The sequence below is a fragment of the Microtus oregoni genome, unplaced genomic scaffold, assembly GCF_018167655.1.
Source record: "Microtus oregoni isolate MIOR12 unplaced genomic scaffold, Mior012 000020F_ref0000438, whole genome shotgun sequence".
Classification (NCBI taxonomy): Eukaryota; Metazoa; Chordata; class Mammalia; order Rodentia; family Cricetidae; genus Microtus; species Microtus oregoni.
The window spans coordinates 38,121,743-38,182,499 of NW_024543079.1; the positions used below are offsets into that span (position 1 = coordinate 38,121,743).

At 45.5% G+C, this 60,757-nt stretch overlaps 2 protein-coding genes and 1 non-coding gene across 3 annotated transcripts; 1 reads left to right on the forward strand and 2 right to left on the reverse strand.

The window, feature by feature from the left end:
* Nucleotides 1-23,848: 23,848 nt before the first annotated feature.
* Chchd5 (coiled-coil-helix-coiled-coil-helix domain containing 5) lies at nt 23,849-27,669 on the reverse strand. The gene is made up of 4 exons (XM_041670533.1): nt 27,405-27,669; nt 26,763-26,903; nt 26,520-26,685; nt 23,849-24,021 (listed from the first exon to the last, which is right to left on the reverse strand). Coding segments are annotated over exons 1-4 (333 nt in total). The 5' UTR covers nt 27,407-27,669; the 3' UTR covers nt 23,849-23,997.
* A 2,910-nt stretch (nt 27,670-30,579) lies between these two features.
* Nucleotides 30,580-56,005, reverse strand: Polr1b (RNA polymerase I subunit B). The gene is made up of 15 exons (XM_041670705.1): nt 55,754-56,005; nt 54,129-54,296; nt 53,369-53,515; nt 51,860-51,992; nt 48,438-48,574; nt 47,221-47,444; nt 46,445-46,616; nt 43,920-44,091; nt 42,994-43,275; nt 40,245-40,378; nt 37,946-38,116; nt 36,628-36,784; nt 35,118-35,314; nt 34,502-34,755; nt 30,580-33,114 (listed from the first exon to the last, which is right to left on the reverse strand). The coding sequence occupies exons 1-15, from the start codon at nt 55,928-55,930 to the stop codon at nt 32,232-32,234; spliced, it is 3,408 nt and encodes a 1,135-aa protein (XP_041526639.1). The 5' UTR covers nt 55,931-56,005; the 3' UTR covers nt 30,580-32,231.
* On the forward strand, nt 42,433-42,535 carry LOC121460578. The gene has a single exon (XR_005976070.1). It is a non-coding gene; the product is annotated as a U6 spliceosomal RNA (small nuclear RNA).
* Nucleotides 56,006-60,757: the final 4,752 nt, after the last annotated feature.

Consider the following 60,757-nt stretch of genomic DNA (forward strand, 5'->3'; position numbering starts at 1 on the left):
AAAGTAAAGAAAGGCAGAACGACATTCAGACAAACTACAGAGAAGAGTTATGGCCGTGATCGCATCAGGAAAGAAAGAATTGAAGGCAAAAGTGTTGTTAAAGATGGAGAAACAGACATTACGATAAAAGGTTGAATACACCAGAGACATAAAACACGGTTGGAGAGTATGGCTTGTTTGCATAGCATATATGAAGTCTTTTTTAAAGGGTTTTTCATTTGTCAGTCTGTGTATGTGCATATACATAAGATGCCCATAGAGGGAAGAAGAGGGCATCAGATTTCCTGGAGCTGGAGTTAACAGGTGGTAATGAGCTGCCCAGTATGGGAAATGAACTCTGGTCCTCTGGAAGGTCTGTGTTGTGAGAGTTTATTCTGGATGTATGTGTATGGTGGAGGGGCTAGGCAGCATCTACCTCCCCTCCTCTTAAGGTCCCAGTGGAAAATCAAGGTATAATTCCACCAAAATTCACTTTGGGGAACCAATGAGTTTATCAGTGGGCCAGAGGACACAGGCAAGAGTATAGGAGACTTTTAAACAGGCACACAGGAAGGTCTGCACCCAGCATAGGTGGCAGCTCCCTCGTGACTGGATAAATGGAGTCCCCTCCTTAGTCCTTCACAGTCGATACACATCTAGCCCCTCCCTGAGGACATGGGCAATTGTTCGGGAGAAGTGGCAGGCTGAGGTTCCATGTCCTTCACCAAGTCCCTCCGGCTTGTGTAAGGGAACTTCGTAGTCAACAGCCCTGCTGTAAAGATCTTTTGCAAGCTCAGTTGAACTCATGAGGATGTTGGTGATTTGGTCCAGAGGACGGCCCTGTACAAGCAGTAAGTGTACTTAACCATGGGCCGTTTCTCCAGCCTCTATATGTGAAGTCTTAGGTTCAGTCTTTAACAAAATACGTGGGTTGGGGAGGGGGAAGAGAGGAGAGAGAGCAAAAACCAAACAAAAATATGTGAGCCTAACCTGGAGATTTCTGAAGTTCCCGAAAAAGAGTTGCCACGGAAGAAGCAAGTTTGGCACCCGCCACCTTTCTCTCTCTCCTCTCAGTGCTTGTTCCTTCATACTCTCCACTGTCCACCATTCCTTATGGGATCATCACTAGAAATGACCCTATGAAAGCCTGGAACCTCCAAGAGGTAAGCTGAATAAACTTCCTTGTCATTTTTGTTTGCTTTTTGTTTGTTTTTTGAGAAGGGCTTTTCTGTGTAACTCTGGATGCCCTGGATTGCTATGTAACCAGGCTTGCCTCAAGCCCAGAGATCCGCCTGCCTTTACCTCCCCAGTGCTGGGATCAAAGGTGTGAGCTTCCATGCCCGGCTCCTCCTTGCCTTTCTTTCTATTTTTTTAAGATTTATTTATTTATTGTGAATTATTTATTTATTATGCATTATTATAATACAGCATTCTGCCTGCATGTATGCCTGCACACCAGAAGAGGGCACCAGATTTCATCATAGAGCCAGCATGTGGTTGCTGGGAATTGAACTCAGATCCTCTGGAAGAGCAACCAGTGCTCTTAACCTCTGAGCCATCTCTCCAGCCCCCTCCTTGCCTTTCTAAGTAGTCTTCATTACGGCAATGAGAAGCTAAGGTAGCTCCATCACGCCTCTTCTTCCATACGAGGTGAACGGTCAAATACCCTGCTGTATTGGCTTTCTCACCTCTGAACAAACATCTGATGAGATGAGGCTGGTGGGAGGAAGTACCTATTTTGGCTCATAGTTCTATAGAGAACAAGATGTGGAGGGTGGGGCTATGTCCAGGGTGGCTTTTTTGGCAACCTCTACTTCTTGGAAGGACCAGAAAGCAGAGATCTCAGCCCAGAGTCAAGGTTAGCTGTAACCCCTACCGCTGAATGTCTTCCAATTAGACCCCACATCTAAAAGGTTCCCCAACCTCCAGACACAGAGCCAAGTGTTGAAACAGATGAACCGCTGGGTGCCGTTTCACACTCGAACCACAATACCTAGTCACAGATCTGGTCGCTGGCAAACTTCCCCCACGCTACTGTTTGGGAGCCTACCCTGATGTGACTGTGGCTCCTTCTAGATCACCCCAAAGCACAAGCTTTTCCCCCCATCAGTTCATCACACAAACACGCTCAAGGCTGTGGCATGGTCTGAGAAACCCATGCAGCCGAGGAGGAAGACAGTGGGATACGGGCCATGTGTACACTTAATTGTCTTGTGTTCTTTGGACCTACTCCCAGGGACCACTTCCATTATACTTGAAAGGCAGCCCCAGCTTCTGAGTCATTTGAGCCTCATGGTCAATCCCACAATGCCCTCTAAATGACTATTTTTTAAATGAATAGGTAAGAGTCACTTGTTAGAAAAAGAATAGCCTTGTACTGGGTTTCCATGGCTCTGTCCTGCAAGTCTAATAACAAACCTTCCAGAGACTCTGCATGGCATCTTTGTTTACCATGAATAACCTTACTGCACACAGGGCATTTTGACCCACAGCACTGATCTGCTACAAAGTCTCTCCTTGATCTAGGTATTATTTGAACTACAAAATAGACAAATCAATGCTGTGTTGTCAATCAGATAGAGGATACCCCCAAATCCCAAGAACTCTGATAACGCTGTGCATTTTTCTCAGCAAGAAGAGATAGTTGGGGTACAGCACCCCATCTCAGACCAGTGGATCCCCACAGGTTTTTTTGTTTGTTTGTTTGTTTGTTTGTTTTTACCAATCTGACAGAGTTCTAAATTTTATGAAAAGGGAGCTTTTTCTCTCATCTACTTTCCTGGCTCTATTTTGTTCAACTGAATTAGCATCACGCTCTGTGGGAAGTCAGGATGATCCAGGACCCTGGGTCTTTTTTTTTTTTTTTAAATATTTATTTTATTTATTATGTATACAATATTCTGTCTGTATGCCTGCAGGCCAGAAGAGGGCACCAGACCTCTTTTACAGATGGTTGTGAGCCACCATGTGGTTGCCGGGAATTAAACTCAGGACCTTTGGAAGAGCAAGCAATGCTCTTAACCACTGAGCCATCTCTCCAGCCCCCTGGGTCTTTTTGTTACGGGAGAATTAGAACTACCTGGGGCAAGGCAAGAACTCTGTTTCCCATTCATGAACAAAGTAACTTTGAATTTCCTTACTGGTGAAGGATTTAATTTGTAGGGAGTGGGGGGTAGGGAGTAGGGGGACTGGGAGGTGGGCTTAACACAAGGTCTCTCTGTACAACCTTGACTGGCCTGTAACTCCCTAAGTAGACTAGGCTGACCTAGAATGCATAGAGATCCACTGGCCTCTGCCTCTGAGTACTAGGATTAAAGGTGTGAGCCACCTGAGCCAGGTAGTGGTGGTGATGGCAGCAGGGGACGCCTTTAATCCCAGGCAGCATTGGCAGCAGTGCACGCCTTTAATCCCAGCACTCAGGAGTGAGAGGCAGGTGGATCGCTGTGAGTCTGAGGTCAGCCTGGTCTACAGGACAAGTTCCATGACAGCTAGGACTGTTAAACAGAGACACCCTGTCTCGAAACACCACTTGGAAAAAGAAAAAAGGTGTGTGCATACCTAGCCCTTGCCCTGATGAGGATTTACAAGACTGTAGCTCAGTTGCTGTGCACCGAGTGTCAACAGCTGTATTGGCCCAGATGCGTTTGGAGCTGTGGCTTGGCTAGACTAACAGGAAGTCACTGTCATCCAATCTGCAGTTCCTGCTACCAATGAACCCAGCGGGCCTGTGACAGGAATGGTCACTGCTGTGCCTTTAGTCCTTGGTGGAGGGGCTGATCTCTGCAATTCTTCACCCAGTGTGGTTTTGCTTTTCATGTATTGTCTTAATTCGATACTAGAACTAGAGCCTGCCTAACGGAATTGGTGGGTATCCAGCATGCCCTTCTGCTAGCTGTAAAATACATTTATCCCAATGAGGAAAACCCAGAGATAACTGCATTAGACCCATGGGAAAAGAAATGGGAGACGACAGGACACTTACCTCGTCTTTATTGGCCTCGTCTGGGCAGGGAGCCATGACAGGTTTCGAGTCCTCTGACACCGGTTTTAAGTCAGATGTCAGGAATATCGATGGCCTTTGACAGATCTAGATAATCCTTTCTCTGTGGTGAACACTTACTCCAGAACATAGCCATGGATCCCTAAAGGAAGATCCAGAGGGCACGCACACGCACATACACATGCACGCACGCACATGCACGAGCACGCACTGCCTGCCTCTCCATAGAATCTGAGTCTGAGGACTGAGACAGACGTAGAAGGTCCACGAGGACTCCTGGTTCTCACTGTGGTGGATGCCATCTGGCTTTGCTCCTCATTGCCTGGCTATGCAATGCAATCAAATGCTACTTGGTCAGCTTCCTTCTTTTCTCTCCCCACAAAGAATGCTATGAATCATTAGCCATCACAACAGACGCCTCCGTGTCAGGGCACCAAGACTTCCGCTCCAGGAAGTGTGACCGCCCTAGCTCTGAGGAAGTGCTTCCACCTGCCTCTCTGACCCGGAATCTTCATTCCCGTTTACACCAGAAAGTCCTGTTCAATGGCAGCAAATCTCACTGCCACCCTTGGGCCATGTGAACCTTCACCTCTCGGTTTCTCATCGACATCAGACTCCCTCACTAATGTACTCTGATTGCATCCAAAATAAAGGACCATGACCGTTTCTGCTTAGTCTCAGATCGTTCAGGTAAGACCGATGCCGAGAACAGAGAGAGACAAAAAGTGTCAGGAATACGAAACTCTGAAGCAGGTGTCTTTATCTGCTGAGCTATCTGGATAGCCTTAAAATACTTTATTGTCTAATAATATTTTCTGCTGAGTCATTTTACGTGGAAAGATGTTAAGAACCGTATTGTTTTTATTATTATTATTTATATTATTATTTGCATGTGTGCGTCTGTGCGCATTTGCTGCGTGTTTGCAGAGGCCGGAAGAAGGGCTTCAGGTTGCCTGGGGCTGGAGTGGTTGAGACCTGCCTAAAGGGGGTGCTGGGAACACTCTCCTTGGGGCTCTGAGGAGGCATGTCCTCTTCCAGGCGTGACGTCACAGTTTCACCCTCAGAAAACATGGGAGCCGCACCACTGTATTTCCTGTCTCTTTAACATCAAACTTGAATTTATTAATTCTTTCTTTTCTGTGGCTGTTTTTGTCTTCAGTTCTTGGAGATAGGATCTCCATATCTAGCCCAGAATGGCCTGAAACTCGAGATCCTCCTGCCTCAGCCGCCTGAAAGCTGTGTTCACGGGTGGGCACCACCACACCTGTGATCTAATTCTCTCCTGCTGCTCATTGTAGTGACGGGCTCAGACTTGGGCCAGCTAGAGGAAATTTTCTGCAATACATTTTGATTGTTATTTGTGACCCACCCTTATTTTATTTAAACACACACACACACACACAGAGAGAGAGAGAGAGAGAGAGAGAGAGAGAGAGAGAGAGAGAGAGAGAGAGAGAAGCCTCAGTAAAACACTTGTGAGGTTACGGCCCAGTGTTTGGACCAGAACCACAAAGATGTCCGTACCTTTAAAACTGAGGAACACCGACTTATCTGTTCCTCATGCTAAGCAGTTACACTGCTTTTCTCAGTGTAGCAGCTTTGACTCAGATACATAAAGAAGCAAACATACTTAGCCTTGGCTGCTTTTGTGTCTGGTAACAGCACCCAATTTGTTCCATTGCAAAGGATCCTTGAAATTTCAAGTGTCCTTTCTTGTTCGGGGAGAGCCCTCATTTAGCCTCAGCTCAGCTCCACAGAGTTGGGGTACAATTTGTTTACTTCATAAATATCATATAAAAATAAAGTTGCTGCCCTGCTGTTTAGGGAATAATGACGAGAAAAAAATATCTGCACGTGTCCAGTAAATATTCTGAGTTTTTCCTAAATAATTTTGCTTTGTGGCTAACTGAATCCATGGGTGTGGGAGCCCATAGCATGTGGGACCAACTGTAATGTCCTGGTAATTATCTTCTCACTGTCATGACTGCACTGTGTTCTACCGAGATGCACCCAAGTCTGCAGGGCAGGCTAGAAATAATGCCACCATGTCCTTTCTCTGCAATGGACGGACCAGAGTGTGCCAAAGCCTTTGCAGCCACAACTCTGCTGACTTAAAAAAAAAAACAAAAAAAACTGTTTCCTGAGCAAGATGTGGTGGTGCACGCCTGCAATCAAGAAGTAAGAGGACCAGGTGAGCCTGGGCCTGTCAAGATAGGGCCAAGAGGAAGGGAAGGAGGAGAAGCAGGAGGGGAGGGAGGAGAGGAAAGGGGGAAAAAAGAAGGAAGGAAATGTATTTACTGATTGTGGTTTTCTAGACTGAACCGCTGGGCTAAGATGCTAATATTCTCCTGGTCTTTTAAGACTTACTGTTTCATTCCCCAGAAGTGCTTTCCTGATTTACCTTAGTAGCCATTGTCTAAGCACAATTCCCAACACCTGCACCAACACTGAAACAGAATAAAATTCAATACTACAGGATTGTGTTCAAAATACAAGCTCATTTCTACTGATCCTCATTGGAAAATAAAGGACAAGAAATTTATATTCTCTGAGCTTCAGTAAAAATAAGCGCAGTCTACTTCCAAGAAATATTATGAATAATTAAATGATGTAGAACACTTGAAAGTATTTTAGGAAAATCAAGAGCAGCACAGAATGCAAGTTCCTAAAATATTGATGAAGGGATGGCAAATCGCTAAGGTTTGTGATCTCTTTCCAAAAGAAAATAGACGGTATCGATGGTTGCTAGGCTGTGGACCAGGCAGTGTGTGAAATACTTGATGTAGGCTTTAAATAGCCCCAGGGTGGTCAGATGAGCCTTCAGCTTCACTTGACAGGGGAACCGCAAAGCTTCATAATATCAAAGGACCCTCCCTCTCTTCAAAGGAAAAAAAAAAGCACTTGGAAAAAAGTAATAACAGCAATCAGGGTTCATCTTCTTAATTATTGTATTACTGTTCTTTTCTTTTTTAAAGAGCTGGAGAGATGGCTCAGCAGTTAAAAGCATCTGCTGCTCTTTCAAAGGACCTGAGCTATTGAACTCATGAGAGGAGTCACTCATTGCCCACTGTCCGAGTGAGGGTCTCTGTTGCTGTGATAAAAAAACAAAACACCGTGAGCAGAACACAAACTGGGGAGGAAAGGGTTAATCAGTTCACACATCCACAGTACTGTTCATCACCAAAGGAAGTCAGGGCAGGAACTCAAACAGGGCAGGAACCTGGATGCAGGAGTCGATGCAGAGACCATGGAGGAGTGCTGCTTCCATGGCTTTGCTCAAGCTGCTTCAGAACCAGTACCACGAGCCCAGGGATGGTACCACCCACCATAGGCTGGACCCTCCCCCATCAATCACTGATTGAGAAAATGCCTTATAGCCGGATCTTTTGAAGGCATTTTCTCAATCGCGGTTCCCTCCTTCCAAATAGTTCTGGAAGTTTGTATGTCCAGTTGACTGACCTACGACCAGCCAGCATTCTCACACCAAGAGGCTCGGAGCTGCCTGTAACTCTAGCTGAAAGGGATCTGCTGCCCTCTTCTGGCATTCCTAGGTATGTGCACTTACATGCACATACCAATACAGGGATGGATACAAGTACACCTAACTAAAAAAGTAAATTTTAAAAACTTTTATAGCATTCATTTATGTGTATATGTGTTAGCATGCATTCATGGAGGACACCTTTCAAGAGTCAGTTCTGTCCTTCCACCATCTGGGTCTCAGGGATTGAGCTCAAGTTGTCGGGCTTGGCAGCAGGGACTCCAGCTGAGCCATCTCACCAGCCCAGGGTGGCTTTGCCAAAGCCTGTGCTCATGGTTAGTAGCTACATTGTGGATTCTGAATTTTAAGAATGCTTGGTGGAGAGCAGAAGTGCTTCCATGGTCCACTGGAAAAAGATGAGCTGTAGAGTCAATAGACAGAGTTTTGACCGGAGGCCCTCTCACAGGGGTCAACTGGGACCCCAGTCCAAATCTGTGATCACATTGCAGCCACATCGTGAGACTGCAAATACACTAGAGTATCGCATGACTGGAAGACTCCTCCCACATCTTCTCTGTCCCAGAATAAGAGCTGTTATGATGTGACAGGCCACATCATTCTTCCCGACTGCTACCTCTTCCACTGAGGTGCCAATACACAGTTATTCCCTGTCCCCGGGGAAGTCCCTGTCCCTTTGGTGCTAGCATAGAGGATTGTAAAGATCCAGAGGTAATGATTCCAGTCATACCACCATTTAACTCTCAGGTATGAACAAAATAATAGGAGCCATTTTCACAAATGCAGTCAGAGGGTGGTGGCAGTGGTCAGTTGGGCCCATGGACTACCTGGTGGATAGAACCTATGCGGAAAGGCGGCATGAGAGATGTCCTGGCCATAGGGGAAGCAACGGAGTCTGTGTAGGATGGCCTGACTCTCACCAAGGCTGCCATGGGCATGGTCCTGATGAATGCCCTACCTACTGTCAACAGAGGCCTCTGATCAGCAATAGAATTCTTGGGAGTGCAATTCAGTCTGGCCAAGTTGTGACATAACAAAGCATCAGGCCTAGTGACCAAATTAATTTACTAAGACAAATGGCCCAGGAGGAGCTGAGAGCGGATACTTTAAAAGCTCTGAGATGTGTGTGCGCGCGTGTGTGTGTGCACGCGTGTGTTTGTGTGGGTGTGGGGGGGGGGAGAGAAGACCTAGAGCTATGTAGACCACTCTGGCCTCAACTTGCAGTGTTCCTCCTGCCTCTGCCTCTGAGTGCTTTTACAGATTTGTTGAATATCTCAACTCCCAGTATATTAGGTGGGCAGTGTTTGAGTTTTATTACAAAAGATACACCACTGTGAAACCAGTGATGGTTCAGAAAGCAAATGTGATAGTTTGGTTTCAAGGGCCACAGTTGTATACCCAGAGTGGGTTGATAAGAAAAAAAACAATACTAGAAAATGAAGAGAGGATGGCAAAGGTAAGACCCATTGATGCCAACACAGGCTGGCTACTGTGCTAAGTATGCCTGGGACTGGTGGAGCCGGTGCCCCAGTAATGAGGCTCCGTTCCCTGCATGACACACAAGAACTAACTCTTGGCAGAAGCCACAAGCCTGGCTCAGCAGAGTCTTCTGCAACAGGGTCATACATTTCGTGCCCAGCGTGTGATGGAAGAGGCAGTATCCTGCTCAGTGGGGTGCCAGGCAGCACAGCCGGCTCAGTCCTCACTCTCTCTTCCAACCCAGAACCTCCACTAGGGCAGGGATTTCGCCTGTTTACCTTATTCCCAAACTTAAATGGAAAAATATGATTTTGTTCATTTTCCTTTTTAACTAATACATAAAACCATAAACTTTGTACAGACTAAGAGAGCACTCTGTGAAGTTGTTATACAAGTGTATATTGCAGAGTATTTAAATAAGGTAAAACACATCTAGCTCCTCAATGATTTTTTTCTTTCTTTTTTTTTTAATTATTTATTTATTATGTATACAATATTCTGCCTACACGTATGCCTGCAGGCCAGAAGAGGGTACCAGACCTCATTACAGATGGTTGTGAGCCACCATGTGGTTGCTGGGTATTGAACTCAGGACCTTTGGAAGAACAGGCAATGCTCTTAACCGCTGAGCCATCTCTCCAGCCCTCAATGATTTTTTTTTCATTGTTCTGTGACAAAAACTCCTAAAAATCCTTCTGTGTAGCCTTTTGAAATATTGTACATGTATTACCATGCGCTAGCACACCTGTCTAACTGTAGCTTAATATACCCATTAATCAGCCATTCCTCATCCATGTTTAAATTTCTGAAGAACCACCAGCTCGGACTCCTAAAGCAGCAGCACCATCCCCCAGTCCCAACAGACAGATATGTCACCACAAAGGCTGTGAGTGCTTTACTATTTCCCAATCCCAACACCACCAAATCCCCACTTTCTCGTTTCTTCACAAATTACATGAAGGTCTTGATTTTTCTAAAATGTTAAGTGGTCTTGTTGAAATGAAGGCAAAAAAAAAAAAATCCCTTAATGAAATAAATATTAATTGTGAGTTTTATTGTGTCTATTTTATTTCTCATTCAACCATCGCAAACATTAGGCATGAACATTTTAATAAGTTGCCAATTCTCATCATGTAAAAGCCAAAGCTTTATACATTTTTCAGTTTCGTTCATGTGAAATTATATTTACCGCAGCAGGAGGCTAATACACATTTCTCTTGGCAACTTGTTACTGTATTACTTTTAAATATTGGATATGTTGGTTTGAGGCCTCTGTTTGCATTGAGGGCTTAGATACAAATGATGGGGCCCAGCTGGGAGCTGCTGTCTCTGCTTTGGGATCTAGGCAGTTAATTTCATATTTTTTCCTTGTCAAACATGATAGATATTGAAAAGGAAGAGCATATGATAGAAAGATAAGGAACTAAAGTTAATTTGGGCAAGGAGAGAGCAACTCTCCCAAAGGAAGCTAGGGGGCCAAGTCAGTATTTGATTGGCATGGACCCTTGTTCTCTCTCCAGGGCTCTTTGATAGTACCAGGACAATGACTTTAATATGTTTTAAAGCAGTAAGCAGGGTCCGGGGCTGAAGTTCAGTAGAGTGCTTGCCTAGATGTACAAAGTCTGTTTGTTCCCTAGCACTGCAAGAAACCAGGTGCTAACAAAAGCCTGCATTCCCAGCCACTGGGAGGGGAAGTTCAGGGTCATCCTAAGAATCAGATTCTGTTGGAGGTCAGTCTAGGATTCAGGAGACCCTGTCTCAAAACAAAAACAAAAGGCAGACTTACTCTTGCCGGGATCCACCATGTTGTAGAAATAGCACAAACCTTGTTCGGAGGTGATTTCATTTGGTATCATTTAATACTTCCTTGAGCAAACATTAAAAGAAAGTGTCCCCTCTATGAACCAAGGGTCTCTCAAGAATCCTGGTCATAAGATGTGTACAAGGAAAAAGGGTCAGGGTGAAGGGTTGGGACCACGTGAGAGAGGAACAGCAAGCAGTTTGGAACTCATGGAATGTGACCTTTATAAACAGGCTGGGTGAGCCTTGGTGAGGCAGAACCGCCCCCCTCACCCCCCATGACCTCCTTTTCCGAGGACCTCATGCTGTTATTGAGCACAGCTCTGTTTACGTCCCTCCTAATCTACAGGTTGTATGAAAACTCTCGGGTTTCCAGTCCCTCACTGGGCAGTGTTACTGGCACTTAAAATAATAGGGATAGACTTTTTCCAAGCATTGCTGCTGGAGCAGATTAATGTCTCAAAACTACCACCCTTAGAAAGAATTTAGATGCATAGATTGTTAGTAAGTTTAGGTAGGTTAAGGTGTTTTTGTTAGCGGCTTTCATGTTGAAAATCTTGCGGGACAATTTAAAGTTTAGAGAGGCACACATTTAATAGTTGAGCAAGGGACTTGTTGAGGTCAGGGAACAAAGCAAAGGTGGCCTGGTTATTACTAGCTGACAGGCCTTTCTTGCTGGGATAGGTTGGTGATCAAAGGTGATGATTAATTCCTTGTGCCCATTTCTGGCCTCAGCTTTCTGATATGATTTAATAAAAAGTTGTTAATGAGCGTTTATGCACCCTGAGGGTTTTATGTAGAGATGACTGATTGTTTTCCATGTAAAAGTTTAGATTTGGCTGGGCTGGGGTGGCGCACGCCTTTAATCCCAGCACTCGGAAGGCAGAGGCAGGCGGATCTCTGTGAGTTCAAGACCAGCCTGGTCTACAAGAGCTAGTTCCAGGACAGGCTCCAAAACCACAGAGAAACCCTGTCTCGAAAAACCAAAAAAAAGAAAAGAAAAAAAAAAAGTTTAGATTTGTGATCATTTAAAAATTTTTTATTATAATATTACTTTTTTTTAAGATGAATAATAAAACAATTGATGCTTTCTTTGTAACAGAAAAAGGCAACCTGCCAGTAAAAGAACTGGCTGAGAAAAATACCCTGCTTGTTTACACTTTGTTAATCGATAGCAAGTTGTTTAGACAATGAATGTATGTGGGTCTTTGGGAATAATTTGGTTTTCACTTGTAATGCATAAAATGTTTAATCATGTAAGGAAAATGAGAAACAAGCTGTTTTTTACTTGTGTTCATTGTGATCGCTCACTTGGAAAATATAATGTAACCACTGTAATCTGCAGGCCTGGTCTGTCACCTGGGTACCCTGTCCCTTTAAGAGACAAGCCCCGCCCACTCCCAACCTCCTCTCCAGTCCCTGCCTTCCACTTCTCTCTCTCTCTCTCTCTCTCTCTCTCTCTCTCTCTCTCTTCCCCACCTCCCCTTCCCCACTTCCCCCTTCTCTTTTTCCTCCATAACCCACTAAATAAATACTATACCCCAGCTCTCTCTGCATGGCATCTATCTACCTGTCTGCACCCCGCCCCAGGCCTCAGGTCACCAGCCAGAGGACCCACCACCCTCATGGGACTGGCCTAGGGTCTTTCACCTCTTTATAAATGATAACAATCACAAGACAATTTTTATATTTCTTAAAATATTTAGGTAGGGTATATAAGTTGTAAGGGAAAAATGAAGTTAGTTAGAAGGAAGCCATCAGGAAAGGGTCAGAAGGGATACAGCAGGATAGAGGTAAGGAAAAAAAATAAAGAAGATAGATCCTGATGTGTGGAAGGGGTGTGTGTGTGTGTGTGTGTGTGTGTATGTGTGTGTGTATGTGTATGTATGTGTGTGTGTATGTGTATGTATGTGTGTGTATGTGTGTGTGTATGTGTGTGTGTATGTGTGTGTATGTATGTGTGTGTGTATGTGTGTGTATGTATGTGTGTGTATGTATGTGTGTGTATGTGCGTGTATGTGTGTGTGTGAGTGTATGTGTGTGTGTGTATGTGTGTGTGTATGTGTGTGTGTATGTGTGTGTGTATGTGTGTGTATGTGTGTGTGTGTGTGTGTGCCACGCACACACTCGCATTCCCCTTTTCACCAGTCCCAGAGAATTAAGTTTTAGCCTCTCAGATAAAAAAGTCACTTGAGTGATTAGATCACCAGCCCCAAGCCTCCCCTCCAGCTCCTGAGCTGCCGAAAGCTGGCCTTTCCAGCTGCACCATTGCTTCCACCTCTGAGGTTTCCCAGTGGTATACCAGCCTCCATGGCTGAGGTGGCAGCTCGCCCTGGGAGGGGAGAGCAGGCCCAGAAAAGCCTGCACTCTCCCAGCCAGGACAGCCACACAGTTTTCTCCTGTGTCCAGTATAGATTCATAAATTGTTAAGGGAGGGGGAGACATCCTGCAGAAGGAGTTTGACTTGAAGGACATTCATAGAAACTAGCAGAATGTATTGATAGAGTCTCCAGTTTTTCAAGGGAAAATCCAAAATGCACAAAAATGATCAGAAAAGTCAAAAAAAATGCAAAGTTTTGTTTCGTGGGTAGAAAACCTTGACTTTGGTCTTCTCTTTTCGTCATGTCTTGCCTCAGTTCCTATCTGGTGGAAGAGAGGGCCAAGCTCAGGGGCTGTGTAACTTAAAAGCTTGGAGGTAATTCTTTCCAAGTGGAGTAGGTAATAGAGCAGAAACCCGCAGGGACAGCTGGTGAGCCTTGCAATGCTCTCACGCGGGCCTCCATTCATACAGGGTAGGGGATGCAAACTACAAGGCCTCCACTGAGCCAACGGCTCACTCTATAGGATGCAGGATAAGGAAGAAAAGGTTCTGCCGGCTGTAAGACTCGGACAGATCTGCAGGACGAGGTAAGGTGCAGGTTCATTGTTGTCCAATAGAAATGGGACAGTCACTTTCAAAGGAAGAGAAATTCATACAAGAATTTAAACAGTCACTCAGGGAGAGAGGAGTAAGAGTTAAAAAAAAAAGATTTAGTAGACTTCTTTATTTTATTGATGAAAAATGCCCTTGGTTGGTGTTGACAGGGCACAGCCACTGTCTCTAGGGTAAACATTAGGGTGTAACACTTGCTTCTCGCTGTATCTAGGGTAACAGATGAATGTGTTAGTGTTTGTTGAAGGTACCCAGACTTGAAGAAATCATGTCGAGAACAGTAATTGTTTTCGATGATTTATAGAGTTGTTTTTCTGAAAGGGTTATCCATCCCATTGCATATCTTTGGTTCCAAGACTGCCCATGCCCACTTGGAGGTGTGGTATTATTGGATACTGCAAACAGTATACAATGGGACTGAAGGTGGAGAGGGCGTGATGACTTTCTTCAGATAACACATAGCATAAGTCAAAGGGGCTTTGACACGAGGAACTTGCTGTAACCCAAACACAACCTTTGTGTACAGTCAATAAATATGCTTCTGAAGAGAGGTTTGGGGTTCAGTTCCCAGAAACTGGTCCTCCCTGCTGCCAGAGAGCCCAAATTACATTCCGGGGTGACTCCTTCTTTGAATGGCCCATGCAACATAGAGCAGCCTCCAGGAAACTTCGCGGCTCCCTTTGAGAAATCCAAGTAGATAACCTCACAGGCAGGAGGAGCCCAAGGCAGAGGCCCTGGTGTAGGGATGACCGTCCACAGGCCAATGATTTTTTTGGATAATTCTTCATGACAGGGATCACTACCCAGAGAAGAATAAAAGAAAAGACTGGGTTAAAGCTTTGAAAAATTCTGTCATGTAATATCAGGGTGGGAGTCAGGAGAGACCTAGTGTGTAAGAAGAAATCTGTGGAGTTGAAGGTTAAAAAAAGATCAGGGTAAGAAGAGTTTCAGGGAACTTGAAGAGGCATTAAAGACAGGTTGCTCTGAAACAGTAACGAAGATTGTGCAGGGTGTTTGCAGCAGGGATATTACAGTATGAGGAAGATGGGACTCAATTACAATAGAAAAACGGGGGGATTTAGTAACCAATGGGCAGGGTGAGGGCTCAGGGAGCCTAAGAGGGCTCCAAAGGTAGTGTGATCCTAGCTAACCTGACCTAGCAAGGCAGGTCAAGGCTGTAAACGTGAAAGGTTGGGGAAGAGGAAGTTGATCAGATAGTAAGGGTTGGAGGGGTCACACTAAGCTAGGTTTGGGATGGGCAGGCCAAGGAATATGGACTGAGTTTAAGGTCTAGCCAAGAAGATGGCTCATAGGAGCCTGACTGGTGTGGTCTACAAGCTGACTGAGCGCGGTCTACGAGCAGACTGAGCGCGATCTACGAGCGGACTGAGTGTGATCTATAAATGAGTCTTGGACAGGTGTAGACTGTGAAGAGCTACAGAGATGAGAGCTAAAAAGCGCAGTCATGTAGGGTCATCGGCAATATCGGAAAAAACCTGAGTTTGAGGATATTTTCCATATAGAACTGTGGATATACTAAAGTACTAATTTTAGATATAATTCTTTTTCTATATCTACACAAGGAAATATTACGTATCCATAAAAAGAATTAGTTGTTTATATATAATGTGGAGAGATTGCAGATAAACGTGCAGGTGGAGCAAAGGGAAGGCCGGCACACTATATATAGTAAGGCAGCGTTTCTACACAAAGGGGATAAAAATACACATTTACATATGTAGGAGTGTGTCTGCACATGCATCCATTTGCTGATATATGCATAAAATGTTTCTAAAGAGATAAAAAGAAACCAGTAACCTTGGTTACCCATGAGGAGAGGAACGCAGATCCAGAGCAGATCTCAGTGAGTTAGTTCTAGGCCTGCCTGGTCTACAAAGAAAGTATCAGAACAGTCAAAGCTACACAGAGTAGCCCTGTCTCAAAAAAGAAAAATAAATAAATAAAACAAACAAACAAACAAAAAAACATGGGGAGGAAAGTGTGTATTTGACTTGTACTCCCAGGTCACAGTCCATCCCTGAGGGAAGTCAGAGCAAGATCTCAGGCACCCGGGGATGCTGCTTACGGGCTTGTTTCCTGCCTAGGTTACCCATTCTTGCTTAGCTAGCTTTTTAAAAGTACAGCCCAGGATGACTTGCCAAGGGATGGTGATGCCCACAGTGAGCTGGGCTCTTCTCTATAAATGAATAATCAAGACAATCCCTCAGGGACATGCCCACAGATCAGCCTGGTCTAGGCAATTCCCCAACTGATATTACTCCTTAATTGTCAAGTTGACAGTTACGGTTAACCAGGACAGTGGGACATCTGCCATGACAGGAATGGTACTGAGTGCTCACCTGCTTTCCCTCAGAAAGATACAGGTGGGCTGCATTGCCCAGCAAGACTTGCAATGAGGTAGGCCTGAGTTCTAACGAGATCAATCATGACAGGTTTCTAGAAGCACTTCTAGAACCAGCCTCAAGAAGTGTCACCGTGACCTTGAGCCTTACCTTTGCCTTTAGCTGCTCTCTGTGTGAAGAGGGTTGGGTGGAGGAATCCAAACCCGCCAGTGTTTCTGGGCAGAGTAAGAAGTGGTGTGGGCACCTCTGAAGCACGGGGCTGACTCCTGGCGGAAACTCAGACTTCCTTTAACCCTTCCTGCCCCAGGCAGTGAGTCCATCCTTGGTGAATCATACAACAGGAAGTGAGAGAAAGTAGCAGCTGACCCGGAGGCCCCAGGCCCTCTGCCTGCTACACTATCACTAACTACTCCAGTGTCTTCTTGCCTTACCCCAAAGCAGAACAGGGTCCATGCTGGGACCTGGAGAGGCCTTGGTGACCACCTCCCTCACTCGTTCAGAATGTGTTCTGTCAACTAGGCATGACGGTATGCACCTGTAATCCAAGCACTCAGGAGAACGAAGCTGGAGAATGGAGAGCTCAAGGCCAGCCTGGGTTAGTCAGCAATACCTTGTCTCAAAAAGCTAAAAGAATTTCCGAACACTTACTGTGTGATATACACTATTCTAAATGCCTTTAATATACAAGCAAACAAGAAAAAGATTCCTGCCCTTGTGTCCCCTGCTAGTAGGAAGGATAGGTAGAGAAGCTAATATCTTAAAAGACATGAGGCAGGCCAAAGCCCAATGTGTTCTAAGAGTAGAAAAGGATCACGTGTCTGGGAGCTTGGGAAAATACGACTGTGGTGGGAAATGAGAAGAGGGAGCCCTGTGTGTTGGAGCATGGAAGCTGCTATAACAACTTTTTGTTTTGATTTTTTCGAGACAGGGTTTCTTTGTAGCTTTGGAGCCTGTCCTAGAACTAGCTGTAGAGCAAGCTGGTCTCAAACTCACAGAGATCTGCCTCCCAAGTGCTGGGATTAAAGGCCTGCGCCCAGCTGCTATAACAACTTTTAGGTTCTGCTTTGAGATTAAAAAAAAAAACAAACAACCTTTTATTATTATCATCATTATTGGAGTCAGTTCTCTCCTTCCACAATAGGCTCCAGGAATCTTTTTTAAAAATATTTATTTATTTATTTACTTATTTATTTATTTATTATGTATACAATATTCTATCTCTGTGTGTCTGCAGACCAGAAGAGGGCAGCAGATCTCGTTACAGATGGTTGTGAACCACCCATGTGGTTGCCGGGAATTGAACTCATGACCTTTGGAAGAGCAGGCAATGCTCTTAACCACTGAGCCATCTCTCCAGCCCCAGGCTCCAGGAATCTAACTACGATCATCGGGCATGTGTCACAAGCTCTCTGAGCCATATCACTAGCTCAGTACAGGAGGTGTTTGTCTTGGTACCATGAGACAGAGTAGTATATATTCTGACTTCTGTCCTACCAAGTGGGCCTCTGACTGTTACATCCAGGGCACCGAGACAGGTTGAAGCAAAGTAGAAGCTGGGCCCCCAGGATGGGGTCTCATCTGGACTTGTGACAAGGAAGCAGGGAGGTATGGTCTGTAGGTGGTGCCCCCGTGATAATGTGAGAGGAAAAGGGGCTCAGAGGACCCTGAAGTCTGGGGCCTGAGCAGCTGGAAGAATAGATCTGCCTGCCTCAGGGAAAGGTTCAAGAGCAAGGTCAAGAGATCAGCCCTGAACAGAGTAAGACCAAGACTCTCTAAAACATCCGAATAGAGTAGCCGGATTGGCAGTTGATTTACAAGTTTGAGTGGAGGTTAAATTTTGCTACCTCCCATAAGTCCACATTGCTGTATTTCTCTGCGGCCCACAGTATAGAATCATCCACTGCAGTGTCATTTTGAATGCTGCGACACACTGTATGACTTACTGCCTTGGAGTTCTGTGTCAACAGATCATCTTATGAGTTGACTGTTGCATTCCGCGTTGAGACAATGATGGCTTAATTGTTCAACACTGCCAATGTCATGGTTTAAATAGTGAAATGAGAAGGCTAAGGAGACCGAGCCAGTGTGACCCAGATATCACTGAAAACAAGGGCCAAACGATGATGTTGTTTGTTTGACAAGTGGAAAGATTTATACAAAAGGATTAGGAGGAGAGAGGAAGCAACTCATACTGTTCGACACACAGAAGAACGTGGGAGTGTGTGCTCAGAATACACACAGCAGTGGGAATGGAGACCAAATCTCACAAATGCACAGCACAGGCGAGCGCTTCTAAATCGACCAAAAGTGGCATCTGACCAGGTGTGGTGGTACATGCCTATGATCCCAGCAATGTTATGACCCTCACAGACATCTCACGTCCTGCCAATTTTATGTCTTTCGGGATCAGTTGAATACCCTTTAGGACTACATTTCTAAGCAAGAGAACATATATATCCACATATATGTACATATGTTTCCAAAAATGAGGAGTTTTATCAGAGTGGTGGTTCTCAAACTTGGCTGCATATTGAATCAATTTTTAAGGTCTTATTTTTTTTTTTAATAGTGTGGGTCTCAACCCAAGAGATTCTTGCTTCTATGGCATGAATATATCCTGGCTTTTAAAGAGCAGCATGCTGTGTCATAAAAGCCAGCAGACTTTCCTTCAAGAATAATTTTCCTTAGAGAATCTGGCTTCTATTTGCACACATTCTCTCTGAGTGGCTTTTTGTTATTGCTTTGTTTTTGAGACCAGGTTTTGTCTACGTATCTCTGCTGGCTCTCCTCTCCCGTTAGGCTCTCCTATCTTAGTCTGTTAAGTGCTGGGATTACCGGTGTGTATCAACAACAGCCCTGCCTTCCCATGATTTTTTGTTTTGTTTTGGTTTGGTTTTCAAGACAGGGTTTCTCTGTAGCTTTGGAGTCTGTCCTAGGACTAGCTCTTGTAGACCAGGCTGGCCTCAAACTCACAGATATCTACCTGCCTCTGCCACCCGAGTGCTGGGATTAAAGGCGTGCACCCCCATGGCCAGGCTTCCTTCCCAAGTTTTGATGGCACTAATTAGTTCGTCTATTGGAGATCGGTGCTGACAAATACTGTTGTATAGTGATTATGTTTATTCAACAGGATACATTCAATAGCAGCACAAAATTTCATCTTGAAAGCCACCAAAGGTTCAAGGCTAGCCTGGTCTACAAGAGCTAGTTCCAGGACAGGCACCAAAAGTTACAGAGAAACCCTGTCTCGAAAATAAAAATAAAAAAAAAAGAAAGAAAAGAAAAGAAAGAAGCCACCAAAGGTAAAATAGAGATTCTTGAAGACATACGTTGCTTCCTGGTTGACATCCCCCACCTTTTTACATCCACAGACCATTGACTGGCATATTTTGCCTCTTTAGAATCTGAACAAACATCAGTTGTCTTAAAAACCACATCGGCACCAGCATATCTCCCTCAGCATTGCTACCTGACTCCACCAGTGTTCCCAGTAATTCCCCATTCGCCATGTCCGACTGTTCTACGTGGAATTCTTGGTTGACTGTAGCATTTTTGTGAAATGAGTCAGGTATTTTGAAAGATTTATCAAAATGCTTTCACCAGTGGTGGCCATGGTGGGATAGGGCAATTGGTGACAGCAGTGTTAGGCAGGAAGAGGGGTAAGATGATGGTGGCCATAACTGCGGCACCTATGACAGGCTACAGCCATGGCAGCTGAGGTAGTTGATAGTAGCCATGATGGTGGCTACCACTGAAATGAATTCAGTGGATGATAGCAACCAAGGGAGTCACATCTGATTGACTGACAGACAACCTTCTCTCTCTTTGCCTGCATGTATGTTAAGCAGGAGGTAGCGGGGAACAAAAATAAAGCCCTCAACTAAACAGTCCTCAATGGAAGGGATGACGGAAGTCGGTGTTTCTCACCCCTTAACTAAGCTGTTGCCCACTGTGACAGTCGGCCTGTGAGAGCCTTCCCTTCCTGATCGCACGTCGCGCTGTCCTACTACCAGGCTCTCTGGGATCATCTCCTGAATCCCCGTCTCTTATGCCTACACTAAGATTGCGATCAGGAACATATGGCACATTAACAGAAGCGAGCCTCTGCCAAGCCATAAAGCTGTGACAAATTTTAAAAGGGCTAAAATGTAAAAGATGTTACCAAACCGATTTAACTAGGCAAGATGACTAGAAAAATTCCCATATGGTTAGAAATTAAGAAATATACCTCTAAATTTCTAAATAACCCAATACCAATAAAGAAATCAAATTAGAAAGGAATTACAAAAATCAAATTTGTAAGTAATGTAATATATATCTCTTAGTAAAGGAAAAGCCTGAAACTTTAATCACAAAAGGGCACAAGCTGTGTGTCACTGGTGTGGTGGTACACACACCTGTAATCCCAAGGCAAAAGGATCAGAAGCCCAAGGACAGTTTTTGCTACACAATAAATTCAGGTTATCCTGTTCTACAAGAGACTGTGTCTCAAAACAAACAAACACAAACCAAAATAGAGATCAACAAGCTAAAAGTAAACTATAGGAAAAAGTTAATAAACGACATACCCTTGCCCATACTACTGATACAAGTACAGTGTCTGAAGTAAGAAGCAGTACTACGATGTCACAGGCCTTAGGATAATGTTGCTATTGCCAACAGATAAATATAACCCCAAATCATAGGCAATGTGATAAAATCCCAGAAAAAATACAATTACCAGACACAGATAGAGAAATAAAACACCATAAAGTTGTTCTGTTAGCTTACACATAGCCACAAAGTCTTTGCAGCCAAGTATCGGGAAGTGAAGTCTCCTTTCTTGTAATGTGAGGCCTCAAGAATGCTTGAGGTGGTAGGATGGTACGAGTATGATGCCTTTAAGGATCCCACTTCACCCCGTTGGACCCTCTCATTTAAAAAAGAGGCCATATAAAAATGTTCTAAAATGTCATCTGGTCCTCCATGTTGTCTGTTCGCCTCACACTCTTAGGAGAATGGAGCAGAACCCCACTCAAACAAAGTAACCTGGGCTGAAAACATCCCCCAAAGTCTGAGGAAAAATGAGCTGGGAACAGAAAGCCACCAGAACCTAGGCAGCACTGTCAGGGTGAAAGAAGCGATTTTCACCCTCTCTTCACCCTCTATTCCTCCTGTCCTGCAACCCGCACAGCACCTGGTAGGTAGCTCCTCCAATCTTGACAATATCAGACTTCCACCTTGACTTCTAAACCAACAAATTTCTTCTGTTTTGGAGGTAAATATTGAGAGGAAACTTCCAGTGGGTCAGGTTCAGTTTTCTAAGCCATCATACAAATCTTGGGATTCAAGTGGCTGGCTTCTTTTGGAGTCACTTCAAGGGAGAAGAGACTTGTCTCATGATTAATCTGTATGGAGGTCATTTTGGTTCATTGTTGAACTAAAAATTCTTGATCAAGAACTCTCTGTAATAAGGGGTTTACTGAGCCATTACAAACACTAGCCAGGAAAGCAAAGGTCCATGCCTAAAAACAAGTTCTCACCATGGCCAGCAGGGGCTACATAGCAGTTCAAAAATTCCTGTTAGGCCAGAGCTAAACCTATAGTTTTTTTTTGTTGTTGTTGTTGTATTTTTTCTGGGGGGGGGGAGGGGGGGCTTTTCAATACAGTGGCTGGCTTTAAACGTGGCAAACTTTTCAGCTCCCCTAGAGATTACAGATGGGACTCTCTATGCCAGGTTAAGGGCATTTTGGGAAACTTGGGGAAAGAGAGCGACACAAACAATATTGCCACATAGTTTGCAGGGTGGGGTAATGCAAAAAGCCTCGGGCTGTGAGGACAGCACCCAGGAGTAGTTGTTACTGATCTGGGGATAGAACTAGTTAGTAGAGTGTTCACATACTGTGCACAAAGCTCTGGGTTGGAGCTTCAGCACCAAACAAACTGGGCATGGGGACACACACTCCTATAATCCCAGTCCTTGGGAGGGAGAGACAGTAGAAAGAGAAGCACAAGGTCTTCCCTGGTTACACAGCAAGTTCAAGGCCAGTCTGGGATACATAGAGCTAGTGCCAGGACAGGCTCCAAAGTTACAGAGAAACCCTGTCTCAAAAAACCAAAAACCAAAAAACAACACAAAAACCAAACCAAAAAAAAAATAAATAAATAAAAGACCCTGTCTCAAAATAAATAACATTATTTTTTTAGAGATTGGCTGGTATTAACAATTTAAAAAGTACATACATAAATAACAACCCTAGTGGTCTGCATAATACAATTTAAGCTTTTAATTAGTCTTTTATCAACATAAAGTGGCCTTTTTCTTTCATCTTATACCTTGTTACTGATCAAGCCCCTCTTTTTTCTTCTGGCCTCTGTTCCTTAGCAGTTACATTTAGGATAGTTCAAGTTTTATCAGAATGCCACCCTGGGTTTTCTTACCTCTGGATCCTGGACTGTTTCTTCATGACCTGACTGAAGTGGGGAGTCAGTGGACAACCAAATAGCTGTGCCTGCAAACACTAGGAAGGTGGCACTAACTCGGATCTACATGGGCCAGGTCTCTATGGTGGAGGCTTGATCCCATTATTCTCTGTGCTGTCCTCTTCTGATGAGGAGCCCGAGGGTCAATGCCTGTGACAATGGCCCTCTTTAACAGACAGGGAATTAAATGAGCTAATTTTCTCGACACAGTAACTAAGTTCTATGCCATTCTCAGAGGTCTCATTTCCCAAGGTGGTAATGCACTTTTTAAAATTACATTTTATTCGTTTACTTTACTGGGGTGGGAAGCAGAGGAATTCCATGCAGCACTTGTGGAGGTCAGAAGGAACAGTTGTTTCTAGGAAACGGAGCTACTCTTCCCATATGTGGCTGCTGGGGACCAAACTCAGCTGTCACGCTTGTGGCAGGCACCCGGAGCCAGCGAGGCATCTTGCCACTCTGGTCACACACATTTAGTGGCTGTCTTCTTGTCTCCCTTTCCCACTCCTGCCAGTATCTCTGGATTCAGACTGAGAATATACTATCAGTGCCCCATTCTGAGACCTGGCTTCTGGGAATTGCTAATCAAGACAAATCAAACTCCGGTGAAGGATGCTTCCAAGCCATGTCCTTAAACACTTTTCAGACTTTAAAATTTATCTAACTAGGGCCTCAGGTGGTCAAGTCTGGCCTCAAACTATATAGCAGTGGATGACATTGAACTTCTAATTCTCAGGCCTTGCTTCTGCCTCTACACAGTTGTTTTCAATAACAAGGCCAGAATTTTTACCTCCACTGCCCAAGGCCTGTGTCTACTGCTCAGCTGGTCCTGACTCAGCAGTGGAAAAGACGGGCTGTTTGCTGCTCCTCCCACAAGCCTCAAGAAAATGGTATAAAGATGTACCGAATGCAGGCTCAGGGCACAAGCGGAAGGTATAGCATATTGATGGGCATGTGTGAGGTCGTGGGCTGTTCCAGAGGGAAGGAAGCTGGACATGGCGGCTCACACCTGCAACCCTAGCACTCAGGAAGATTGCTGTGAGTCCGAATCCAGGTTGGTACATAATGAGCTTCAGTACTGCCTAGACTTAAAAAAACAAAAATAAAACCAATCTGGTGAGCGTGGGTGGGAGGGAAGCCTTGCCCCAGCGCACATACAGCGAGCACAGGGAATGGCTGTTTGAGTCATTGTAAATCCAAACCTAGAACAGGAGCACCTTGGCCCCTCCTGAGCTGTTACTTGGCAGACCAAGTGAAGCTGGGAGTGGGCGACCAAGCTTCCTCCAGCTCTCCTAACGCCTGCCCCTTCGATGCTATTAGGCTGGAACCAAAGCCAGTACTCAGTCTTTATTTATTTAGAGTTCTGGAGTCCAGGTAGGCCAGACCCACACCAGAGCCCTCAGGACTCCAAAATGTCCTCTTCTAGATGAGGACGTCAAGTGGGGTCAGTCGTGTCCAGTTTCCTCAGGGTCCATGGGGGTCTTCAGGAGGCAGGAAGAGGCTGTGTCTGTGGAGAAAACAGCAACATTTACTGCCCTTGAAGGGGAGACGAGGCAGACACAGCAGAGGCTGCCCTCATGGTCCAGTCTAGAGGGGAAAGGTGCCAAGTGGTGACCTTGGCCCCTTGCCACAAGAACAAGTTGTCCACAGTAAGCTAAAACCTGGGGCTGGAAGGTACCATTCTGTTTGTTTATTTATTTTTGGAGGCTGGAGAGAGATAGGACCTAACTCTAGCCCAGGTTGGCTAGGAACTCACCAGTAGCCCAGGCTGGTCTAGAGCTCACTTATGAACTCAAGTTGGCTTGAACTCATAGCAACCTTCCTACCTCAGACTCCCTAGTGCTAGAATTACAGGCATGTGGCAGCATTGTGATAAGTGCTGGGGACTCAGCAGGCAAAAATCTCTCATTCTAGGAAACCCCCTTTCAAAATGGGAGGGACAGACACATAAAGACAGACACACTAGTCCCCTGGTAGGTGACGTCTGTGTGCAGAAAGGGAGACTTCTGAACTGCCAGCAACATAAATATGAGTTCTCCCGCTAAGGCCTTTCATCACATGGTAGATGAGGGCATTTTCATGTCTGCTAATGTGAAGATCAGAGAACAGAGGAGGCCTGACTCTCACCATCCCCATTAGGAGGAAAAGTTGGAATTGTGACACCATCAGCGTGAAGGAGCAGGGCAGAGGAAGGAATTGGGCGTCAGTCATTCCTAGTGCACCGGAGAACCTGGAGCCATGAGGGGAGAGGGTGACTCAATTTCCATTTTGTTTTTCACTCTTGCATTTATTAACTTATCTAGGGGGTGCTTGCCTGTGGGTGTGCCTGCATGTCGGAGGACTACCTGCAGGAGTCGGTGATAACACTCAAGGCGTTAGACCTTACAGCAAATGCCTTAACCTGCTAAGCCACCTCCCTGCCCTAATTTCCATTCCTGAAAGGAAGAGGGACTGAAAAGATGCTCCTCTTCCAGAGAACCTGGGTTCAGTTTCCAGCACCCACATGGGAGCTCACAACCATCCATAGTAACTCCAACTCCAGAGGATTCCAGGAGACCGACGCCCTCTCCTGACGGCCATGGGCATTAGGCACACATGTGGTCCACATACATGCAGGCGTAACACTGATATACATAAAATGAAAAATAAAAACTAAATGGAAAACAAAAGGAAATGAAAGGGCATTATTGTCCAGAAGCTGGAGACACTTGAAAGACAGAAGTATTCCCATGAGATGGCTGAGTAACTGGAATGGACAAGATGCAATCATTCCTGAACATTCCCTATGGACAATTAAAGTCCTTCTGCTCTCATAACCTAAATCTTTACCCCTGTTCTATGCAAAGAACAAATGACTATCAGACATAATTAGAGGGCAACCTTTAGCCAAAAACTCTCCTGAAGCATGAGATACAAGGGAAACCGCGGGGTGTAGATGGAGAGAGCTTAAAAGCCAGGGACCAGGAATGGGGAGCAGAGGAGGTTTTTCTGAGAGAAGTACCACAAAACAGGGTAAAAATTAGATGGGAGATAGACAGGGGAGGGCAGCCCAGGCAGAACAAAATAGCTAGGAGCCAGGCAGAGGTGCCCCTGAATAACTGTGCTCTGTCTGCTGAGGGTGGAGAATGGAAGAGGTGGGTGGGGCCTGAGTCATTCGAGACCAGGCTGGGCTGGAGATGAGAACCCTTCTAGCAGAAATGAAACCAGAGCGGTTTCCATGGAGAAGCAAACATGGTAAGACTTCCTCTCAGATCATTCTGGAACCATCACAGGAGAAGGATTGGAAAGGACAAAATGGACCAACACAGAAGCCCAGAAAATGTCAAGAAAGAAAAGGCAGGGATTGCGGGGACAGAGGACCTCGTGAGAGGTGTTCAGGGGAGGGTAGCTAACGGAGTGACTTCGCCTTTGCAGTGATCCAGCAAGAAACATCCAAAGGAGTGTTTCTCACTCTTCCATTTCTGCCAACCCCAGAACATGTTAAGATTTTTTTTCTAATTGCCCCATCAATGGCATTTTATTATCTCAGATATATTGTATATGTGTTTATGTATTATGTACATTAAGATCATTTTTCGTGAACCCCTCCACCCCGTTTACCCCCACCGGTACAGCTGAAAGCAATGAAGAGGACAAAATAGGCAAGGAAGGAAAGAAGGGATCCAGTAAGAGTCAGGGACTTTGTTCCCACTGTGAAGGGAAAGCCACAGAGTTCTAAGCAAGGGTGCAATGTGATCAGAATTGAGGTCATTATAAGGAAGCAAGAGGTTCAGGCAAGCCAGGGAGAAGGCTGGGCAGGTGCCTTGGCAGGAGGAGTGTCCAAGATGGCTAAACTAAACCAGAGGCTGCAACTCGGGGCAGAGAACCACGTTTTGGATTCTGGATTCACAGCCAAGGCATGTGTGGGGATCGGGTAGGGCTAGGACTTAAAGGTATATTTACTTTGAACTAGAAAATGAAGGGATTTGTGAGGGAAAAAGAGATGACCTAGTGAGCCCCCTTTACCTTTCCAGGTGTGGGCGAACTTGGCGGCTGCACCTGCTCAGCGCACTGCAGGAAGCGGCGCATGTGTCCCGCACAGTTGCCAACTGCCGCCTCATTCAAGCGAAGACACTCCTCAAAGGCTTCGAAGGGTTCAGCACAGGCCTGGCGGATCTGGCGGATGATGGGGCTGTGGGAGGAGGGCATTTCAGACCCGGAGCATCCACATCCCACTGCCTGCCACCCTCCAGCCCGTTTCCCACTCACTGGGCGGATGTGCAGCGAGCAATGCTCATCTTAAGGTGGTGACAGTCCCGATGCCAGGACTCTGGCTTGGCGGCCACACACTGGCCATACTGATCCAGCTCCCGGCTGCAGTATCGAGCTGTGACTTCCAGGGCTGCCTGCCTGTGGGACAGGGTAAACTGGAGGTAATCTCAAGAGTAGACAAGAAAACGTTCTGATTTGGGTCTGTGATTAGCCTAGGGACCCAGGAGAGATTTGGATTTTCTTTTTTATTTTATTTATTTTCGAGACAGGGTTTCTCTGTAGCTTTGTTGCCTGTCCTGGAACTAGCTCTTGTAAATCAGGCTGGCCTCGAACTCAAAGAGATCCGCCTGCCTCTGCCTCCCGAGTGCTGAGATTAAAGGCGTGCACCACCACTGCCCGGCTGAGATTTGTAAATTTTAAGGTTCCTATGATAGGGACAAGCAACGAGGGGCAGAAATAAGAGCTGAGCCCTGAGCGTTGTGGTACAGGGTGGGAGTTTTTGGAAAGACAGTGAAGTCCGAAAACATAGTCTGGTTACTGTGAGGCTGTAGTATCTCCAGTCTTGACTGCAGTCGTTTCCCACTGGGGATCATGCAGCCTGACAAGCACGATCTAGAGTCCTGGGGAGTTAAAACTCACATCTCCAGGCGAGTTCAGGCCGATTAGAGAGAAGAGACCCGCCTTTTCCGGTGTCAGGTTGATATGGCGGCGCCCAACCCATACCTCCCGGCCTCACTCTTCCGGTCGCCGAGAGTACTGCCACTCATCCCACCTAGATGCAACCATCATGGCAGCGCTCTGCCTCGTCTTCCGGCTCACTGCTTGTCCAAGTGGGACCCCATGAAACTTCTTCCGGTCCGTCGGCTATTTTGTTTCCGTCTAGTCTTTCCACTTCCAGCTGGCGGCGGCGGCGACGCTTAGAGCACACCGGAAGTAAGAGGTCGGAAGTGTTGCCGCAGCTCGGCACCAGAGGGGAGTGTCTCTTCCGCAGTCTGCAGCCGTTCGCGCCGTCGCTTTCCAGGCTGGAGTCAGTAGCCCCCGGCCCGCGTGGCTGTGGCCCTTCACGCGCTGCGGCTGAGTCGGCAGCCGTGCCCGCCGCCGCTGGGCTCAGGGACAGGAGGGGACTGATCTTTCAGCTGAGCTGCCACCATCGGCTTTACGCCGGTGCACACCCCCCTCCCAATAGCCACATTGGGCCTTTCATATGGTTAACTCGTACATTTTCTTTCCCTGGCATAGAGGGGAAAGGCAGGGTGAAAGGGGATTTTATTGCTTGCTCCTTGCAACCGTGGACAAATTACTTCCTTTGTAATTCTCCTTGGTGTGGTTTTTACTCTCCACATACGCCTTCAGATTATAAGGCTAGACCTGGGAGTCTATGTCCCTGTTTAAAAGGCTAAATACTCAGAGAATTGAGTGTTCAGCTGGTATAACGAGGTCTTCTAAGACTAGACAAAACGAGCAATAACCACCGCAGTATGCAGCTGTAAAATGGGGGATAATGACTGTATGAGCCTCCTCCAGACCAGACGGCACAAAGAAAGGGCTCAGCGCTTCAACACAGCAGTTCCAGGTAAAGGAGTTAACTGGAGGCTATAATCATGTGGTAGACATTTGACAAGGGATGACAGCCCCCCAGCCATCTGTAACTGCTTCATGTGTGACAGATCTAAGACTGGAGTCACCCCACCCACGACACTTTCATCTTTGGGAAATTTGACACTCACCTCCACACTTCAGTTGCCTTTCGGCTGGTGACTCTGTCGAGTGTGACCAAGAATCAAATGTAGAGAACCATACTGTTAGAAGAGAAGCAGATCCGAGAAATGACGATCTCAGTTCCTGGGGTTTCCTTTTAGGAAGCTAGTTTGTGAAAGACTTTTAACGTGTTCCTTAGGAAGCTCAGGACAGTTTTATTAATTTGAGAGAACCTCAGGGAAGGCGAGGGGTAAACAGCAGCTGCTGAGGGAGCTGGAGGACTCCGCCAGTCTGAGCACCGCAAACATGGCTCTGGCATCTTGCTCTACTCCCCGATTCTCTCCACCTTGCTAAAAACCGTTAGATTACATTCCTAAAACTAGCCACCAAGGTCTGTTTCCTATTTGGCCACCTCCTCCCACTAAGGCTGACTGCCAATGTCCAGCTATCAAAGTATTGAAGTCCAGCAATTAAAAGCCCCCCTTTGGTCGCCCTAATTAACATGGCCGATTGATATTAAATACCTTTTCCTAACACAGGGTTTCCCCTTTTACCTTTAAACTGCTGCTGGCCTATGAGTCACACCTCTCCTCTCTATTCAGAGGCAGTCCTTTGTCCCTCCAGGACAAATACCCCTTTCCCATGTCCTTTGTTGCTGACAAAGGCCTTCCCTTTTGTCCTCCATCTCCTTTGTCTCTAATTCCCTGCCCTTTGTCTCTCCGGGGCAAAGAAATCTCCTTTGTGCTGAGAACTTGATTTTGGGGTGTCTTGTGCCAATCCCAGGTCCATTCTGTGTGCAGGCAGGCCAGAGGTCACTGGCAGGTGTCTTCCTCCATTGCTTTGCACCTGAAGCTTTTGGCAATGGGGTGTTTCACTGAACCTGGAGCCCACCAGGGAGTCTGACTGGCAGGCCAGAGAGCACCTGGGACCCTGGCCCCACATCGCAGCGCTGGTACTCTGAGTGCCCTGCCATGTCGTTTATGTGGGGGCTGGAGATCCAAACTCAGGTCCTCTAGCTTGCATAGCAAGCACTTATTTAGCCACTCCCCCAGTCCCATGTCTATTTATTATAAAAACTAGGACTCAATAATTTTCTCTTGAACATTTGTCCCAGATAGAAAATTATATCTACACAGAAACATGTATTTGGCTTCTCAGTGAAAGACCCCAGTGGTGGGCAGTCTTTCAGGCTGAGGAGACCCTCCCAAGGAGCAGCGAGTCACTCTTCGGATGCAAATAGCAAGAGGCTTTATTAAGTACTTAAGTACACAGGTACCTGGGGCGACTTAGTCTTTCGGAAGACAAGCGCGCCTGCAGACTGGGGGAAGGTCTTTTTATAGGAAAGAGGGCAGCAGAAGCAGATTACAGAAGCAAATGCGTGGTTAGTGGTCAGTTGGAATGGGGCAAGGGGCACAGGTGGTTTTTCCTCTCCCAGCACAGATGTATGGGAACAGATATCCTGTTAATTGATGTCCTGTCCTAATCTATGGATATAAAGATCCTGTTTTGCAGCCAGGGACCCTGACCTTACTCTGCACTTACAGTCGTTCGTCAAAAGCTTTGTGAAATGACGTTACAGCAGATAAGCTGGGATCTTTCATAGGGGGAGTTGTCTTCTTCTGTGAATTACTGACATTCTAAGTTGGGCACATGTGCTGACTATGCAAACGGGAGGTTCTCATTAGAGCAGGCCAGCTGCGGGTTCCTTATCGCTTGGGGCCAGGTGGCTGACCGGCTGACCGCAGATATCTCGCCTGGCTTCTCCGCCCTTGTTTTCAAGTCGAACTTCCCTGCTCTAATTACTTGCGTTGCTCCAAAGTTTAAGCCTTGCAAAATGGCATTACTGCTGCTTAGTGAGTGGGGGTCTTTCACTCAGAGCAGCTTTATCTATAATGCCCCAAACTTGAAACAGTTGAAATGTCTTTCCAAGTGGATGGTTAAATTAGTCCACCCACACTTTGGAGTACTATATAGCAATACAAAGGCATGAATTAATACACACAACTTAGATGAATTTAAGAGGAATTTGTTGTTTAAAAAAAATCTCAAAATATGGTATTTTATGATTCTATTTACATGTATTTCTTTTTTTTTTTTTTTTTTTTTTTTGGTTTTTCGAGACAGGGTTTCTCTGTGGTTTTGGAGCCTGTCCTGGAACTAGCTCTTGTAGACCAGGCTGGTCTCGAACTCACAGAGATCCGCCTGCCTCTGCCTCCCAAGTGCTGGGATTAAAGGCGTGCGTTACATGTATTTCTTGAAATTATAGAGAAGACTGAAGGGTTAGAGATACTACCAGAAGGCACAACATGACAAGTGTCCTATGTATAACACAAATCTACACAGAAGATAACATTCCATGCAACAGTATGTAGGTATACATAAAACTGGAAAAATCTGAGTAAGCTCTTGTGTTGTCTCAATGTCTTATCAATTTATTGGTCAAGAATCTACAAGATCAAAAGTTAATGTAAAAAAAAAAATTAGCTGGTGCTGGGCAGTGGTGGCCCATGCCTTTAATCCTAGCAGAGGCAGGCAGTCTCTGAGTTCAAGGTCAGCCTGATCTACAGAGCAAGGAAAGCCAGGACTACAGAGAAACCCTGTATCAAAATGAAACACTTTTGCTGGGTGTTGTCCATGTTGATAACTTTAACTCTGGAGGCAAGAGGATGACTTTGTCACAGTCAACCTCGGCTTCATGGTGAACCCTGCTTACAACAGGGCCTTCAAAACCTCAGCTCTTTCTGACACCAGAGATCCGAACAGGACTCCCAGCTCAGGACTGTAAGGTAGACAGAGAATGGGGTAGCTGGGTATCAACCAGTTCAAGGCATTTTCCACGGAAGAATTCAAACACCCAATAACAGGGAAAAATACAGCTGTAAAGTATATACAGTGTTATACAGCTGTGTAAGTATATAGTATACACAAACACACACACAAAACCCTAATAAGCACAAGAAACTCATACAAAGGTTTTTAAAAAAAAGCAAAGGAACATAGCTACTCACTAATCAAATACACTCAGCCTTAAAGGTGGAGGAAGTCCTGCCACATTTGAAGACATAGGTGCACCTTGAGGACACCGTGCTAAGTGAAACATGGACAGCTGCTGCACGACCCCACTGAGTGAACAAAAGGCCAACTCAGATACAGAGTAGAATGGTGTTCACTGGAGGCCAGAGACACGGAGCTGCTTATAGCTGACAACAAGCTGCACTTGGAGCTGTGAAGGGGACAGATCTCAGACAGAAACACAAACACACACGCATGCACAACCCAAAGGTGCACAAGGACACTTGGGAGATGACAGACATGTTTATTTACCTTGACCATGATGATGTCACAGCTATACCTATGTTCCAATCCATCAAATTATATATATGACATAGCTTTAGTTTACATGTATATAAAAATAAAAATTACATTTATGGCTTCCATTTTCTGTTTATTATACTGCCCTCTCTGGATGGATGGCTAACTGCTACTGAAAGCAGGGAACAGTGAACCTGGGCCTGGAAAGGAAATATTCCTGCATGATCTATTATCAATAAATCATTTTTAAAGAGGATACTTAAGAACATTTTTAAAGAATTATACCAAAACCAACTTCAGTAGGTTTCAGAGGCACGGAAGCCTTGAATTCTCAGCTGCTTGTTCTTGGCTTTAGTACTGAAATTCTTGTATAGACCCAGAGTGAGCCTATAACATCTTCATTGGATTAAAATCCCCTTTTGTTCTAATCTCCTAACTCAGATGGCCAGGATCAAGTTAAACAACATCCAGTTTTACTTTGATGTTCATAGCTGCCAGCTCAGCTACAAAATACCGGAAAACATATGGCACAGAGACAGTGTCAATGGTGTCACTGCGGCCACAGATGGTGCAGTTGTATTTTCTGTTGCGCATAGCAGACCAAGAAGGAGGAGGTTTTTCAAGTAGCGGGGAGAGCAAGCTGCCACATTTCACACATATGTGGGCGGTCGAGCGGTCAGAGCAGTTAAAGAGCCGATCATGAAGGAGAAAGGATGTGCCGTGCGCCAACAGAGCGTCCCGCTCCATCTCCCCAAAGCGGATTCCACCCTGGACATTCCTTCCCCCGATAGGCTGGTTGGTGACTTTGTCCCTGGCTCCGGTTGTTCTAACTTGAAATTTGTCTGACACCATGTGGCGTAAGCGCTGGTAATAAACCACACCGATGAAAATGTCTGCTTCCAGCTCCATCCCGCTGATACCACTATACAATCGCTCAGTGCCATAGAAGTTGTAGCCAGCAGCCTTTAGCATCTCCCCAAAGTACCCTAAGGCTGAGCTCTCCTCGGAGAAGATGAAGGGGGTAGCATCATGGCAGAGACCGTGCAAAGCCGCAGACTTCCCAGCCATACTTTCAATTAACATCCCAATGGTCATACGGGAGGGAAAGCCGTGAGGATTAAACAGAATGTCGGGCACCATCCCACTCTCAGTAAAAGGCATGTCCTCAGCTGGCCACAGTCTGCTCAAAATGCCCTTCTGTCCGTGACGACTAGCAAATTTATCTCCAATAGTTGGATTCCGAGGGACTCGTATTGTGATACAGATGCATTTGAATTTCCCACTGCCCATGTCATTACTACACACTTTAATGTTGTCCACAATACAATTTTCTTTACTCCTAGAGAAAAAACAAAACCAGGAAATAAAGTCAAGCTATTTGCTCTGTTTGTTGAGTCTCCCTAGGCTAGCCCTGGCTGGCCCACAACATGCTGACCTAGAACTTGCAGTGAGCCTCCTGCCTCTGTTTCCATGAGCTAGAATCACAGGTATGTTTGACAAAGTTTACCCAAGCTTTGTACAGAAGAATATTTAAATTTTGTTGGCACAATTTAATGTTCCATAAAGTATATATGTAAATATAAGCTTCCATCTGCTCACCAATATAAGTAGATGTTACAAGTTATTCATGATTAGGATTACTAATTATGTTTATCTGAGAGAGTATCAGCAATGGAAATACTGAAGCCATTTTACTGTAAAAGCAGCTGAGATAATTATTCATCTTTAGCAAGAGGCATAATGAACATTTCCCTAGGAACCCCCCTAAATGCCGGTATGACGGAAACAATGATAGAAACCAGCACAGAGGCGAGGCAGACGCTGACAGCGCTGACTTCAGCAATGACCGGAATGCCACCATGCCGAGCTCCACCTCTACCTTGTGGGACTAGGAGCCAGGCCTTTAGGATGAAGCCTCATCGACAGACAGCGGCTTTACAGAAAGGCTCTGAGCTGTTCACTGCTGTCTGCCTTTCCATTCTTCCCCACGTCAGGACAGAGGCAGTGCCCCCATGAGTCCACCTCAGTGACTCCACAGTGTCTCAGTCCTGAATGTCCTTGTCCCTGAACACAGACTGACTTTGTTTTACTTCCCAGCCTTACCTATTTTGTTAGGGCAGCAGAGATTTAAAATAATAACTAGATTTTATATATAATTTCCCTTCTGTAAAAAGATCACTTCAGGGGGCTGGAGAGATGGCTCAGAGGTTAAGAGCGTTGCCTGCTCTTCCAAAGGTCCTGAGTTCAATTCCCAGCAACCACATGGTGGTTCACAACCATCTGTAATGGGGTCTGGTGCCCTCTTCTGGCCTTCAGGCATACACACAGACAGAATATTGTATACATAATAAATAAATATTTAAAAAAAAAAAAAAGATCACTTCATCAGCTGGGCAGTGGTGGCACATGCCTTTATTCCCAGCATTCGGGAGGCAGAGGCAGGTGGATCTTTGTGAGGCCAGCCTGGTCTACAAGAGCTAGTTAGTTCCAGGACAGGCTCCATAGCTACCAAGAAACCCTGTCTCAAAAAACGAAAAAAAAAAAAAAGAAAAGAAAATAAGAAAAGACAACTTCATTGACCTCCAGTAAAAGTCACTAAGAAACAGCCTATAAAAACCATCAGGGCCAGGCGGGTTGCCACAATGTGCTCCAGACCAGTCAGGGCTCCTAGGGACACACTTCTCACTAACAAACCAACCAGAAGTCCAACATTTCCCCAAACTTACTTGTAGTAAACCACGCAGCCTTCCCCGGTGTTAAGGTTGAGGTAGCTGTAGTAGGGGTCACCAAATTGCAGCTTTGCTCCTATGAAAGGCAATCCGTCATCGTCCAACTTCTGCATAACCCGTGGGTCACCAGGTTTGACCCCAAACACAAGATTATCGTCCCCTTGCTTAAATTTTTCAGAGAGGTCTATGAATTCAGACTTGTAGACACTTCCATGAGCAAAGCCTCGTTCCCAAGAAGCCTTGTTCACAATCTGTGGAGTCAAAGAAAAAAAATTAACTTATATGACTGAGGGCAAACAAAAATTTTCAAAATATAACCAGTTGAGATTGGACAAATACTTGGTTTAGGGTAACTGGTATTTAATTTTGAAATAGCATCTCCAAATTACTAATGCTATCAGGATCCAGATTTATAAATGGCTTAAGATATGATCAAAAATAATCATAAAAGGTAAACATACCAAGACCTCACAGCAACCTTGACCTTAGATCAGGAATTAACCACTTAAAGAACAAACACATTTGCTATTATGTCCTTGAGGACACAAACATCCCTTCAGTGAGCTCACAAACAGCAATGGGAAAGATCAGAGTCACAACTAACAGCACTCACCATGGCATCTTCCATGTCGTAGCCAGTGTAGGAGATCACAGCTACAATGGCGTTTGTCCCGATCGGATAGTTGTCCATATCATAATAGTCATACATGCATGGTCTCACGAGCGGGCTTTGAGGTGTCTGAAGACGGTAGAGTTTATTATCTGATCGGTCTTGATAAGTGAGCAGTGGGAAGCCCATGGTCTGCTTACCTACGGAGGAAAAAGATGTTTTTGATCTTGTTTTCGATCCTCAGTTCTCAACATGCTCCGTAAAACTGGAAGCAACTACAAATACATACAAACACATGCCACGGGGATGAATAAAGCAAGCACCACGGCTCTGGAAGAAGACGGAGCCACTTTAACGCCCTGAACTAAAAGTCTGTGCTCAGGATTACACAGCTGGGGAAGACTCCTTCAAGTGAATGTGGAAAGAAATTTCAGAATAATGAAAAAGAATTCTCAGAATAAAGGCTACTAGAGAATTTGTAGTTGGTAACCTGTACTATAAACAAAGGATCTGGGATGTGTACACCCATAATCCTAGTACTCAACAGGCTGAGGCCGGAGGATTCTGTCTGCTTGGACATATGCATACCAGAAGAGGGAATCAGACCCCAGGGACTACCGACAGAGATGGCTGTGAGCCACCATTGTTGAGTCACCATAAGGGTGAGGGAATTGAACTCAGGACCTCTGGAAGAGCAGCCAACACTCTTGACTACTGAGCTATCCTTCCAGCCCTGCTGGAAGAGACTGAACCAAGACTAGCTCAAGGAAGGCTGTGGGGGTAAAGAGCACATCAAATGCTGCAGGCTTTAACTGTGGATAGTAATCAAGAGCACTCAAAGAGACAGTTATGTGAATGTGTAATGGCTCGAACCCCTCAGAAGTCATGAGATTCAGACAAATGCAAGTCATGTTCTGTGACAATGTAAATGTCAAGAATGACACAAACAAGCTACAGGGCTCTTCTGCATCAAAGAAGACAAATGTACGCACTAGCGGAACACAAGTGATCCTGGATGGGCTTTTGAGTCTCTGCTCGCTCCAAACCGAGTAAGGACTAAAATATGGAGCATGTGCTGCTCTTGCATACATTCCGTATGCTCAGTTCCCAGTCCCCATGTCAATGGCTCACAACTGACCACACCCCAGCTCTGGAGGGAGGGACTCAACGCCTCTGGCTTTTGTGCATACATGTAGTACTCTCTCTCACACACAATCTAAAGTAAACTAAACTACTCTTATAAAAAGAAGTCAATGCTAAACTTCCTGATTTTGATAAATCCCTGACTAAGGAGCTCATACGCATGCACCGAAGAGTGAGAGACGGTGCTGGGCCTGAAGTCTTCAAGTGAAGAGCGAAAGTTTGAGCCAGGAGGGATGTTCACAAATAGGTGCTGGTTGTGCGGACATTCTTTATGATATTCTTGAAGCTGCTCAAGTTTGAGATTACTTCAGTTTAACCTACAAACACCTTTTATGTGTGTATGCACCAACCACCAGCTTGCCCACCTTACCCATCTGGCACTGGTACATGTTCCGAGGACTCTGGTTGTGATCAGAGAAGGGGATGAAGTTGGCGATCACACTCAGCAGGCTGTGAGGGAAGAGCTCCTGGTGTGTGGAAATTCCGGCAAAAACCTCATCCTCAAAAATGGCAACGTTCATGAAGAGCTGGAGCAGAGGAGGGTAAGGAAGGAAAAGCACAAAATAACTATGGTTGTCTCAGTGCTTCCCAGGGGGTAGCGCTCAAGGCTGCAGTGTTTAAGTTCCTCGCCCCAGTCATTAATGCCGAGGAGCTCTGCTCTTCTCTGCTACTGTTGTGGAGCTGGCATTAGGACCCCGTCTGTGTGTGCTAGGCACACAATACTTTCCCCTTAGATATTTCTTTTTTCTTAAGTTAATTAATTAATTTATTATGTGTGCAGTATTCTGCCAGCATGTATCCCTGCAGGCCAGAAGAGAGCCCCAAATCTCATTACAGATGGTGTGAGCCACCATGTGGTTGCTGGGAATTGAACTCAGGACCTCTGGAAGAGCAGCCAGTGCTCTTATCCTCTGAGCCATCTCTCTGCCCTCCCCCCCCCCCCTTAGATATTTCATCCTGCATCTACCCTGTCCAACTGTCAAGGGCTGAAGAGGAGGAAGAATATTTATTTTGGGCAGAGTTTCTCTGTATAGCCCTGGCTATCCTGTAACTCGCTCTGTATGCCAGGCTGGCCTCAAACCTGGAGATCCGCCTCCTCTGCCTCTTGAGGGCTGGAATTAAAGTGCACCACCATACTCGGCTTCAACTTTTTTTAAAATAAAAATTTAAAGTAGGTACAAACTCTAGTTTGGCAAAGATGTAGATGACAAATGAGACAGAGACAGGGATGCCTCAGTGTCACCAACTGTGACAGAGACAGGTGCAAAGGAACCATGAACACTGGGCAGGAAGGAAGGGCAGTTATGTGAGCATCAAGCCTCCCTCCGTTTCCTAGCAGTGTGGCAAGACTTCAAAACTACGTAGTGCAGTGTGGGTGGGGGTGGGGTGGCGGCACACACCTTTAATCCCAGCTTTGGGAAGCAGAGGCAGGTGGATCTCTGTGAGTTCAAGGCTAGCCTGGTCAACAGAGCGAGCTCTAGGGCAGGCATCAAAGCTACACAGAGAAAGCCTGTCTCGAAAAACCAAAAGGGGAAAAAAAAAACACCACCAACAACAAAACTACTTAGTGCTGGACAAAGAGCACCAGAAAAACAGCTGGATTTTCTGTCAATGCTCCTGAGAGTGAAAGCGAGCCCCGGAAACTGTCCGACTGTCCGACATAAGCACACGCTGCGGTAGGCACCCACCTGCTCCATCGTTCCAATGAGTTCTTCTTTGCCCAGGTCCAAGTTCTGCACAGGCCTCACCAGCCTGCAGGGGGTGGTGAAGAGGTACAACCCTGGGTACAGGCTTGGCTTTCCTGTCATGGGGACCAGGGCCACCTCCATCCAGGGAGGAATTCTTTTCTCCCTCAACACCTGTTTCAGCAGAACAGAGTTTAATGAAGAACAAACGTATGTTTTACTCCGCCCTCCCTGCCACCAGAGCCAGGTAGAATGGGAAAGGAGCAGCATCTAAGAAATTCCGTCACTCTAGTAGTAAACCTGGTGTTCCAAGACCACAGCTGTCCGCTCCAGTCTTACCCCGCATAGAAGGCCCCTCAGCCTACTTGAGAAACGGCAAAAGATTAAGAAAAGGCAAGTTTATTCTCTGATGTCTGAAATATAGATTAATGAATTTCCTTTCAAACAGTTACATGAAAAGGGTCTTTCTTTTGAAAATTAAAAAGAACAAAACAAAGCAAACGGGGATGCTGAGTTGGCTACACAGTAGGGAGACACAGCAGACACTGCACTCACTTTTAAAAGCTGGGGTTCAGTTCTCAGCACCCATGTCAAGTGGCTTACACGCGCTGAGAACTCCACTCCCAGGGATCCCGTGCCCTCCTCTGGCCTTCACAGGTATTGCATGCATACATAAAAAAAGTCTTTCAGGGCAGTGGTGGCGCACGCCTTTAATCCCAGCACTTGGAAGGCAGAGGCAGGGGGATCTCTGTGAGTTCGAAGCCAGCCTGGTCTACAAGAGCTAGCTCCAGGACAGCCAGGGCTGTTATACAGAGAAACACTGTCTTGAAAAAACAAAAAACAAACAAACAAAAAAATCTTTTAAACCATTTTTAAAAATTTCTAAGTGAAGGGAGAAATATAAATTCAAGCTACAATAATCTAAAAAAGATTATAAGACCTATATACAATTAAGGGATTCACAGCTACACAGTATCAGCAAAAATGAAAGGGGAGGGAGGAGCCCGGAAAGGACAATGAGAAGGGACAGAGCTCTAAACTGAGCTATTTCTTGGGGCCCTTGAATCCGCTGTTAACTGATTCATTGTGTGCCTGTGTACTGGTCCAGGAGAGCCTCAGCAGTCAGCTCTTTCCTGTGACCTTGAAGGGTCTGGGGATTGAACTCAGGTCTCTAGGACTGACAGTAAAGTGCCTGTACCCAACTGAGTCAACTTGCTGGCCCCAAACTGAATTAACATTCACGTTAATAAAGAACTGATAAAAGAAAGCCAAATACAGAAAGAAAAATTTAAAAATCATTGGCACATAAAACCAAGATAAAAATATTCAGCTCACCAAAACAGACCTCAGTAGAGGTAGAAGCTTAAGAAGAGTAGAATAGGGGCTGAAGAAGTAGCTCAGAGGTTAAGAGCATTGGCTGCTCCACCAGAGGTCCTGAGTTCAATCCCCAGCAACCGCATGGTGGCTCACAACCATCCATAGTGAGACCTGGCGCCCTCTTCTGGCATAAAGTCGTACATGCAGATAAAGTACTCATATATAAAATAAATAAATAATTTTTTTTAAATAAAAAGAGTAGAATAAAAAATTCTGAGGGAGCTGGAGAGATGGCCCAGAGGTTAAGAGCACTGGCTGCTCTTCCAGAGGTCCTGAGTTCAGTTCCCAACAACCGTCTATTAGATCTGGTGCCCTCTTCTGGCATGCAGGCAGAACACTGTTTACATAATAAAATCTTAAAAAAAAAAAAATAGAATTCTGACTGGGCTAAGGGAGGATGGCCGAGGCCCGTGTGGACTACAGAGTGTGTGCAGGACATCCACCACAGTCACAATCATTTAGCAAAGATAGCCAATGGGGCGGGAATAACTCAGCAGGGAACCATCAATCAGTGGGTGAAGTTAGCCAAGGAAAGGAACCATCGCATAGCTTTCAACTCTCTCTCCACAAATTACCCCTGAGAAACTCTAGCCTGACACCAACCTAAGAGGTCCAGGTTAGCAAGGACAAACAAGAGGCTCAGCTGGGAAGCAGCCAGCTGGTGGTACTCCTATGAAGTCACACTGGATAGATAAGCAGACAGGGACCTCAATGAAACACCTAATAAATAATTATAGGTCACATGTCTGTCACTGACCCAACATAGAAGGCAAGACTACCAGAGCAAGCAAGAGTCAGGTACTTCCGGAATTAGCTTCAATCCCAACTGCATGATCACTCTAAACCAGCGCGTACACCTCATCAACCAAGAGAGGACTGAACACCAGAAGTCAGGAGATAAGGCAATCAAGAGACCGACGATCACCTTAAAGCGACGGAGAGCGTCTGCCACCTCAGGAGCAAGATCCTTATCCACCCAGCCCACCATGACACCATCCAGCAGGACAGGGTAGCAGTCACTGTATGGTCGACAAGATGCCGCATCAACAGGAGTGACACCTGGGAGGGGACAAGCAGAATAATAAAATCAGAAGGCTTCATCCAACATTTCCAGCTCCAGGAGACACTGGGACTGCTTTCTCAGTGTGGCTGGCCAATTGTCCTCTCTGTTGTAGTGACAATTTGTTTGTGCTCTGAAGGTCAGAGTGCAGAGCTAGGTCACTAGTCAGCCACAGAAGCCAGGCAGTGGTGGCGCACACCTGAATCCCAGTACTCTCAGAGGCAGTTCAAGGTCACCCTGAGCTGCGTGAAACTGACTCTGTCTAAAAGAGAAACCAGAAGATGATTCCAGCCTTTGGGATCAAATGCCTTTAATCCCAGCGCTAGGAAGGTGGAGAAAAAAGTGATATGGATGGGTAGAGAGAGGAATATAAGGCGGGAGGAGACAGGAACTCAGGGCAGTCTGAGGATTCATACTGCATCATTCAGATGTAGTTTGAGGTTTCAGAGACAGCAGCAGTCTGAGGATTCGCAGACTCCTTTGGTCTGAGCAGTGGTAGAGGAGAAAACTCTCTAGTGGCTGACTGCTCTGCTTCTCTGATCCTTCAGCTTCCACACCCTGATATCCTGACTCCAGGTTTTTATTATAAGACCAATTAGAATTCATGTTGCAGTCTGTACAGCACAGAAGCTTCCATACTGCTTATAAACTGCTTCATCAAGGCCATAGAGAATCTAGAAAAGGATCTGAGAGAAGGGAGGTAGGGAGGTTTGCACAAAATCCCTTTCCATACACTGATTGCTAAATCTTATAGCCCGAATACCCTTGCCCAAGTAAAATCCAATTATTGTTGATCCTCCTTATCTGCAGACTCCACGTTTGGACATTTGCCTGCTTGGACATTTGATCTGTGTAACCACAGAATCATACTATGGGCACTTCCAAGGTCACACGGCAGAAACGTGTGTTTCCTGGTGCACATGCTCTGCCGTCTCGTCTCCATGCTCCAAGTGCAGTCCCAGGCCATGCAAATACCTAGTGCAGAGTGGCTGTCACAGACCTCATAGAGGAAGTCAGACAAGCTGAGGCTGCTGACTCAGAGTTCAAGGTTAGACTTGAGAGAAATGGGGCCTACAACCACTCTCCCCCCAGCAATGGCTCAGGACGGGCTAACAGTACTGCCAGTTAACACAATACAGGGCTGCAAATAATGAGGACCAACTCATTGAGTGAAAAACGAGGCCTGCACACATCATAACTGCCAAGTGAAAACAGCCTGTATTTCCCAGGTGTCAAAGGTCACCACTTAGGGCTTGTCTGTCACACCAGCCCTCCAGGGCTAGTGACTTTTCCTCAGAGCCCTCTCTTCCTCCACAGTGGGAGGCACTTTCTACTGCTCTAACCTTTTCTCCATTTCCTTCCAGACTTTGAGACAAGGTTTCCTGCAACCCAGGCTGACCTCAAACTTCTTATGTAGCTGAGGATAGGAACTTCTGATCCTCCTGCCTCCACCACCCAAGGGCTAGGGTTGCGGGTATGTGTCACTATGCTTTGTTTGATTTTAATTAACAATAGGACAAAAGTATTCTTTGCCTCGCTGTCAGCAAATGGACAGATTGTTTATATCTCCGGAATCTTGACTGTCATTTCTTTATCAATTTTTCTAATGTTCCTATCTAATGCTATTTTCCAGTTGGGCGTTCACATTCTACATAACAAGTTCTTGACTCAATGTTAGATTTATTTGATAGAAGCACCAATCTATCACCTGACCCCTAGAGAAGTCCTAAGCTGCATCTCATCCACCTCAGTCCACTGGTGACCACACCACACACCAACAAAGATATAAAACTGTGGCTTTTAAATCACAACTGAAAAACCCCAGGACTAAACTGTTATAAAATATCAAACAAGCGCTCACTTTGGCAGCTCATATATTTTTTTTTTAATTTATTTATTATGTATACATATTCTGTCTGCGTGTATGTCTGCAGGCCAGAAGAGGGCACCAGACCTCATTACAGATGGTTGTGAGCCACCATGTAGTTGCTGGGAATTGAACTCAGGACCTTTGGAAGAGCAGGCAATGCTCTTAACCACTGAGCCATCTCTCCAGCCCTGGCAGCTCATATATTAAAATTGGTACAATACAGAGAAGATTAGCATGACCCCTTAAAAAAAAAAAAACTTAACAAAAAGATGCTATCTTTAACTGTGAAAGAAAACTCAAACTAACTACCAAAGCCCGGAAATCAATATGATTGAGGTTTCCCCCAAAGTAGAGACAACAGCTGTAAATCACCAGGAACAAAGGTCACTGGATCTATGTATCAGCTATATCGCATAAGCTACTTTTTAACTGATTTTCCCCAAACCAACAGTTTCCTACTTAGAAATGCAAAGACCTACCAGGGGCACAGGAGAGTGACCCAGAAATTTACACAACAGCATCTAAACTCTGAATACTAATAGCTATTCTCATTCACATCTTTCTATTATCAACACTGATGACATTTTGCTGATTTTAGCTCCAGAAATGCATGAGAAGCCAAGGACGCAGCCTGACGCAGCATGGAGGACTGAAAAGGAATTCTCTGCTGAATCCCAAAGGGAGACTTTGCTGCTTGAGGCTGTACAAAGCCAGCAAAGCCAGCTGGACTGTCCAGTGTCCTACCTAAGCCACAGAGCAAGGCCGGGACAGATGCAGTGTACACGAACTTCGTGACAACCTCGCATGTGGCAGTCAGGTGGTTCAGCAGCCCACACGGTGCTCCGTCTGGGGTGTGCACAGGACAGAGGAAGCCCCAGGACTCTGGGAGCAGCCTGCGCACTGTGGTGGTCCTCATCTTGGCAAAGTCAGCCCCTCTGTGCACGCAGCGGAAATGGGAGAGATAGCGGATGAAGTTCAGCTTGTCAGCCACAACACACAGGCCAGAGTCTTGCAGGAAGCCCAGACCTGAATAAAGAAAAAGGCACTCAAATCAAGCCAAAGCCTTTTTTAAAAGCCCCAAACTGTCTGTTTCTGAAGCTTCAGGGCTATGGATATGGCTCAGGGGTAAGAGCATTTGTCTAATATATGAGCGGGCCCTGGGTTCAATTCCCCAGTACAACCTCCCCTCCCAACACACATTTGCAACATGGAATATTAGTTCTGATAAATGGAAAAAAATCAAATTAGATTGGTCTGAGAGCCCTGCCATTGCATAAGCACTTGCTGGCATGCTAACGAGAAAAATCAGTAGCATCTGTCCAAACAGAAAAGCAGGTTTCTGGATCCCAGTTAACCTTTCTTATTTTTTCAGTTCATTCTAATACAAGAGGTTTAGGGAAGGACACAAATCCAAACCCTTCTAGGCTGCAGCTGTAGATCTGCCCAGACAGACATATGCAGTCTGTCTGTATGTCCAGACAGACATACGCGGTCACCGCTTTCCAGGAGTCACGGAATGTGTCTGTTCACTAGCGCTGGATTTACAAAAGCAAGACACCTCACTGAACCCTTTAAGTTGGCAGACATTTGTCAAAATTTACTATAATATAAAATCTGACTTTAGTGAGGGTTAGCTTACTCTGGAATTCAGTAGCAACATATTTATTTACCTGTTTTCGAACGCAGATTCCCAGTAGCAAGAAGATATTCAAATGGTTTCGTTAGTTCTGATCCCATACTAAATATCTTCAGCAAATTCTCACTGTTTATGGATACATTGGTCTTCTGAGCCCTCTTATCTAAAGCTATCTTAATAGACACTAGCCAATTTTCCATTTTTTCCTAAAAGAAGAAAATGTTAAATTTAAAGTAGTACATGCTTTAAATATCATAAATGCTACATCTACCCCCACACAATCTAGTATAAAGGCCCACTGTTTATACATGCGGCAAAGGATGCATCTTTAGCCCAACCAGGGCTGTAAAAGACAGCCCTTCAATGTACAACTGAAAGTCTAGCATTCTTAAAGACAGAGACAGGAAGTCTACATCAGGGGCTCGTTGATTTGATTACACTGTGTAAAGATAGGTTACTGTGTTTAATGAAAAGCTAAATGGCCAATAGCTAGGGAGAAGGTATAGGTGGGACTTTTAGACAGACAGCTCTGGGAAGAAGAAAGGGGGAGTTGCCAGCCAGACGCAGAGGAAGCAAGACATGCAGGAGAAGAGGTAAAAGTCACAACCACACGGCAGCACACAGATCAATAGAAACACATTAATTCAAGCTCTAAGAGCTAATTAGACACAGGCCGAAGCTAAGGCCAAGCTTTCATATGAATAAGTCTCTGTGTTTTTATTTGGGAGCTAGTTAGCTGGTGGGACAGAGAAAGACTTGTTACAGGGGCTGGAGAGATTGCTCCGTGGTTAAGAGTGAGCACTGCTCTTGCAGAGGTCACAAAATCTGGGACATGGGATCCGGATTGTGGGCTTGCCCTCCAGGAGCTTTTAGACATAAAGCAAAGAAAAACCAGCCTACAATTCACAACCCCAGAGAACCTAGACAACAATGAGGACCCTAAGAGAGACATACATGGATCTAACCTACATGGAAAGTAGAGAAAGACAAGATCTCCTGAGTAAATTGGGAGCTTGGGAATCATGGAAGAGGATTGACTGAAGGAGAGGGGAGAGACAGGGAGGAGAGCAGAGAAAAATACATAGCTCAATAAAAACAATTTAAAAAAAGAAAAAAAACAAGAAACTGCCTGAATGTATGCACACGCAACATAACAGGCACACGCATATAGTATACAATTTTTTAAAAAAAGGCCAACAATCCAATCAATAAATGAGCTAAAAGCAGAGACAGTTTTCAGAAAGTGAAGCACAAATGGGTGATAAACATTAAGAAACGGTCAATGTCACCAGTCACTGGGGAAACGCAAACAGGAACAACGATGAGATTCTATGCCACCCATCAGAATGGCAGTTGAGGAAATGACATGGAGAGGACGCAGACAGATGGGGAGCCTGGTGCACTGCAGGGGAAGGTGAACCAGCGCTCCATTACGGAAGTATAACGGTTCCTCAGAATATTAAAAATAGGCCTGGGGCTGGAGAGATGGCTCAGCAGTTCAGGGCACTGAGTGCTCTTCCAAAGAACCCAGGTTCAATTCTCAACACCCACATGGCAGCTCACAACTGTCTGTAACTCCAGTTTCAGGGGACCCGACCTCTCAAACAGACATACATGCAGGCAAAACACCAACACACATAAAATAAAAATAAATAAAAATATTTATTAAATATTAAAACTTCTGTGTGACCCTGAAGGATTAAATCAATGTATCACAAAAATTCTTGCACAACAATGTTTGCATACCAATGCAGCATTGCTTACAGAACAGACGTTATTAACCAGCCCAGGTAACAAAGAGAAATGGATAAGGAAAACACAGTGCATGTATTCATAATAGAAGGGTTTTTTGTTTTTTGGTATTTTCTTTTTTTTTTAGCTATAAGGAATGAAGTTTTATAATTTGGAGGAAAGTAGATTCAACTGAAGAAGTCCATTAACTGAAATCATATTAAGAATGCTAAGTCAGGGCTGGAGAGATGGCTCAGCGGTTAAGAGCACTTACTGCTCTTCCAAAGGTCCTGAGTTCAATTCCCAGCAACCACATGGTGGCTCACAACCATCTGTAATGGAGTCTGGTGCCGTCTTCTGGCCTGCAGGTATACACACAGACAGAATATTGTATACATAATAAAGTAAATAAATGTTAAAAAAAAAAAAAAAGAACGCTAAGTCAGCTGGACAGTGGTGGTATAAACCTTTAATCCCAGCACTCGGGAGGAAGAGGCAGGCAGATATCTTTTGAGTTCGAGGCCAGCCCTGGTCTACTGAGTGAGTTCCAGGACAGCCAGGGACACACAGAGAAATCCTGCCTTGAAAACAATTTTTTTTTTTTTAAAAAGGAAAAAAAGAAAACTAAGTCAGTCTCATTAAAAAAAAAAAAAAAAAACAAAAACCCTACCTTTCATTTGAGAGCCTCAGGTTTTACATGGAAACATAAGACCACATATGTACAGGTGACACAGAAATCTGGAGCCAGAGTTTTGATTAAGTCCCTTACTGCTGAACAAAAGGACGTGATGTAAGATGCCCAAACTAGAATCCTCAGCGCACACTTACCTTCAGAAACATCAGGAAGAGCTGCCCGGGGGTAAGGACTTCCTGATTCACTAAGCTATCGGGGTTGTCCTCCATACACTCGCCTCTGGCTAGAGCAAAGAGCTTCCGAGTCATGAGACAGAGCAGGTAAAACTTCTCAGTATCAGACTTCAGGTGGATACAAATGCACTGGCTGAAAGAGAAACAGAAACCTTAAGGCAGTCTGCCTTCTCCTGTCCAGCTCAATGACCAAGGCGCCTACTTCACGTTTACCTAACATTTCTTCCAAAACTGTTCTTCACCTTTGCTGGCTACAGCAGCAGATATAGCCACCAAGTCTGCAGCTGTGCTCAGCAATAGAGAGCAATCAGTGACACCTGCAGCTACTCCAGCTCAGTTAAAAACAACACTTCACTTTCTCAGCCGCACGGGCCACGTCGCAAGTGCTCGGCTCCTGCCAGGGTGATCTAGGACTCAGTTCCTTTAATATGTGGTTATGGAAGAGAGTCGTCGCTACAGGGAAATATAGCCCCATGTTGTCTGCAACTTTCAGAGATACAGAGAGGCAATGTGTGTCTATGCAGAGACAAAGTGATCACTGTAACCAACAAAATGTCAACATTGGTGACCTCCAGCGCTCACTGTCTTAGTGGAACACTGTAGCAAACTTGAAATTAACATGGAATAAAGAAGCAAAGCTGCCCTCCTGGCTAGGACCACAGCATGCTACCCAGGCTCACTTCCGAGGCATGAACCCATCTTTCCCCCTCTCCCTTCCCAGCCCAAAGCACACATACTTGAACAGGAACTTGGCAGCTTCCTCATTCGGGTACCAGTCAGGGAGACTGAGCTTCACTCTGAAGCGCTCGCCCAGATAGTTAAGGACCTGCTTCTGTGTGGAGCAGCCCTCTTCCATGACAATCCTCAACATCTGAGAGACAGAATTCTTAAGGAAAGAGTCTTCCTCTTTGCCTTTGATGAGCTCCTGGAAAATCTGATAGTCGGAAAAGCTCACAAGTGCCTGAAATAGAAAAAAAAAATTTAAAGCTTTTTTTTAAACAACTACCAAAGGTTTAACTCACTTAGTTACAATCCTCCCCTCTAATAATTGTTAATGTCCAAGCAAAACTAGCCCTCCGAAACAAAACATTCTCTTTACACCAGCCAAACATCGAAGTAGCAGTGATTCTACTTCTAGGTAGGCAAAAAAACGGGATCGTGTCTCCTCCCACTCTGAATTAGGGCTGTCCCTACATGACCAAAATATGGCAAAAAGGAGATGCCAGATCCCCAAGCTAGGGCATAGACCGTCCTCTATCTCATCCTCTGGGCTAACTCCCAGGGGAGAGGGGAACTGAGACCTCCGACCAATAGCCACCAAGTGAGCCACCAACTCGCTACTGGGTCCTGGAAGCCTGGCCAAGCCAAGTGACCTCAGCACTTCATTTATTTTTAAAATTTTAATTCTTATTTGAAAGTGAGAGAGTGTGTGTGCATGTGTAGGCATACACAAGCCACAGCACATGGAGGAGGTCAGAGGACAAGTTTTGGGAGCCAGGTCTCCCTTCCACTGGGGGTTCTGGGGACCAATGCAGGCTGTCAGGCTTGCATGGCAGGTGCTTTTTCCCGTAGAGTCATCTCATCACCCCGGGAGCACCTCCAAACACTTCAGTGTGACCTATGACCTATGCAGTCAAGCTGCTCCCAAATGCTACATCTCCAGAGACTCTGAGAAATGTTTATTTCAAGCAACTGGTTTTAATAGAGCAGCAACTAATTAGCACAGCATATATGGTCATGCTCTGTTTATGGTATGAGCGGGGGTGGGGGGAGACAGGGTCTTGGTATGTTACCCTAGCTGGCCTAGAACTTGCAGCCTCCAGACTGCCTCCTCAAAAGCCTGGGTAACATTACATGCACGTGTACTTTTAACAGAAAGAAACCATCCATTCGTATACAAGATACAGCTTCCAATGAGCCTATTTATATCAAAGACATATTCATCTCATCTCACCTTAAGTGCAAATCCCAAAGGAAGGAAAAACAGCTCTTTCCGGTAAATAAAGTTCAACATAACTGTGCCATTCTCCACATAGTGAAGGTTCATGTTGACGGCGGAATGCTCTTCTCTCACACAGTGCATGGAGACCCCTGCCAGAGGAGGAGAAAGGAGTCAGGGCCCAATTCTTTCATTTGTCGTCTGATCATTTTATCCCCATAATCAATGGCAAATCACTTAGCACGGTAAGCCTTTACTGCCAGCACTTGGGAGGCAGGGGCAGTTCAAGGTCAGCCTGGTCTACACAGCTAGTTCCAGGACAGCCAGCTACCCAGAAAGATCCGTCTCAAACAAAAAAACAAAATGAAACAACAAAAACCAACCCACCAAGCAACCAATCAAACAACGAAAAAGATTAACTAAGTCAGGCAATCAAAAATGCCCACAGACCTTGCCAAATGTTTTCTGGAGCACACGGAAATAGCTGAAGCTATGACTAGCCAAACTTCCAGGTTTTCCGTCAGCTGGGGCCCGTAGCACCTTATTCTTGGATCACCCTGCAGAGCGCACCTCCTATCCACAGTGCCCTATGGGCCTGGTCAAGATTCGGTTACTTATCTAACGTCCTGATGGACACCAGAACTCAGCCTTCAGGCTTATCCTGGACACTACATCAACAGAGCAAAGAACCAGCAACTCCATGTCCTGATATGCTGAGATACTGTTCTCCTAGGTGTTACATCTTTGGCAACTATTAAAGTTAGATTTTTATCTCAAGTATAAATGATACATTATGTAATATAAATGTAGACATTACTAGAGAATGCCATATGCTATCTTACAATGCCAGGCACTGTCACAGACAGCGAACCCAGGCCAGTCTCCTGAGGGTGTGTCAAGGCAGACTACACCGGGGACCTCTCAGGTTTCTGGACACAGGTGCCCAGTCAGGCCAGCCTTCATCCTCAAAAGCAATCTCATAAACACATGAAGTCTTCCTGACTAAAAATAGGCAAGCGTTCTCACTATGAAATTACTTTCTGTGGATATTTCATTTTCTTTGTGAATAAACACTATACGTATTAAGGTGATTTGATTTATACAGATACAATGGCACCAACGTTACCACGAGCCACCTGCAATTCACCAGCTTCACCATGGCGCACACGAGCCATGACCATTCGGTAGAATCTGCATCTCACTTTCTGAACTGAGACCTTTTCCTAGACTAACAATGCTGTGCATTTTCCCATGATACTGGATAGTAGCAGTGAGCCACGGCTCCCAGCCAGCCAGGAGATCAAAGGGGAAAACGATCATCTTCAATTTCCCGAACTGCCAATGGTTTTGAATACAGGGTTTTCATAGCTCCTGTGTACAAAAAGCCAAATCTGTGTAGGAACATGAGATGATCAACACTTGCTCATGAAACAGGCTTTGTTTTAGGTCATTTTTCCAAACTGTATGCTAATGTATTAATTACTGTTCTGAGCACGGTTAGGCTTTGCCAAGCTAAGCTACTATGCTGGCACTGAGAGCATTACTATGTGTGTGGTGTCATGCAATGAGCCCAGAAACTTCTGCAGGTTAGACAAACCTGTCCCCAAACCAGTCTCCACCTCCAAGTACTTTTTTTTTTCGGTTTTTTTTTTTTTTTTTTGAGTTAGGGTCTATTTTGTAGCACTGACATTCCTGTCCTGGAATTCAGTGTAGACCACGTGTCCTCAAATTCAGAGATCCACCTGCCTCTGCTTCCTGAGTGTGGGATTAAAGATGTGAAACACCACACCTGGCTTTAAGCTTATTTTTTTTTAAATTAAAACAAATATATTTACTTATTTTAAGTTGTTTGAGTGCATGTGTGTATTTGCGTGTGTGTGTGTTTGTGTGCATGTGTTCTTATGTGTGCAGATGACAACAAAGGCCAGAGATGTCAAGTCCCCTGGAGCTGGAGCTACAGGCAGTTGTGAGCTGCACAACATGGATGCTGGGGACTGAACTCAGGCTCTCTGGAAGAAAGATACATGCTCTTAAAACCGCTGAGCCATCTCTCCGGCCCCTTGAAGTCCATTTTTAATACACAATACTTTCAATTTACTGTAGGTTTATTAAGAAGCATCCATGTATTGCATAACAATTACCATAATCATGTTAATTAAAACATCAAGTACCACATACAGTTACCAACTGTGTATATATGTGCATGTGATATCAAGACACTTAAAAATCTACTCCAGGGGGCTGGAGAGATGGCTCAGTGGTTAAGAGCATTGCCTGCTCTTCCAAAGGTCCTGAGTTCAATTCCCAGCAACCACATGGTGGCTCACAACCATCTGTAAAGAGATCTGGCGCCCTCTTCTGGCCTTCAGGTATACAGACAGAATATTGTATACATAATAAATAAATATTTAAAAAAAAATCTACTCCATTTTCAAATTTCAAAATTACAATAGTAGTAATGATATCACAGTGCTGTACACTAGTATTAGTGTACTGTGTTCATATGTGTGGTGGGAGTATACTCTCCCGTGCAGACACAGGTAGTGTGTGTGTGTGTGTGTGTGTGTGTTACTCTCCCATGCAGGCACAGGTAGAGGCCAGAGACTGGCATCCAGATGTCCTCCTCAATTGCTTCTCCATTTGTGTCTTTTGAGACGAGTCTCTCACTGAACCTGGAACTTTCTTCTTGGCTAAATTAGCTGGAACCCTGTCCCCATGTCCCCTCCCCTCCAGAGTCAGGAGGTTGCTGTGCACTGCCAAACCTTCTGTTCTTGTTTTTAAATGTTGGTGATGGGGTCTCAACCCTCGTGCTTCTATAGAAAGGACTTTCCCACTGAAACATTTCCCACCCTGTACTTGGCCTGTAACTTAAAGTTTATACTTTGATAAAAATGGCACCCACCAACCTGAATCGTACAGCAATGTTTTATGGCAAAACAAAAATCATGTAAGAGAAACACACTAAAGATGGTGTACAGTTAGCCAGGCAGTGGTGGTTTACGCCTTTAATCCCAGCACTCAAGAGGCAGATGGATCTCTGTGAGTTTGAGGCAGCCTGGTCTACAGAGTGAGTTCCAAGACAGCAAGGGCTACATAAAGAAACCCTGTCTCAACAACTTGCCCCCACCAAAAAAAAAAAAAAAAAAAAAAAAGATTGTTTATAGCTGTATCTACTTAAAAAAAAAATTGGTTTTCAAGGGGGCTGGAGAGATGGCTCAGAGGTTAAGAGCATTGCCTGCTCTTCTAAAGGTCCTGAGTTTAATTCCCAGCAACCACATGGTGGCTCACAACCATCTGTAATGGGGTCTGGTGCCCTCTTCTGGCCTGCAGGCATACACACAGAACATTGTATACATAATATTTTAAAAATAAATATTTTTTAAAAAAATGGTTTTCAAGTTGTCTAAAACAACATTCCAATGTTCACTAAAACCTACCGAAATGAGTGTAGCCAAGCCCTCTGCTTTTCCACTTTGGTCTTATCATGGCAATGGGGAAATTCCTCCGAGGCATAATCAACATTCGGATGACCTTTTCGATGCCATTGATTATAAAATAACCTCCCATTTCCTGCCAAAGACAAGGGTTATCATCTGTTAAACGAAAGTATATGACTAAGTAAACACAAAGCTATTTCTAGTCACACGAAGTGCAGCTCCCAGAAGAGGCACTCACTGGTGAAAGGGACATTGCTCTACGGAAACAGCACAGGCTCCAGAAAGTCTTGTCAAATACACAACCAGGGTCCAAAAGACACAGGACAAATGGAGAGTAGATAAACAACGCCATCCCCTCCAACTAGACAGGCTCAAGCTTTTCTGTCCCAAATTATTTCCACTCCCAAGCACTATTTAGACAAAACTTATTCCAAAATCTAAAGATAAAAATGTTGTTTAAAAAAAAAAAGGGAAAAAAAAGAGGTTGATTTCATAAAAGCTTTTCCAACTAGAAATCTGGACTAGATAAACATATGAAAACGTTTATAACAGGGAGTATTTGCTAACGCCTGATATCGAATAGGCACATTCTACAGGACGCTCTGTTCATGAAGCTCTTATCCTCCTACCTATTGGTCTGCTTGGTTTCACCAGAGGAAACTGAGGCTTGGGGTGACTTACATTCTCCACAGCCCTCACCACTGATAAATGGAATGGCTAAGGGGGTAAAGGAATTTGCTATAGGGCCTGAAGATCTGAGTTCAAGCCCTGAGACCCACATGATGGAAGGAAAGACTCAACTCCTCACATTGTCCACGAATCCTTTGACGTCTATATACGGACTATGTTACTAAAATGCCCTTCAACCCCACATCCCACTCCCACACAAAGGAAACAGCCAGGCTTGGCTGTACACACACTGTTAATCACAGCACTGTATGTGTGTGTGTGTGTGGAGGGGGGAGGCAGATTAAGATGGATCTCTGCACGCTGAAGGCCAGCCTGATTTATCTATATACACGGAGTTACAGGTCAGCCAAGGCTAATTAATAGCAAGACCCACCCCACCCCAACACCCAAAAGGAAAGAAAGGAAGGTCATAAAAGAGAAAAGAAAATTTGGGTTGGGAGTGTAGCCTGGTAGCAGAACTACAATTCACATGGGCGAAGGCCCTGGGTTCAATGCTCAGGAAGACGAAGTAGAAAGAGGGAAAGGGAAGTAGAAAGAGGAGGAGGGAAGGAAAGGGAAAAGAAAAAGATTTCTGGAGGGGGGAACACCTCCTAGTACACTGCCCAAAACAATAACGTTCTTCAGCATACGGTGGCTTCCCACACTGCCTCAGCAGACAGGAAGGAATCCATGCATAGCACCCAGACATAGCAGCAGCACTCCATACGACATACCTAGAACTCAGAAGTCGAAAAACCGACTTCCATTGGCAATTCCCTGCTTACCCACCTCTGATCGCAGCCCCCACTGCCGCCCCACAGCCTAGATCCCTGCACTTACCTCTGCCTCTTCATGGTGCTCAATGAGAACTTGAGGAGGAAGGTTGTATAAGTTGCAAAGTTTAGACTTTACCATGATGGGGACATAGCCAAGAAACTGTTTAATGACTCCTTTGGGGACTCCGTTCACTGCCCAGCTGATGTCAGCCTACATGAAAACAACAAAAATAAACTATATGGACCTGTGAGCACCAATGAATATTTAAAAAAAATGTTTAGATGTACTTATGAATATGAATGGTATGCCTGCTTGTATGCCTATGTACCAGATTTGTGTCTGGTGCCAGTGGGGGCCAGAAGAGGGCATTAGATCTGCTGGAACTGGAGTTACTGGCAGTTATGAGCCACAATATGAGGAACCAAATCCTGGTCCTCTCGAAAAATAATCAGTGCTTTTAACCAGTCATTTCTCCAGACCCACAAATGAGTTTGAAAGAAGGAAGGTCGGGGCTGGAGAGATGGCTCAGAGGTTAAGAGAACTGACTGTTCTTCCAGAGGTCCTAAGTTCAATGCCCAGCAACCACATGGTGGCTCACAACCATCTGGTGCCCTCTTCTGGCCTGAGGGCATACATGGATGTAATAAATAAATAAATCTTAAAAAAAAAAAAAGAAAGAAGGAAGGTCACAGCGAACTGACTTCATGTTTTAGACTGAGAAGATACCATTCTCTAAGTGGCAACACTAAGAAAGCAGACCTTTCCTAGAACCTTGAGTCTCCAAACTGGGCAGGGACAGCCACCTGTCATGACTGATGCTCACCGTCAGCCTCCCACGGTAGGTGCTCCGTCGTCCCCGGCACTCGGCTGGGTAAACGCTGAGCTCTTTGCAGATGGTCCCTTTGGGCACTGAGGGCGGACTGATGACAGCATCCACGATAGTAAGAGATATGCGCTCATCTTTGAAAGCAAATTCAAAGGGAGGAATGGCCTGAAAGACAATTCATGCTGCTCAGTCACCTGTATTTTTCAAGGCACTTTTCGGAATCATGCATGTTCTACACTTACTGATGTCTAAAATGCCAACTAAACCCAAAAACTAACGCTACAACTAACTGGTAACTTCGCCAACTACTTAACCAGACTGCATTCTACTAAGGGCCTTTTGTATTTGATTGTGCAGCAGGTTCTACAGATACGGAAAAGGCTGAGCCAAGTCTACCTCCTCCACACAAAGACAAGAGAACTGCTGCGCATGCGCAAGAATAGGGACACTCTCGCTCTGTCATTCTTCACGTTTACCTTCGCACACTTTATCCCCTCAGACTGAAGCCCGCCTGACGATGCAAAGATTTCTAAATGGCTCCCATGTTTTCGAGTATCAGTCTGGCAGTTAAAGCTCGCCAAAACATCTCCATCCCTATCTCCCACAGCACAACTGTTCAACAACAAAACCTCCAGGTAGGGTCTACTACCTACGCAGCTGTTCCTAACCTCCTCCTGGAGGGAACCCACCATTCTCTTCCCTTCACCTTATCCAGGGCGGAGTTTTCTAAACACCCGGATGAGCGCACTTCCCTCCTGCTCCTGACGCAGTAAACTACATCTTAGGGCAGTTCTCAAGAGTACTGGCTAGCTGCTGGTGCCTGCTACCTCTACACAACCAACCCCGAGGAGCACCCAAACCTGAGCTCTCTAACCGGAAATCGGCATGTTCTTACTTTCAGAGCCTAGTGCCAGGAGAAGACTAAGGATGCTAACAAAAAGTGACCTCCCCCATCGTCCTTACCTGAAGTCCGCTACCATTGTTAGCCTGATTCCCTAGAACTATTATCTTTCTCAACAAGCCTAACTCAGAACGGCAGCCAGTTTTTCTCTTTAAGAGAAGGAAGCTAGGTGGTAGCATTAATTAATTAAGCACGCCTTTAATCCCGGCACTCAGGAGGCAGAGGCGGCGGATCTCTGTCTGAGTTCGAGGCCAGCCTGGTCTACACAGAGAAACCCTGTCTCGAGCACGACCCTCCCCCCCCCCCCAAAAAAAAGAAAACTTCTCTAAGAGAAGGAAACTGGAGGATGACCTTGCCGCAGTTTGCAACCTTCTGAGGTAGTTTTAGAACTTAAGAGTCCAGGTAGGAAAAGGCGGGGGCGCTTTGAATGGTCGGAAAACATAATCCCAAACAGTTCACTTTATCACTCATCTCACAGTACCCAGAAACGATTCACTCTAAACCAGGGTTCGTACTCACATATAAACCCTGAAATCACAAAAACATCTTTTCCTACACTACTCGGCTAAAGTTGCAAAGAAGCGCTTTTCTCTCTGAACTACCCAAAGCCTTGCACGGTGAGTGAGTGTCACTACTTAAGGCCGTACTGCGGACTCCTGGCCACCTCCTCCATCCTCTGGAACCCTCCGGGCCCCACTCGGGCCGAGGGCGTGCCGCTCACCTGCACCGCGTGGCTCAGCCCCTCCAGCACCGCGTAGTTGAAGGAGTCCACGTGCGCCCGCGTCAGGTCCTGCAACGCCGCCTTTTGCTGCTCCGGGGGAATCGCGTAAGAGGGGTCGGTCAAGTGCTTCAGGCTGGGCCCGCTGGGCAGGCTCCGCCACCGGCCGTCGGGTTCCATGCTTCCGCCAACCCAGGACCGGAGACCTGGGCTGCGACCCCACTCGCGGCCAGGAGGAAAGGCCGGAATCCCCGATTCCACACCCTCCTCCCCGCGGCTTGCTGGGAAATGTAGTTCCTCGTGTTCGGCCCGCCCCACCCTGGTCCTTCCATTTTGCAGGGTCGACCGGGAACCAAAACCGTGACGTGATTAGGCCGGTTAAATCTACACACACAGCAGCATATCTGCCTCTTCTCTCAGCTGTATCCTGCAAACCGCCCTAAAACCCACTCCACTTTAGTGTGTGACCTCTGTGGCCCTTAGTCGCTCAATCAATTAGGACCTCATAGAGCTATCTTCAAAGATTCTTTTCTGTTCCTCTGGGTAACTTTCCGATTACATCCTGATGCTGATGCTAAGAGACTCTGGAATCTGGTTTTTTGAGATAGGGTTTCTCTGTATAGGAGTCCTAGTTGTCCTCTTGTAGATAAGGCTGGCCTAGAACTCACAGAGATCTGCCTGCCTCTGCCTCCCGAGTGCTGGGATTAAAGGCATGCCTCACCACAGCCTAACAAAACTCTGGAGTCTTGGTTGCAACCGAAATACAGATGTTGAGCACCAACCTCTGTCCTCTCTACCCAACCCTTTATTATCTATTTGTTTGTTTGTATGCTTGCTTGCTTACTTGAGACAGGGGTCTCTATGCTTGCTGTTCTCAACCTATGTGTCGCAACCCCTTTGCCAACTCTTTATCTCCAAAAATATTTACATTATAATTCACAGCAGTAGCAAAATTACAGTTATGAAGCAACAAAAATAATTTTATGGAGGAGCTCACAACAACATGAGGAACTGTATTAAAGGGTTGCAGCATTAGGAAGGTTGAGAACCACTGCTCCATGTAGTCCTGACTGTACTGGAACTCGATTTGTAGACCAGACTGTTGTAGCACAGAGATCCACCTCACCTGTCTCTACCTGAGTGCAGAGATTTTTTGTTTGTTTGTTTTTCAAGACAAGGTTTCTCTGTAGCTTTGGAGCTTGTCCTGGAACTTGCTCTTGTAGACCAGGCTGGCCTCAAACTCATGGAGATCTGCCTGCCTCTGCCTCCCAAGTGCTGGGATTTAAAGCATCTGCAACCACGCCCTGCCCTCTCTACTCAACTCTTAATGAGTAAAGTTATACCACTGGGACCACCCGCAGGAATCAGGCTAAGCTACGAAACCCCCTACACCAAAAGAAAGGAAGCTACCCCAAACCCACTTCTGCTGGTATTCAGGCATCTGCACTGGCCTGCCCTTAGGGTTCTGACAGGATACATCCTCAGTTGCTGCCATTAAGAACATCTACTGTAGGGCCGGCGAGATGGCTCAGTGGTTAAGAGCACTGACTGCTCTTCCAGAGGTCCTGAGTTCAATTTCCAGCAACCACATGGTGGCTCACAGCCATCTGTAATGGGGTCTGGTGCCCTCTTCTGGTGTGCAGGTGTACATGGAAGGAATGTTGTATACCTAATAAATAAATAAATCTTAAAAAAAATCTACTGTAAATTGGGCAGTGGTGGCACACATCTTTAATCCCAGCACTCGGAAGGCAGAGACAGGCAGATCTCTCTGAATTTGAGGCCAGCTCTGGTCTACAGAGCAAGAGTTCCAGGACAGTCAAAGCACTGAGAAACTTTAACTCGAAAAACAAGAACCAAAAAAAAAAAAAGTACCTCCCATGCACATTCACCTTCTCCCTCCCTCTCTCCCCCCCTTCTCTGCCTGTTTCTGTCTTCCCCTCCCCCCTTTTCTCTTCTACTGTTCCTGTCTCCAGAGGCCGGTCTTTCTTTCCCCTTTCCCCTTTTTAATCTTCCCTTTCCCCTAATAAAAACCCCTCCACGTAAGTTATGTCACATGGCATCTTTTTCTCTCACACCGCTATTTTTTAATTTTACAACAGCTTCTAGACAGAAATCCTCGGGGAAGAAGAGGGAAGGTGGTTGGGGCTTATGTGTTGTTTCCACAGCTTGGCTTTTATGAACATCGCTGCTATGAATATCAGTTTTTGTATGTGTGTGTGTGTTTTCAACTCTCTTTAGTATTGAAGCTAAGAACAGGATTTCTGGGTCATGTATTTACTCTGTATTTAGTTCTGTGAAACTATTCAAGTGAACTGTATAATTTAAAATTTCCCCAACAGCATCCTTACTGATACTATCCCCTGGTTATAGCCATCTTATGACTTGTACAATCGCATCTATTTGTGGGTTTTGATTAGCCTTTCCCTAGAGGATAATAGTGTCAAGCATCATTTAATGTGTTTATTGGTTGATGGTATATTTCCTTTGGAAAAAAATGTCTGTTTAAATTGCTCATTTTAAAGTTGCTTGTCTTTCTACCATTGAGTTGTAATATGCTGGTCATTCTTGTACTTGTGATTTGAAAATACATTTCCCTGGGAGGTCAAGATCATGATGGAGAAATCTACAGAGACAAAGGGGCGGTGATGGCGCACGCCTTTAATCCCAGCACTCGGGAGGCAGAGGCAGGCGAATCTCTGTGAGTTCGAGGCCAGCCTGACCAATCTCATGGAGAATCACGAACTCTAGACCAATAGCTGTGGAGCCTCCATGGGACTGAAGTAGGCCCTCTGTGTGTGAGAGACAGTGGTGAAGCTTGGACTGAGGGGCCCCTGGCAGTAGGACCAGGATCTACCCTGGTGCATGAGCTAGCTTATTGGAGCCCATTCTCTATGGTGGGATGCCATGCTCAGTCTTAATGCAGAGGGAGGAGCTTGGTCCTGTCCCAATATAATGTGCCATAGGAGGCTGGATAGGAGGTGGGCTGGCGGGGAGGTAAGTGGGGCTGGGAGGAGGGGTAAAAGGGAGAACTGTTTTTGGAATGTAAAATGAAATAAAAAATTATTAAAAAAATTTGTTTCCCTTTTATGGGTTGTCTATTTTCTTTTAAAAATATTTGTGTAACTGGACATAGTCGTGCATGCCTTTAATCCCAGCTTTCAAGATTCAGAAGTAGGCGGATCTCTGCGTTCCCGGCAGGTCTGAACATCCAGAACCACACAAAAAGAACATTTTAAAAAAGAAAAGAAATTAATTTGCACAAATGAATCTGTGTGCCACGTATGGTGGCAGCTCTCAACAGGCAGAAGCAGGTGAATCTCTGTGAGTTCTAGGCCAGTCTGGTCTACATAGAGTTCCTAGACAAACTGTATGAGAGACCCTGTCTCAAAATCACAACAAAAAGAACTATTAATTCCTAAACCATTGTTTTTGGTGTTGATAAAAGAGAATTGTTTTCTGATGTCATTTTCAAATTGTTCATTTATAGTGTTCAGAAATGCAATTGAGTTTTATATGTTGATATTGTACCTAGCAATCTTGCTAGAGGTTTTCTCTGTGTAAGATCTTGTCATCTGCAATGAGACATACTTACGCTTTCCAGTCTGGATGTCCTTCCTTTTTTTTTTTTAATGCTAATTGCTCTATCTAGGATCTTTAGGGCACTGTTGTTTTTGTTTGTTTGTTTTTTGAGGAGGACATGGCTGACACAAGGACTCTAAATGCAGCCCAGGTTGGCTTTGAACTTGTAACTATCCTGCTTCAGTCTTGAAAACTCTAGGACTACAGCCATATACAACCACATCTGGTTTACCTTTGAAACAATTTTTATATGTATTCATCTCTTGGTGACAGAGACCAGTGTATGTGTGAGGGTTCACACTTGCCACCATGAATATGGGGAACAAAGTCACTTTCGGGAGTGGGGTCTAACCGTCAACCTGATTGAGGTGGTCTCTCCTGTTTCACACTCTGCATACTCAGCAATAGCTGGTCCATGAGCCTCCGGCGATTCTCCTGTCTGCCTGATGTCTCTCGTCTTAGATGGGTATAGTCTGGTCATGCTCCGAGTGACATCAAATCAAAATAACCCCTGGGAGCATAGGCTTAATAAAATACCAAGAAGTCTAATGAACTAGATATGGTGGTGCACGCCTTTAATTCCGGCATGTGGGAGGCAGAGACAGGCAGATTTCTGTGAGTTCAAAGCTAGCCTAGTCTACATAGTGGGTTCCAGCACAACTGGAACTTGAGACCCGAAGAAGAAGAGGAGGAGCAGGAGGAAGAAAGGAAGGAAGAAAGGAAAAAGAAACGAAACCAAAACCAGAAAGTCATATAAAAAGCACAGAGCCCATAGCAAAGGTAGAGTGTGAAGCACACAGGGTCCCAGGCTGCTTAGAGGCCTCTCCTCCCCCAGGGGGCAATGTTCAATGACACTGGAGACTTCTCTCACAAGCTGGGCCCATCTGCTACCAGTTGTCCTTTCTCCTGAAGAAGCTGCGGTTCATGTAGGGCGTGGCCGGACACACCTGTAACCCTACCCACACTCTTCTCTCTCACTGAAGGGCAGAGGCAGATGCCCTGAAAACCTTCTGTGCGTCAAACCCACCAGGAACACCAGGTACAAGGCCTAGGTGTTAACCCTAGCCTTGCAGCGACCCAGGAAAGCCAATGTCATGTCAGAGACGCACCGCTTAGCGTTTTAACTTGTCCGGTTTCCGGCCCTGCATACCCAGCTCCAAGGCAGTCCTAGAAACCATGGCAAAGCCTGGCAGTCTAACAGCCACTGAAACACGCAGAAAGGGAGTGCAAGCAGCCCCTGAAGGGCAGGCCAGATGCACAGAGGGGTCCAAAGCAAACAGTCTCACAGCCCAAGAAACGACAAGTTCCCTTGTGGGGCTGTTTGTATCCGCACACACTAAATGCGGTGGCGTCTGGACCTCCTCCTGGGATTTACAGGTATCTGAAAACCCAGCCCAAGCCAGATCATTAGCAAGGAGTTCTCAG

Coding starts and splice junctions, on each gene's coding strand:
- Chchd5 (XM_041670533.1), bottom strand. Junction 26,686..26,762: donor GCTCGCTGCACATCCGCCCA/GTGAGTGGGAAA, acceptor CTCCTCCCACAG/CCCCATCATCCGCCAGATCC. Junction 24,022..26,519: donor GTTCGCCCACACCTGGAAAG/GTAAAGGGGGCT, acceptor TTTTCTCCACAG/ACACAGCCTCTTCCTGCCTC.
- Polr1b (XM_041670705.1), bottom strand. CDS start 55,930: ATGGAACCCGACGGCCGGTGGCGGAGCCTGCCCAGCGGGCCCAGCCTG. Junction 46,617..47,220: donor GCTGCCAAGTTCCTGTTCAA/GTATGTGTGCTT, acceptor TTTCTCTTTCAG/CCAGTGCATTTGTATCCACC. Junction 40,379..42,993: donor GGCCTTGCTCTGTGGCTTAG/GTAGGACACTGG, acceptor GTCCCCTCCCAG/GTGTCACTCCTGTTGATGCG.